This window comes from Crinia signifera, chromosome 9 (genome assembly GCF_055691185.1).
Source record: "Crinia signifera chromosome 9, ASM5569118v1, whole genome shotgun sequence".
NCBI lineage: Eukaryota > Metazoa > Chordata > Amphibia > Anura > Myobatrachidae > Crinia > Crinia signifera.
The window spans coordinates 3,587,278-3,638,533 of NC_139225.1; the positions used below are offsets into that span (position 1 = coordinate 3,587,278).

Sequence of the window (51,256 nt, forward strand, 5' to 3'; positions counted from 1 at the left end):
CCCAATCCCCACAAACTGCGAAATTCGCGTTTTTTTGGGGGAGGGGGCTAAAATGTCAGAAAATTACACTTTTTGCATGATTGCACATGTGTGAGGTCTCCAATGAAATACAGTACAGTAATATAGTACAGGAACTACTTTACCGTGTGTTAATTGCACTATATGCGTTACAGAGGATCACTGGGCTACAAGATCACTGAATACCGCGGTTCGCTCCATAGGGTTGGGCAACGCTCACCATAAATTTCACCACCAAATCCCTGGCAAAAACTATCGGCCACAAAGGAACTCACCCTCGGAGCTGAGCTCAGCACACATTTCCCTTCAGAATGAATGAGCGACAACGTAGCATATTTAGAAAATGGTGGCCAAGACTAGATTATTATAAATGCATCTCACGTGGTTATTTACTGTCAAAATGGCTGCCAGAATAAGGAGGAACAGTAACGCAAAGCAATACCAAATGAGAGGCACATGATTGCCACCAAAATAACAATGACCATTTCCTGAAAAACTTGTTCTGTTTTAAGAAGCATAAATAAAAATTTTCAAAGATTGTTTCTAATAAGGGTGAATCCAGCCAACATTCAGGATCCATGAGTAAGTGCGAAAGCACGAAACGCGTTGGTGGACTGACAAGCGGAAACTAGATGTCCAGTGCTCCGTGGCTGGAAGTTGGCGCGGGAGAAGATAGAGAAAGCCACATGAGAAGAGTGAGCCGTTCCAGCAGGGAACTAAAGACCCAGCATCATAGTAAGGGAAAGTTAGCCAACTCCCACAGGCCCACGGCAATAATACATCCCTATATTCCCATACCAGAGATCCAGCACCGCAAATACAGTTGTGCTAAAGAGCTCACACATTTCTATTATTTTACCTTTATTTTACATTTACTATCCCGTGCTGTTTGTATTCCCTGTATAGCAGCTTTACAGGATCAAAGATCTTACATTGATTATGCTGTCTGCTACAGTCTAGATGTATTGAGTGCCGAGCTGCTGACAAGCCTTAACTCTCTGAGACCTCCGGGCAGCGGCTGCTGGGCTGTGATTCAGGATTGTTAAACCGCCCCTAAATATAAAAAGCCTACATCTGCCCCGGCTTAAACCCATCAGATATTGTTGCCATACACAGTAACATTTCTCACGCAATGGCGACACAATAAAAGTTTCCTCTCCTGAGGAGAAGACATTTCCGTTCCTCCCCTGGGAAGGAACAGGGGAAATGTCCGGCGGTTGGCCACGGCAGTCCATGAATTGGCAAATGCGGCTGACCAATTATTGGATCAAACATAGTATACGAATTTGATCAGGACAATACTATGGCAGGCTCAGGGTATGACCAGCATTACTATTATTATTCTCAGGTTCTTCCACCAAAGTTACTTCAGGAGTGACATTCTTATACAAATAACATCTCTTCAATTATCATACTGAGAGCTGATGGTTTCTGCACATCTCTGCAGTTGTGTGATCCGCTTATGCACAGTTATCAGTTTCGGAGACCGCACGCGCTGTCCCCCACAGTGCTGGGCAGCATTGGGTTTCTTAGAACACTGGGCAGACTTCCCGGGCAGGGGCCATCTTTAAGGGCCCCATACATCAGCAATTAATTGTGACAATTTTCAGATATGGAGATGATTGCCACAATTAATTTTAGATGTGTGGGCTCCCCCTTTTGGCAATCCCAATCACAATCGCCAATCGATTGCTTAATCAGGTTTTTAAACATGTTTAATAATCTGGTATTATCTGCGGATTTTTTTTATATGTGTGGGCATTCCCAATTCGTCTTCTTCATCTATTTACATTATGAACAGCTGAAATGACAATCGATTGGGTAATTTCCAGATATGAAGATGCAATCTTTAGATGGAAAAATCTGCCGATCACTGAAATAAATCTGTAATGTGTGGGCAAAGTCAGATAGATTGTAAAATCCATTTATCTGGCCAAAAAATCCCTGGATCTGGAAATCCATAAATTGTGATTGCTGATGTATGGGGCCCATTACTGTTGGGACTGCACCTGAATGGGGGGGGGGGGGGGGGTGGTGCTGCTGTGCGGAGGGAGTGGATGGTTAACAGGCTGGAGGAGTTTTTCAGCTAGGTGCCAAGGGGGACGGGACGGGGGGACAGCAAGTATTGATAGGTTAGAAGACAAGAGCAGTAAGGTCGGGGACAGCATACTTCACGGGGGGGTGGTGTAGGGGGAACTGACGGAGAATGGGGACAGATAGTAAAGTCAGCAACATCAGTAGCAATAAAATAACAAAACAAAAAAAATCACAGAAAGTATCTGAGACAAGAGATTACAGACTAAAATGTTAACTTTCTAATGCAAGAAGCCTATCAGGAAAATGGGTGAACTTAGACTATTCAAGCTTGGAAAGAGCAATATGAAATGATAGGAATCTCAGAGACACGGTGCAATGATTCCCATGACTGGGAAGTATGTATAGAGGGCTATACCCTTTTCAAGAAGGCTAGGGTAAATAAAACACACTGAATACATTCATAAACGATATGACTAATGGGGGTAGCACTGAGGGTGGAGATATCCTGGGGTAGTAATAATTAAAATAAATTATTATCAGGTATACGCTACAGACCTCCTGACAGTACAGAGTCTGATGAGGAGCAATTCTCACATCAAATAAAAAGGGCAGCAGAAAATGGGCAAGTTTTCATTATGGGAGAATTCAATTATCCAGACATAGGGTGGTATTCAATGCCGGCGGCGAGCGCTGAAAACAAGTCATCCTCGCCGTTTAACCCCCTCATCCTATTCTATGGTCTGGGGAAATCCTCACCGTCAGAGGAACGACGGGGACACTCGCCGTTTCCACCTCGATGAAAAGAACTAGTGAGGTGGAAACAGCGAGTGAGGGGGGTCAGTTGAATACTATGCTGGTGAGCAATCGGCACTGCTCGCTATCATAGCTCGCTATAACGCACTGAATATACCCCATAGATTGGATTAACAAGTCGTTCAGCTAAAGGAAACAGGTTCCTGAACATATTGGGGGATCTTTATATGTCTCAAATAGTGGAGGAACCAACTAGAAGGGGGGGGGGGGGGGCTATATTGGACTTAGTACTGACTAATAATGTAGTGATAATAGAAAATACAACAGTACGGGAACACCTGGGTAACAGTGACCACAATATGTTCACACTAGAAATTAGTTTTCAGAAAAAGCAATATAAGGGACAAACTAGAACATTAAACTTCAGGAAAGCTCATTTCAACACGCTAAGACAGTTGCTATAGGACATAAATTGGGAGGCAGATTTCGCGGGGATGAACACTGAACAGATTTGGGACACCTTTAAGTCGTTCCTGGAAACACTTACACAAAAGTTTATTCCTATGGGTACTAAGGGGGGAAATATTAAGTTTAAACCTATGTGGATAAACAAAAGGATAAGGGAAGTTATTGGGGAAAAGAGGACGGCATTCAAAGTGTACAAGTCAAATGGTAATGAGGATTTTATTTTTATTTTTCATTTGATACATCCTGGCCTAAGATAATAGCAGAGGAACTGAACACATTTTTTTCATCAGTCTTTGCAAGAGGGGAAGATACAGGTGCAGTTCCAGAGGACTGGAGAAGAGCAAATGTAGTTCCACTGCACAAAAGCGGAAGCAAAGAAGAAGCAAGTAACTACAGACCAGTGAGCCTTACATCAGTAGTAGGGAAATTAATGGAAACACTATTAAAAGAAAGAAAAGTGGAATATCTTAAATTAAACAACTTACAGGATCCAAAACAGCATGGTTTTACTGCAGGGAGATCATGCCAAACAAGTCTCATTGACTTTTTTGACTCCGTGACCAAAATTCTAGATGAAGGGGAGGCTGTAGATGTGGCATATCTAGACTTTAGTAAGGCATTTGACACTGTCCCACATCGCAGGCTGCTAAATAAACTTGAAAGCTTGGGATTGGATTATACAACAATTAAATGGATAAGAACCTGGTTGCAGGATAGGAAACAGACAGTTGTAGTAAATGGAGTGCATTCTATGGAGGGACATGTTACCAGTGGAGTACCCCAGGGATCTGTACTTGGACCAGTGCTCTTTAATATCTTTGTTAGTGACATTGCAAATGGTAGTGAAGGGAAAGTATGCCTTTTTTCAGATGACACAAAGATTTGCAACAGGGTAGACACACCAGGAGGGGTAAATCAAATGACTGATGATCTAAGTAAACTTGAGAAATGGTCAAGAGCATGGCAACTACAGTTTAATGCTAAAAAATGTAAAATTATGCACTTGGGACTCAAAAACCCAAAGGCTCAATATAGTATCAAGGGTACTATAATGGAAACTACTGAGGAGGAAAGAGATTTAGGAGTCACTATTTCAGGGGACTTAAAGGCAGGAAAGCAATGTAGCAAAGCAATGAGGAAGGCTAGTCAGATGCTTGGTTGCATAGAGAGAAAAATCAGTAGCAGAAAAAAAAGACGTAATAATGCCACTTTATAGGTCATTGGTAGGGCCTCATCTGGAATACTGTGTCCAGTTCTGGAGACCATATCTTCAGAAGGATATAAATACATTGGAGAGTGTACAAAGAAGGGCAACTAAAACGGTGCATGGCCTACATCACAAAACGTACCAGGAAAGACTAAAAGATCTTAACATGTATAGTTTGGAGCAGAGAAGGGAAAGGGGGAACATGATAGAAATCTTCAAATATATCAAGGGTTTTAACATAGTACAGGAGGGAAATTTTCTTCAAAGGAAAGGAAGTAATAAAACACGAGGACATGCACTGAAACTGGAGGGAGGTAGGTTCAGGGGAAATGTTAGAAAGAATTACTTCACAGAAAGGATAGTGGATAAGTGGAATAGCCTCCCTTCAGAGGTGGTAGAGCCTAAGACAGTAGAACAATTTAAACATGCTTGGGATAGGCATATGAATATCCTTACAAAGAAATAAGGATTAAAAAGGGTTGAGATTACCTGAAGGGTAAAAAAAGGGGCAGACTAGATGGGCCAAATGGTTCTTATCTGCCGTCAAATTCGATGTTTCTAACTCATAAACACCACTAGCAACGATACTGCAAAGTTATTAGGTATAGAATTTTTGGTGGAACAATTCCATGGACGACTCACCAAATTGAAAATAAGTCACCGGGATCAGATGGTATTCACCCAAGAGTTTTAAGGGAACTGAGCGCGAAACTAGCTAGGCCAGGGGTGGCCAAACCTGTCCTCAAGATCTACCAACGGTGCATGTTTTCCAGGCAACCTGTTGATCTCTAGTAGGAATGAATGCAGCATGTTTTAAAATGTGACAGTTAGTAATGACTACACCTGTGCACCAGCTAGGTAACCTGGAAAATGTGGACCGTTGGTAGATCTCGAGGACCGGTTTGGCCACCCTTGAGCTAGGCCATTGTGCTCTGATTTTGTTACAAGGGATTGGCATATAGCAGTATTCCCATTATTTAAAAAGGGAAATAAATCATACCCAGGTAACTATAGACCGGTAAATCTTATATCTATAGTTGGGAAGATATTGGAGGGTATAGAGTAAGGGATTACATTCAACAACATTTAATGAGAAACAAGAATATTTGTGGGAAACAGCGTGGTCTCTTGAGGAATAGGTCATGTCAAACTAACTTATTTAGCTTCTATGAGGAAGTTAGTGTAAATTTGGACCAAGGTAATGCAGTAGATGTGATTTATTTTGACTTTGCCAAGGCATTTGAAAGTGCCACATAAGAGGCTGCGCTATAAAATGACAAAGTTGGGTATATGAGCTAACTTCAGTAATAGGGTAAGAAACTGTCTGCGGAACAAGGAACAAAGAGAAGTGGTTAACGGATTATTTTCAAATTGGGATCACAGTACTAAGTGGTGTACCTCAGGGGTCGGGGCTGGGACCAATTCTCTTCAACATATTTATTTATGATCTTAGAGATGGTTTAGAGTCTAAACTTTAGACCATTAAACTATGCTACTCATTAGTATTACAATGCAAGGAAAGGAAGAAGAACATTGTGAATTGCGCCAGATGTATAGCAGTGTTTAATCTATATTGTTTTACCAGATATGTCTGTGTAAAACTATTGAAGTTCCAGGTACAAAAGATATGGTATAAGAAAATAGTGAAGTATAAGAAACATGGGAGGAGGGGGTGGGGAGAAATAAGGGAGGGTAATTGTCCAGCAGCTGATCCGTGTCTTGGGGGAATTATGTACACATATCTTAGAAAGCGGTGCTAAATTATAGGCGCCTTTAGGCCATGTAGGAGGAGTATAAGGGGGATTCTCCAACCAGGGTAGCCAAGTCGCGTTAAATGTGGTAGATTTCCCTGTTGCGAAGGTTATGATGTCTTCCATATCCACAAAGTAATCTATTTTTAGCCATTCTTTGATTGTGGGAGGGATCGTTGATTTCCATAGGATCGGGATAAGTGACCTGACTCTTAAGGAACAACAAGGACTTGGGATATGCTAACAACCAAATAGGTCGGCTCTGATGAACTAGCCCCCCCAATGGATCAGCGAAAGGTTTGACTGATCTAGATTCATGGCTGGGTTGACCTGTTACCAGTGTTGTCCGATAACACACATACCACAAGTACACTGTCATCTTTCATAGTCCAATGTTGATGCAGTAAAATTAACCACATGTGAAATCTCTGTAGTAATAATGGTTTTATTCATGTATCTTGCTGTATTTATAACACAAAACCGCAATAAAATTGTGTTTATAAAAAAATAGGGTTCTGTATTTAGACAGAACTGCTCATAGCTTGAACATTACATTTGAGGAACACAGATTGAATGCTTTAACGGGTATCAAGAATTATATCCTTTTACAGCATTTTATATGACAGCATATGGGATATATACGGTACTAACTAGGATTCAGCATATCTCCCCAACACCAAGGGAAGGCTATAAAGGATATTATTCACAAAGAATAAATAAGAGAGGTGTCCTGGGTGGGTGTGACATGTTATGTCATCACTTCACAGTGACATTCTAAGCATGTTGACATTCATGTCTACGTGAATGACAGGACCGGATGACTTTGCTGGTGGCTCAGCGGTTACCTGTTCCTGACAGCAGCAAGATCTCTGTCTTCTTCCGTTTCCCAGTGTCATGCGACTGTGGCTTCCATCACCATTCCCTGATGTGCCAGCTTTCCAGTAAGTATGCTTGCACGGTCCCTAAACTAAACGTTGGCATTAAGGGAATGTCAACAGTTCACATTTCAAGTTGACATTTAAATGCCAAAATGCCGCTCATCATTCTAGTTTCTGTATCACAAATGTCAATATAGTAACTGACAACCACGTTACGGGATACCTTCTGTATTTTATGCCGCGGAGCCATATTCTTCTGTATGGACACAACTTTGGGAAATACAAAAGCAATATGATGTTAGACATTGGGGCTGGGGAAGAAGGTGAAAGGGAAATAAAATATGACTACCACCACTAGGATGCTTACACCTGGTTATCACAGCACCCTGATATTACAGCATTGCAGCCATGCCACACCGTGCAACAGGAAAGGGGAGAAGCTGCAGCAAGGCCCCTTTCTCAATTACCGTGAGACTGTGATGCACTGTTAGTTCTTGGATTTGTAGAAGTCACGTAGTGGTGCGCTGCACTAAAAACCGCTGAGACTGGACCACCTATATACACTGGGAGTACAGGGATGATGGATGAACAGGGTAGGGACAACACTCATACCTCCACCAAAGTTCTCCCCAAGATCTGATCGTAAACAGCATAACAATAAAACAAACTGACAAGGCTGCTCCTGCAGCTAACTATAAAAGGTGCCCACACCAAGGGTCCAAAGTAAACTGAATCTGATTGGTCTCTAGGATTGTAGAGGAAGAGCTTAGTTACACAGACAAGTTCAGTTTGATGTGTCTGCTCCTCGCTGAGCCCTCTGCACCCCATGTTGGCAGTGTCCACCAGAAAAGGAGGACAGGGAAACTCAATCAAATATTCTATTTTTCAAGTCAACGCCCTACAGCAGGCATGTCCAAACTATGGTCCTCCAGCTGTTGTGAATCTACAAGTCCCATCATGCCTTGCCACAGTTTTGCTATGGGGGAATGCTAAAACTATGGCAAGGCATGCTGGGATGTGTAGTTTCACAACAGCTGGAGGGCCACAGTTTGTCCAGGCCTGCTTTACAGGAAAGAAACCGAATCTTGGTATAGAAGTAAAACACAACAAAAAAGGTCTTCCTTCATAAAAAGGAACAGAATTCCAAATTTATTTTTTGTTGTACAAATGGAAGAGGAGAAATGAGCACCTCGGAAGACTGTTGAAACCTATACACTTCCAAGTTTGTTATTTTGTCTCTGCCTAAAACAATGAGCATCGAGCTTGGAAGAAGCAGCATAAATGATTTATAAAACCCTGAAACTCAAAGTACAAAGAGAGAAGTCGCCTTGCAAATATGACATCAGCAGCATCAGGGCAGCTAGAAACGGGTGGTACAAAAAGGAAAAAAAGACAAATTAACAGAGAACTTACAGCATTCATACGATTGTAAATTCTTATTCTCTAATAAAAATAAGCGCTCTTCATACTGATCTCCACACGACTATATTACACTTTTAATTACATTTATTGTACAAAGATCCCAATTACTCTGTGCTGAAGGGAAAGAATTCAAGAACGTATTTCCCTAGAGGGACTTTGGCATGGTAAGTTCAAAACACAGATCTGTACAAAAGAGTACGTTTAGCCCTAAACATACTACAACACTTTTCGTTTCTTCACCTCCTGGTCGGCGTCATAAGAGACTCTGCGTTCTCGGTAATCTTGGTGCCTAGAGAAGCGTCTATCGTCATCCTGGTCTTTGTGAGATCGCGGATCTCTAGCTGAGGGCTGTTGAGGTGCTCGACTTCCAGCTGAAGATGATGAATGAATGGGACCTTGGGTATGGTTTGCATCAGACTGCTGCTGTACAGAGGAAGTCGGTGCCCTTGCACCGATCACGGGTTCATGCCGGCGTGCCAGTCTGGGATCTTGGAGTCTGCTACTAGCCATCACTGCTGAAGTGCTTGGTAGGCTCCTGATGGGCGCAGCTGGAGGAGCCACAATTTGCGGAGGCGCTGGCCTTGCTGTAGGCCTAGGGGGATTATTTAATTCTCTGGCAGGTGGTCCGGTTTGATGTGTGTGGGAAAAGCCATCTGTAGGTCTCTCTACTGGTTTGCTGGCTGGTATAAAAGTCCTTGTTGGTATCGGTTTTAACTTCAGGATCTTGTTAACGTCTTTCTGATAATGTTCCTCCTTTGTCCTAATGATGGCCCCCCTTCTGTTTGCATCCTGAATCAGATGGTTCCAGTCTTTATTCTCCTGCAACAGATCAATAAACATATGTAAGTTATCATAGACATTTTAAAAGCTGATAATGATGCACCCCTTATTAATTTGTTTGGCACATTAACCCCACTTCCTGCCATAATTGCAGCTAAAGAATTTCAAAACCCCTGCAGTTCCTCTTCCCTGCCTAGGGTGTCGCTGTCTGCTTTGGTGCTCCTAGTACAGTCTGGTCTATATTGAGATACAGACCACAATGTGAGAGACACAACACAGCAGACAGTGACACCCCAGGCAGGAAAGAGGAACTGCACAGGTTTCCAAAGGTGCAAGGTGCTAAAGGAACACTACCAACATTATAGAACAGGTAACGGATTTAGGGCCTTAGGAAAACGGGGCAGCGTCACTGATGTAGTTGTTCGTATTACAGCACTGAAACCATGGGTTCAATTCCCACACAGGTAATCTTATGGTGAGTACGTCGGTTCCTCCCCTTATCCAAAAACGTAACCGATGATTGCCTTCTGACAAAATAAATAACCCGTGTGTATATACATAAAAATATACATTGTAAACTCCACAGGGGCAGGGCAAGCTCTGCAAATTATCAGCCTGAGTCAGGTTTGATCGGATGGGGCCAAATTAAGCTCAGTTTCCGATGGTGGGGGTCTGTGCAAACGCCTTCGGCGGTCATCACAGTCCCCCAGGCTTTCACACCGACAGGAAGCGGCAGCAGCGGAACGCCCAGCGTTTTATTGGAAGGTGTGGCGGTGCCTGCTCAGGTTGGGTGGCTCATGTCACATGATGTCAGGACCTGCCCTCTTTTCAGTTTAGACTGACTTATTACCAAAGGGGAGAAAAATCATTCGATGGTCAGTGACCATCAAAAGCTTTCTCTCCCATTTGGCCGCATGCAAGGGGATCGCAGGCGCGGCATTGCCTGCTCAGGGCGGGCAGCTGATGTCACATGACAGGGAGGCACTGACCTGTTCGCTGGGCTGCGAGTATACACAGCCTAGCGCACAGGTCTAAATGAGGCCCTACGTGCGCACTAGTGCATTTAAAGACCTTAATAAATGACATCGTTATCACAAGTTAATGACAGTTAAGGTGACATCGGATACGTGGAAAGCGGCGTTGTCAGACTTACCATCAGAGTGCGCAGGCTGCCTAAGATAAAGAGGCTAAACTTGGCTCTTGTAATGGTCACATTCAGACGCTGACGACTAGCCAAGAAGCTAAACAAAGAGAGAAAGAGGCACCATGAAGTGGGAACGGTTCTAAAGTGACAATTATTCCTTTTAATAGAGATATTTCTTAAACACAAACCAAGGCAATTATACTATGCCTTCCAATCGCATCGCGCCTTCCAATCACATTGCGCCTTCCCACTAGAGAGGAGCGGTTAGGATTTACTCGGTTCCTTACATCAAGCGAGGGCACGTTCAGATTCTTCTTATTGGCCATGTGACAGCTGATATAGCCAATAAGATCCCGCTTTGAAATCAGAATAAATCCAATCCAAACTAATCATCTCTACCCCTTACCAAGTGTCACGGCACTGGGGATCTCACATTTATGAGTCCCACCTTTTCAGAGTCCCTGAAGGTGGCTGACTAGGCAAATTTACCAGAGTGGACTGATAACAAACGTCAGCATCTAGGGCAGGGGTGTACAAACTTTTTGCAACGAGGGCCAGATTGGTGAGGTGAAAATGTGGGGGGGCCGACCATTCAGCCCGACATTCTTTGAACCATTAATCACATGAGAATGGTCCACTCTGACCCCATTCACTCTATGTCCCCCAGCCTGCCCCTTCACTGTATATTCCCCAGCCTGCCCCCCTTCTCTGTATTCCCCCCCCCCCCACCTGCCGCCATTCACTGCATGTCCCCCACCCTGCACCCACTCTGTCTCCCAGCCTGCCCCACTTTTCCGAATGTCCATCACTACCTCCATTCACTGTATGTCCCCAAGCCTGTCCCTCCTTCACTGTATATCCACCAATCTGCCCCCATTCACTGTATGTCCTCCAGCCTGCTCCTCCTTCACTGTATGACTGCCATTTACAGTATGTCCCCCACTCTGTATCCATTCACTATGTCCCCCAGCCTGCCCCTCCTGTACTGTATGTCCCCCAATCTGCCCCATTGACTGTATGTCTCCCTGCCTGGCCCCTTGTGTGAGCCAGAGGATGGAGAGGCAAAGCAGGCACTGCAAGGACAGGAGATGCTTGGGCTCCCGCTGCCGCCCTCCTCCATTCTGCAAGCTTCCCCCTTGCTGCCCCCCCTCTCCGCACACAGCTGCCACTGATTGCGGAGGAGGGTGATATACGATTGTAGCAGCAAGAGTAGGATATATACTCATCCGAAAGATGCCAAACACAACTAACTGTGGTGGCCGGCACCTCCTCACTGCTGCACTAAAGGTGGGGACCCGTGCTTTAGTGTCCTGTGCTGTGCGTCCCGCATCTGATGCTCTGCCTACTTCAGGCTGGAGGCTACGGGCCGCTTGAAGTGACAGCACGGGCCACAATTGGCCCCCGAGCCGGACTTTGGACATGCCTGATCTAGGGATTTATGTAAATGCTGCTGTATTTGTCCACCAAAATAAATGGGTCTATTGAACTGATACAGCTAGAGTTAGGTAGATGACAAATTGTTGAATTCAAAAAAAAGAAAAAAAAAGGAAAGTTGGCCACTCAGCATTAGCAGGTTTCTGTTAAAAAGTTTTTTGGTGGGCACTAGCATAGCAAACTAAACTCATTTATAATGGTCTCCTAGCCCAGATACCTCCCATTGGGGCAGATGTATTAAGCTTTAACAAAAAATAAATGCAAGGCTGATAAAGAGAGATAAACGTCCGGCCAATCAGCTCCTTACTGACTTTGGTACTGGTTTCCTAGCACGGCCACCCCGATTTACATCAGGGTGGTCGTGTCGGAAAAATCGGGTCGATCGCATCGCATGCGATTTGGTCGCATGCGATGCGATCGACGCGACCGACCGATTTTTGACCCGATTTTTTCATTGAATGAAATGTAAATCGGGTCCCTGGGACCCGATTTTACATTGGATTCAATGAAAAATATTCCCAACCCCCCCAAATTTAACGTCGTACACCCCACCCCACGATAGACGCCAACCCGAAGCGTGGCGATCGCAGCGAGCCCGCGAGGGGTGGCGGTGCGCGTCCTCCGACCTTTTCATTCCCCTACTATCCACGTCGGCGTGGAGTTGAGAATAGAATAGTGTGGCGAGCGCAGCGAGCCACCGCCCCCGAAGCGAGGCGAGCGCAGCGAGCCCCGCGAGGGGACGCGTATACCTGTGAAGTTATACGCGTGCGCTCGCCACACTATTCTATTCTCAACTCCACGCCGACGTGGATAGTAGGGGAATGAAAAGGTCGGAGGACGACTGCGCTCGCCACGCTTCGGGTTGGCGTCTATCGTGGGGTAACGACGGGGACATCTATAATGTGAAATGGGTCATATTGGCCCATTTCACATTTTTCACATTTTTTCACGATTTCAATGTAAAAAAATATTTTAACATTGAAGCCTATGGAAAAATCGGGGGCATCGCGTCGGGACCAATGTTAATGGTCCCGACCGACGCGATGCCCCCGATATTTTACCTTTCCCGACACGATTTCAATGTTAAAATATTTTTTAACATTGAAGCCTATGGAAATATCGGGGGCATCGCGTCGGGACCAATGTTAATGGTCCCGACCGACGCGATGCCCCCGATATTGTGTCCTAGCCGGCAAAATGGACCTGATTTCAAAGGAAATCGGGTCCATCTTATGGATCGTGTACCTTAACTTAAAGGTACACGATCCATATGGAATGCCCTTCCACGCACAATAAGACTCTCCAATAGCCTCCAAACATTCAAGCGTTCCCTGAAAACTCACCTCTTCAGGCAAGCCTATAATGTTTAAGTTCTACATGCATAACCCTCTGAGGCACTTATGTATTATATAGCTACCCTTCTGGACTTGTAACTTGGTGGGACTGCTATGGTATTACTGGTGCCTGTCCTTGTGTTTCCCCCTATATCCCTATAGATTGTAAGCTTGCAGCAGGGCCCTCCTACCTCCAAGTCTGTATGTTGTTACCCAGTTTGTTTTATCACTGTCTACTATTGTAAAGCGCAACGGAATCTGCTGCGCTATATAAGAACCTGTAAATAAATAAATAAATAATAAGATTGTGGCCGTGCTAGGAAACAAGTACCCTGACTTTTTTCAAACACAGGCTGTAACATGGCAGTTAGGAGCTGATTGGCTGGACGTTTATCTCTCTTTATCACTATCACATTTATCTCTTGTTATGGTTTAATACATCTGCCCCATTATACCTTGCTCCTCCGCTATCATCTAACAAGTCTGTAATAGATAACAAAACATTAAATCAGAACATTCAGTCCAAGAGAACAAAGAGTCAAAAGAAGGTGGGAAGATGGATTCAGAGAGACGGATGTACTAGGGAGTCTTATAGCATGCCTATGTGAGGGACACAGTATACCTCGAGGACATTTTAAAGTGGTCTTTAAGGGACGGTATAATCAAACAGTTGGATGTAAAATTGTATGCCCCAACTATCTGGTCTGCCCACAAACACATTATGGGGCAGATGTACAATACCAAGGATGGGTACAAGCCTTAACAGTGACGGTGCGATATGTCATTTCTGGATGAATCAGAAAGACATATCGCCTGGATCGTACAGTGTATACCCACTGGCACATATCATTTGTTCTAATGGCCGAAAGCTCAGGCCACTCGGTGCACAATGAGGAAGAACAGTGATGGTTCAGCCTTGCATTACATCTTGCTGGTGTGTACAGGCAAACAAGATATGAAGATCAACACTATAGAAACTTCCAATTGTACAACCATCTACCCAATAAATAAACAAGAACAACCCCATTTAGTAACACCCAGAGGGATCTACAAACTAAGAAGTAGTTAGGACAATTCGGATATGACATGCAGAATATGGGAAACTGAATATAGAAATCTCCTGAGGCAAAGCCTCAACCTCTGGAACGCAGCCAAAGGGATTTACATTACTATAAAAAGAGCTCAAACAATCGCCAGCTTCTGGTCATAGTCTGAACCACTGTGTGTTACATAGACAAGAGATGTGCTCAATTACAGGCCAAAGGGAGAACCAAATGATCCACATGCCAAGAGATGTAGGGTTTCCTATGGTAGGCTAACTGGAAGACCAAACCCTAGGCCTCAATTCTTGCCACCTAACAGAGAGACCATTAATACATAGCAAAAGGGTATTAAGCCATGCTGAGAAAGAAGCAAACCAAGAATATATACATACATACACACACAAACACAACAGTAAAACCCCAGAACTTGGCAAGGTATTCCAGTGTCTACAAAGGATGTTACAGAAAGTAGGATCCAACAACTCCACGCCACACACATTGCACTGTAAGCTAAAGCTTCGAGACAATACTAACCCAATACAGCCTTGAATAGAGTTGGCGCGAACACACGTCACAATTATACAGTCTTTTTGCCGACCTTGGAAACCATCAACCGTATCGACTTCACTTAGTCTGTAAGAGAAAGTAGTTTTACTTCACTACAAAGTTGTACGACAATTCAGGATAGCAAACGCAACACGCTGTGTATACGTTGCCAACTGCTGATCCCTCGAGTTGGGTGAGTGGACAGCGGCAGTATCCTTTAAATTACAAACATGTTCAGCTTAATGTTTTTAGAACATATTATTTGTTCACCTATTCTCCTTTCCAAAAGCTTTACAGAGCTCATCAATCATCATCATCTTCTGGGCCCTGTATGGTGTGATAATACCAATATTCCGGAAGCAAAAGTCTTTTTTCTTGCTTATAATCAGCTTTATGAGAGCCACCACCAACTTTATTTCCTGCGGGTTGGAAAACGACCTGTGTGGTACAAAATAGAGGATTACAGACCATGGTAGGCTAAAAGTATTGAGGTGAAAAAAAATGTCAAGGTTTAACCCCGTTGCCTAATCCCAAGGGAGGTGGCCCTGGTATGATCCAAACCAATAAATATGACAGAGCAAACTAATCGGATGAGAATTCCAATAAAGGACAAGGGGTCAAAGGGTCAAAATGGCTTCATCCTCTGTACGGTGCTCATTGCTATCAAATACTAGACTCGGAGAATAAAAGGGACAGTAAACATTGCAAATATCAGTAACTTAAGCAAAATTGACAATAGGTCTACATTGTTCGGAGAACTGAAAAGGAATGTTTAATATCAATTATAGAGAAATAAGCCTAGGGGAAAAAAATTATCTTCACTTTTTAAACCATTGAAAAAGCGAAGGGTATACAAAGTGAAGGGATGGACTAGACTTGTTGTATAGAGTCTGGAATAGTATGCGATGGGTAGGACAGTGTTGACTTTTAGGATATTTCTATTCCTTTTATGTGGTGCTTACTCTTTCTCTTTCTTCTCATAACCGTCCGCCACATCAAACACCATGTATGGCTGGAAAGGCCAGTCTGAAGAACATCTAACTTCCTCGGTCACCCTGCCAAGATGAACAAATTATACACATTCAGTTTTTCTCCAACCCTATTTCCCACCCGTTCAAGACCAGTTAAAAAGGTGACAATTACCGGTCTGTTTTCAGAATACGTTTGTAGAAGTAATTTGATGGAAAGAGGCAGATATCGGGGTGCATTCGGTACTGAGTGGTCAGCTGCATCACTGGAGATTTGGTACCCGTGGTCTCCAGGTTTTGGCACAGCCTGGACATCAGGGACTGCCCGTAACCCAGCACCTCCGCTTTCTAAAGAACAGTTTTGGACCAATATTACAATCCATAGGAACTGCTGAGTGATTAGAATTTGGTCTTTTGCTTATTACACATAGAAACCCATTTAAGTTCATGACATGCAACACAATTAAGCTGAACATAATATAGTCCAAGGCAATGAAACGGATTCTTACCATGGAGATAACGGTGGGTGGAAGTTGCTCGGGATCTCCGACTAACACCAGTTTGGAGCATCGATAGAGGAGTGGGATAAGGGTCTCCACTTCACACGACTGTCCGGCCTGCGGAAGAGTCACATGACATCATCGATGTATGTTCTCGAAAAGATGGGCTTGACTACAACACTATCAGGTGGAGCACGGAAGACCGACCTCATCCACAATGACACAGCTGAAGGGTTCCTGTCCCAGCGACCTGAAGGCAGATTCCAGTAGAATTCCCCCGCTCGTGCTCAGTGTGCAGCAGATGATGTGGGACTCCAGGATGATGTTCCGCTGAACTTCCTGAGGCCGCCTCCGGAACTAGCAATGAAAGGAGCATCAGAAACTAGAAGTTGTCCTAAAACTATGTGTCTATAATACTGATGACTACACTGTAGATAAACACTGCGACTTCGCCAATGCCAGGAATAGAGACCACAAGCACAATCTCAGTAAAGGTGGCCCTACACTACTGTGACCTCACAGGCAGCAGGATCGCATGCAGTCTTCCTGTATATGACGTATTGCATGCGACACCGTTCCCCGCGACGCCGGGAAGGGATCAGAGTCGGAGGTTGGACGTGCAGGCAAGTCTGACCTCACAATCCAATGCCCACAGGACTGCGCATCTGACTGGATGCAACGTGAGATTTGGGCCGATTTCTTGGCCCGATCTGTCAGAATTGTGTGAAATCAACCCAAATTGCATACTGTATGGGGCCTTTAAAGATGATAAATCCTACTGAAAGGAGTGTTATTCAAAAGTGAATGGTTGGATAGATGCACTACTTAATCTACTACCTACAGGATGTGTAGCTGCAGCTGCTTCAGGGTTTATGACCGCGCAGCTCAGAACTCGTGGATTGTCAAGGGGGTTTAAGCACTTACCTCCTTCAGAGAATTCGCCATCAGTTGCCTTTCCTTCGACAGCTTTGCAATTTCCTGATCCAGCGCTTCACACTATCCAATAAAATTAATAAAATGTGTTAGTAAAATAGAACATTGAAAACAGGACACACACACACACACACGTAGCTGCCTATTGTTTGCCAACCGGACCAAAATTTGTGGGCATGCAGCACATTACTTAGTGACATTGATGCCAAACCTCACTGGTCACGCTGTGGACTGAACCAAAGAATCAATCACTGAATAATCAATAGCTTTAGAATGGTTAATAACAAAGAACAGTAATGCCAAACATGGAATAGCCAACTTTCAGAATAAGTAAGGTTGTTTTTTTTTTAAGTTGTGCTGCACCACCACCTACAGGCAAAAAGGGGTACTGCAGGCACTGACAAACAATTAGTGTCTATTTTAAAATTTGAATCTGGGGAGACAAAAGGGGGGAGGGATGGAGGTTAAAAGACAATGGAGATGGAAAAGCAAAAAGAAAAGAAAAAAGATATGCGCTGTTTGTTGTTTTCAGCGTGTCCAATCCTTGAAAAAGCGTCCTAGTGACGTGAAACGCTTTGGACCGCTGTAAAAGATCCCCCAGAGAAGGAGAAGAGCTGTCAGACGCTGTCTCGCTATCTATACAAAGCCGCCGGAGAGACGGTGACGTCACCCGCCGAAGTCCGGACAAGCTGAAAACAACAAACAGCGCATTGCCGCTACTACATTCTGCTGTCCACGGGAGCTCCAATAACGGACTCTAGGTACGTTAGATAAGAGATAGCACAGTACAGGTTAACCACTGGGACTTTCCAATTACCTCAAAGGGGCTGTAAAACATTATCGCCATTTTTTATTTTATTTTTTATTTAAATTTTATTTCTATTTTTTTTTTTTATTTATTTTTATATTCATCATTATTATTTTGATTTTATTTCATTTTTATTCACCCTTAATTCATCTATATCTATCTATCTTTCTTCTTTTTTCTTTTCTTTTTGCTTTTCAATCTCCATTGTCTTTTCACCTCCATCCCCCCCCTTTTGTCTCCCCACCATCCCCCAAGCAAGCGCCGGTCTATTTTTTGCCCCTCCATAAGCAAATACCAACAACACGTTTTACTGCAAGACCTGGCAGCTCAAACATAAGCGCAAGTGCTGTTCTGTAGGAGTAATTCCTACATACTTTTGTTAAAATTTGAATCACTGCATTTGACATTCAGGACAAAAAAAAGTGGAAAAACTCATGTCAACTTGTGACTGTTGACCTTCCCATTGTCGACCCTACCCATGTCGACCTTCACTGGTGGACCCATTGCATGGCTACATAACCCATACCCAAATGAACGTAATCCCTTCACTCACAGTGTGCTTGTTGCATCGTTCCATGGCTCTCCGGCGGGACAGCTCGTCCAGCTGTCTGTCCAATGCCTCCTTCAGCCGGTGGATGCTGGGATCCTGGTGGGCCCTATCTGCAAATGAAAGTCAGGTTTCAAAATGTGGATGAAAAAATGATTAGATGCTCAAAAGAGAAGCACTGAAGCCATTTGGGTTTGAAACTCAGAATGTAAGTTCTCACGAGCAGGGCCCTCTTCCCTCAGGTGCTTTTCCTTCTCTTACATAAACCATCTAAGCCCTGCGGATTTCTGCCACACTGATCCCTGTTCCAGTGCCCGCTGCTGATGCAGCTATGGTTATGTCCCTGCACTCATATTCTACTGTCACTGGTTTGCTTATTCATGTATGTACTCTGTAATTGGGCGCTACAGATCCCTTGTGGCGCCATATAAAGGATAATAATAACACTAGTACTAGTCATTATAGCAGCAACAACGAGGTATTACAAAATATTATTACAAAATTGTGCCTAGCACAGAGAATGTACAGCACAGATATTGTTCTAGGTTCTCCCTATGTGCAGCCAACTCTATCTTCACACCCAATGGCCCCATTCTACAGCCACGAATAGTAACAGACTGTGATAATGTGGTCCAGTGTCGTCATCCTGCAGGCTAACACTGTATTGTAAACCAAATGACATCATGAAGCTCACTAAGCAGCAGGTTTCAGTTTCCAGGAGGTGTTATTTTTCATTTATTTACTGCCATGAACAAAAACATGAGAGAGAAACAGAGAGAGACAGAGTGAGAGACAGAGTGAGAGACAGAGTGAGAGACAGAGTGAGAGACAGAGTGAGAGACAGAGTGAGAGACAGAGTGAGAGACAGAGTGAGAGACAGAGTGAGAGACAGAGTGAGAGACAGAGTGAGAGACAGAGTGAGAGACAGAGTGAGAGACAGAGTGAGAGACAGAGTGAGAGACAGAGTGAGAGACAGAGTGAGAGACAGAGTGAGAGAGAGAGAGAGAGAGAGAGAGAGAGAGAGAGAGAGAAACACGCCAACTTCAAAATGTATAATATAGTTTATAGTAATTATACTACTGTATAGTAGGTATATCTATTTTGCATTTAGTATACTATAAGTTCAGGGTGGGAAATCTAGTTCTTCTAGAACATTCTGAAGGGACCGACCATTTACGGTCTTTCCGATAAGCGTCACCACTCACTGATTTTGTAGTTTACTTGACAATCCAGACTAAACTTAACAACGTCTGAGGAAATGGTTTTCTCCGATCCCAGGCGCACCAAGTTCACGTCTCCGCAGTTTCCTGGAGATAAGCGGCAGACAAATCGATAAACATCCAAAATGCATGCAACTGTATTTACAGATTCTGAAACATATGAACAATATTTGTCATAGGTGATAAAGGCAACACATTTGCATTAAACAAACCAAAAACAAAACACTGATTTCGGTGTATATACAGGGAGATCCTTTCCTCAAAGGCTTTGGGGGGGCACAGACATGAGCTAGATTTCCGATTTGGAGGTAGGGCACTCTTGGGTGAGTTGCTCTACTTCAACTATTGAGAAGGAGAGGACAGAGGAGGATTTCCATTAAAAAAGTGAAAAAGACGTGTCCTATCAAAAAGGACAAAAAGCTAGACGCAAAGCCAAAAATGTCACAGGACACCACCCCAATGCCGGGCACTGGAGAAAGATAAAACTGAGAAGGAAAAGGATACAAAACATTTTCCCAGTGCAGTCTCCCTACAGTAATGCAAACCCCACAGTCTGTGTTCACCTGATGCCCGAGCCAGGAATATGGATCCGAGTCCGCAATCATATAGAAGACAAAGCTCATTTGTTCTGCTTATTAGTTATATCTACCAAGTAATTTAGACTTAATCCCATACCCAGGGTGTTCTTTTTGTCATGACATTTATCCTTGAACTCCAATATGATCTTCTTCATCAGTTCATCTAGAGCGGCGTTGGAAGGAGCACAGACAAGAACTCTGTTCTTCTTATTTTTGGCATTGAGGTTCTGAATTGGAACATCTACGCCTTTCCTCTGCAAAAGACCAGACATGTTCATTGTACCGTTTCTAGAGTTTTGTTACCCTATACTACGGCTTACCTCTGGGACGTCCTGCCATGAGACAAGATCACCTAAGTGCGTAAACCAAAGGGCCGGCATGTGCCCAAAATACCAAATAGTTAAATTCAGCAAAAACAGTGGTGGTATTATGTTTACGTGTGTACATAATCCAGTTACAATGAGGATGAAATTATTAATGTATTCGTGTTCTACTTTAGCTATACTGAAGGTACCCATCCACTAGTACGATTTGGGTCCTTTTAATCCAATTCTGACACATCGGGCCAAGAAATCGGAAGAAAAGTGTCAAATCACATGTGTTTTACTTCCAATTCCGATCCAATGTGAGGTCCCACGCGCATCGGCTCAAAAATAGTCATGGCTGCCACAAGGATCTATCGGATCCTGCAGCCACGAGTGGGATCACATATGATAAATCGTATGTGAAGGGCCACATACTATGTATTGTGTGCAGTCCAGCCGCCTGGGTATCGCACGTGATACCTCGCACTAGTGGATGGGCACAATTAGGGGCAGATTAGAGCCTTAAATGGACAGAGTAGAGCCACAATAACAATAAATGGTGTTTAACCTTGAAACAATGAGCTCCCAGAATACAATTGGAGTGGAGCCTGGGACTGCTTTGCTGATGTGGGTGTAACCTCGTCACTAGTTTCTACAGAAACCTCTTCATGTCTGGAGTGAATACCTGTCTTTTGCGAGCAGGGGTAAAGGCAAGGACAATTCTCTGGGGGTGTCGCCAGCATACCAAACAAACAATGTGGTAACATCATTTGGAGAATCTGAACCAGCCTGACCTAAGTGTGCATACCTCCATAAGGATTCGGTGTAACAGGCCGACTATCGTCTTGGATTTGCCAGTTCCCGGAGGCCCATGGATCAAACATATTCTGGGCAAACGAGGATGCTGCTTCACCATGGCATGGGCCTTCTCAATGGCATATCTCTGGTCGCTGTTATACTCCTTCAAGCTGGGATACTGAGAAGATACAGAAAACATGTTAAAGCCTCTTCATCATGACCTCCATTTAGCCCCTGGCCGGAAGAGAAGCCAGTTGTCCACGCTAAGCGTGCCCCGCAGTGACAGAACACAGAGTAAGAGAAGCCAGTTGTCCACGCTAAGCGTGCCCCGCAGTGACAGAACACAGAGTAAGAGAAGCCAGTTGTCCACGCTAAGCGTGCCCCGCAGTGACAGAACACAGAGTAAGAGAAGCCAGTTGTCCACGCTAAGCGTGCCCCGCAGTGACAGAACACAGAGTAAGAGAAGCCAGATATCCATGCTAAGCGTGCCCCGCAGTGACAGAACACAGAGTAAGAGAAGCCAGTTGTCCACGCTAAGCGTGCCCCGCAGTGACAGAACACAGAGTAAGAGAAGCCAGGTATCCACGCTAAGCGTGCCCCGCAGTGACAGAACACAGAGTAAGAGAAGCCAGTTGTCCACGCTAAGCGTGCCCCGCAGTGACAGAACACAGAGTAAGAGAAGCCAGTTGTCCACGCTAAGCGTGCCCCGCAGTGACAGAACACAGAGTAAGAGAAGCCAGATATCCACGCTAAGCGTGCCCCGCAGTGACAGAACACAGAGTAAGAGAAGCCAGTTGTCCACGCTAAGCGTGCCCCGCAGTGACAGAACACAGAGTAAGAGAAGCCAGTTGTCCACGCTAAGCGTGCCCCGCAGTGACAGAACACAGAGTAAGAGAAGCCAGATATCCACGCTAAGCGTGCCCCGCAGTGACAGAACACAGAGTAAGAGAAGCCAGTTGTCCACGCTAAGCGTGCCCCGCAGTGACAGAACACAGAGTAAGAGAAGCCAGTTGTCCACGCTAAGCGTGCCCCGCAGTGACAGAACACAGAGTAAGAGAAGCCAGTTGTCCACGCTAAGCGTGCCCCGCAGTGACAGAACACAGAGTAAGAGAAGCCAGTTGTCCACGCTAAGCGTGCCCCGCAGTGACAGAACACAGAGTAAGGGCGGTTTTCAATCCCAGATTACGACAGTCAGAATCCCGGACCATTTTTGCACAGCTCAACTGAAAGTGGACAGCCAGAATTCAATGTTCCGGCTGTCGGAAAGTGGGTGTGTTAGGCGAAAACGGCGTGGATTGTAGAAAAACGTCAGTGAATTCGTCTATCTGCAGCAGTTTCCGACAAAACAGATCCGACTTGTTTTAAAGTCGGATCTTTTTTGTTGGAATCTGCCGTCGATGCTGTCAGAAACGGCAGCATGGAATAGGCGGGCGCTATTTCCCCTGACGGAAACAGCGGCCAAGACTGAATACCCCCGAAGTATAAAAGTCCTCAGGTGACATTAAATAAAATGGGCATCAAGTGTCACTCCCAATGGATTCCGGAAAAAAGTACAGGAACAATGGAGACAAACATTGAGTGGGTACATTAGGGAGATTGCATTGTAACACCATCACAATTATCATCCATACAAGCAAAAACAATTCCATAGGATATAGACTGAGGAGGATCTGGGTACCAGACTGTTATCTCTTTACTCATGGCAGCCAAGGCTACGTCCCCCTCCAAGAAAGGGATTTTACCAGGCAAGAATAAATCTAATTTGAAAGACACACCCGCAGAAGTGAAGGGGTCAAAATTGGGAAATACGAGGGTGGAACAATAAGTACCTGTCTGTAACCCAAATCCTCCTCATACACAGTGTGAATCAGTAGGTGGACTAACCAAGCCAGCCTCTTTTTCTGTGACATCTCTCGGTAAGAAATCTGTGGGTTTGGGTTGAATTAAGGGTCTGAAGAGTGGATTCCGCTGCATTTGGAGCAAAGCTCTATATTGTCTCTGTGTGGTTACCAAGCTGCCAATCACTACGCACTGCACCTGCTGATTGCGTAACGCCGACAGGTTCCCATAGGTGTGGATACACAGGTCACACATTGTGTACTGCTCCCTCTCATCTGGAAGGGACGACAGACAATGTAGGGAGATCAGGCAGATGTACAGGGCCATACAGTAACACCATTCAGCATCCATGTGCACTTACAGCTCTCTGTACGCTGAGAACGTGTAAACCGGAAAACATGTCCTGTGTGATAGATTCCCGGAGCCCGAGATTCATTCTCCTCTCCAGGTGACTCCGGGGTGAGCAGAAACACTAAATCGTCCTCTTTTGGGTGTCTCTGGAAGTTCAAATCTGCATCCCGAATCCACACTAAAAGGGGTAAATAGGAACATAAGACGGTCACCATGGCATCATAAAATTCCACCCAGCAACATCATCTTACCTGCACCAGGTACAAACATCTTATATCATCCTGTGACGTTTGTACGGTGGCCCCCTACCCTGCTCAGTACAACCTTTTTACATTTTAAACTTCCCAACAAGTCATCCCATTGCTAACCCACCAGAAACTACCCCTTTACTTTCAAATAAAAGCATTGAGAAACCTATTCCACTTGCACACAGACCCCCGGCCAGAATAGTGAAAACGGGATCAACTGGACAAAGAAACATAGAATTTGACGGCAGATAAGAACCACTTGGCCCATCTAGTCTGACCCTTTTTTTAAACATGTTACCTCAAACCATATTTGATCCTTATTTTTTTTGTAAGGATATCAATATGCCTATCCCAAGCATGTTTACATTGTACTACTGTATTTGCATCTACCACCTCTGATGGGAGGCTATTCCACTTATCTACTACCCTTTCTGTGCAGTAATTCTCTCATATTTCCCCTGAATTTACTGTAGTCAACAGCATTTCGGACTGGAGCCCGTCATCAGGACATTATTGTCCTGATGATGGGCTCCGGCCCGAAACGCCGCTGACTACAGTAAATACTGTCCGTCTCAAAGCACCTGAGTGACGTCTATCATTGTCCTATATATATATCTAAATGATCAGCACTGCAACAGGCGCTGGGTAAGTATAGTTATCCTCTCCCCTTTGCCTCTAACACTCCCTACCTGATCCCTAACCCCGAGCCCTCAACAGAGGCATGAAACATACTGAAACTGACAGCAACCTGTACAATGCAGCGTGTTCTGGAACTGGGAAACAACCGTGCAACAAAGACTTAAGGAGTTACAGTAGGGGGACTTAAAGTGGACTCTTGTAGAATTGTGACCATGTTCTTCTGTGAAGCCTAAATCCACATTCTAAGGATATTAAAAGCCAGAGCTGGGGGCGTAATTCAGGTTCACTCGGTAAGTGTGTGTGTGTGTGTGTGTGGTATGAATGGCCAAGAAAACCAATTACCAGCTACTGAAGGACCATGCTGATTTTCATTGGACATACTAAACGTGGACAGCCAATGATTGCCATCAGCATACACGTCTTGTCATTGGCTGACCACACTGAATGGGACCCTTAGAAGCTGATCATTCAGCCTTCTCAACAACTAAAATAATCTGTCCTCCAGCACATTCAAAAGAGTAAAACAAATTATTGAGAGGTGTATGATTTAGGAGCGTAATCTAAGCTGTGTACTATGACTGTATGATTCCCATTGCCTCTTCTCCTAGAAGTTCCCATGTCATTTCAGTAGGTAGTGTGCATTATGCAGAGCAAAGTGGATATCAAAGGATAAAATAAGCATCATGTCATTTTGGTTTTTAACTCCTGGTAGCGGAACTCAGATGAAGGGCGCGATGTGAGGATTTATGGATTTTACATCGACACATACAAACACATCTCACCTTGAAAGTCTCCTCGGTTCACCTGGCTGTCAAGACAGAAATTCTGCAAGTACAGCTTATATAAATAGGTATGGAGTGCCCGCTGCTTAACTGCCCAATCCTGTGCCAACTGGTCAATGCAAACAGATAAAACACACATTTACTTTACAGACAGCTTCAGATCACACAATAGAACACAGTCATTCAGTATGAAACCTACACACTATGAGCAGAACTTGCAACACAAATCCTGCAGAACAGAATCATCTAGCCTTAAGTGAAACTGCACTTGTGTGCCCCAAGGTCCCAAGACTAAACCATCGATCCTAACACTAAGCCCCAGAGGTAATCTGGGTCCAAACTCTTCCTACTTACGAGGCCACCCAAGGAGATATTGGGACTAATAGCCCGTGAAATTCTGCTTGGGGGTAAACATACTAATTTACAACTTTGGGGGTATTCAATCATTGCAATCAGTATTCAATCATGGGCATTTTCGGACGTTTTTGCAGCCATTTTCTCCCATGCGGTTTCACTTTTCTTTATCGGAGGAATCGGCATGGGTGAAAACGGCTGCGAATTCACCAAAACACATGGATTTGCATCAAATTTGGTGATTCACGAGGTGTTCGCCTGTGCTGGATTTTTCGCACAGGCGAAAAATCCGCACTGAGATTAAATAGGGCAAATTTAAAATCTCCCTAAATATATAACGGAAGAGGTGTTTTATATTAATGAATACATTTACGATCTCCTTGTTAAATAGCACTTCCTTTCAGGAGACTTCATTCTCCAATTATATTTGTTGCCTAAATGAGAACACTGGTACTAGAAGCGGACTTTCACTACCCAGCTCTTCGCAGAGATAAGCTGTGGCTTCCCTACCTTAACCGCCAGCATCCCAGAGTGCAATGCAGCCGGAGCAGACTAATATCCCAAGAAACTTTTTGCTAGTGACCAGATGACTTTCTAGGAGAAGTTAATGAAGCGGGGCTTGCAGCAAGGATTTCCAGGTAGACTTCTAACTAATCATATGTACCACTCCCAGTGCACACTACTATAAATAGGGTCTGATATGCAAGAATCGAAAATAAAGAGATTAAAATACAGAACCCCAACTCTCTTAAGAGATAAATGTACTTGTTCCAAGGCACTAAATCAGTGGTTTCCAAACGTGATTCTCAAGGCACCTTAACAGTCCAGATTTTATATCCCTGTTTGTGCATATTGTATTATCATACTGAACGGTACTAATTAAATCACCTGTGCCAAAGCAAGGATAGCCTAAAAACCTGGACTGTTGGGGTGTCTTGAGGATCGCATTTCGGAACCACTGTACTAAAAAAAAAAAAAAAGACTGTAACCCTTAGCTCTGATAAGGTGGGAGGACTTAAAGGGGGTGGAGTCCGCGTGTCACCGAGACAATGGTAGTACGCACTTCAACAAATGCACCTTTCACTACAGAAATGCTATTGGTTGGATGAATCAAATACATAAGAATGCAACCTATCAATCTATTCTAGGACTCATTGTCTCTCTGCGTTATTCTGCTTGAATAGATTCCTAGGGACTTCCTGAAGTCTCAAGAACAAGAGAACATAAGAAAAGAAAGAGGTTAAAATTCTTACCGATTCAAAAGTGTTGAGCAGCATCAAGGGGACAAAGACATTGAAGTACTCATCGAAGCGAGAGAACTTAAGAGGCACCTTCAACAGCGGTAACTGGCAGAGATTGTTAGGAGGTCCAAACTGAGACATGTTGTCAAACATCTCAAATGTCCACCGTAGCACCTCCCGCGTCAGCCAAACTTGTTCATGTTGTTTAAAGCTACTGCCGGCTACCAGAGATTTCCCAGCGTCTGGAGTATTGTTCATAGTGGTTAGTAGAGGGACATTATTCTGATTTATAAGTGGTTTCAAAACGCTACTTGTATTGTGGGATGCTGGAGGTTTGTTCTGACAATGTGATGGAATAGTTGCTCTAGACACTGGGGTCTTTGCTGGCTGGACTTTAGCTTTTGGAACCACTGGAAGGTTTTCTAGATCCTTTGTGAGGCTGGCAGTCCGAGAAGTCGTCCCAGAACCAAAAACTTTAGTCGTGGAAGGTTTGGTAGGTTTCTGAAGAGAAGGGGGCAATCCAGGTCTGGCAAATTGGTGATCATTCGCATTGTTAGGTACAGTATGTTGAGGGCAGGAATCACCAGGCATGTTGACAGACTCCAGACAACCTATGTATTTGCATTTTGATATCTGGGCAACCTCAGGTACAGATGAAGATGTATCCACCATGCTGGATGTATTGAAATTGGGAAGCGTTCCAACACTTATTTCAGATTCAATTTGTGAACACAATTCCATGTCAAGCGGATCAGTCTGGGTTAAAAATAAATCACGATCATCGTCGTCATCATCATCATCATCAGCTTGCTTAGATTCTGCCCCTGTAGAAGACTGGACAATATCTTCTTGTAAAAATGAAGACTGTTGAACTGCATTAGCCCATGGAGAACTATTGGAGCAATTTACATCTGTAGCTTCAGAAGCACTAGTCATGGATCTAGGATATGAACTTTTAGTTGGTTTCAAAGACAAATCGTCTTCCTTCTTTTTGGAAAACTCCACATTTGTCTCAGTTCTGCCCTGTTTTCTTTTAACATAAGCTGCCCCTTTAGTTTTGTGCACACTTTGCTTGGCAGAGGTTTCTAAATTTCGGCCACTGTTCTCCAACTGCTTACTTGGCTTTCTTTTTTTCTCAAATTCCTTTGGCCTAGATTGACGATGGAACTGTACTTCTTGACAAGCCAATAAACTCTTGTTTCCTTTCACCAATAAAGACTTTGGAGACGTGAGCTTCGTCTTTGATTTCTTGGCCTCAAGATGCCCTGCTGACTTCCCATGGTTACGCAGGTCTGTTAGGCAATCAAGTGAGCGTTGGGACAAATTGAAGGCTTTTCTTGGAGGCTTCTTAAATCCAAGGCTTTCAGCAGCTGTGGAAGGCTCAGGATGCTTGCGTAGCTTCTTTGGTGGTACCACTGCAGGTAATGCTTTGCCTGGACTTCCAAGCCTCCTAACCTGTGAAAATGCCTTCACTGGGCTTTTATTTTTGTTTATTTTGGCATTCAACATTTTCCTTTGCTTTCCAGAATCTTGCACTCTCTTAGCCACGTTTGTCATTGGTCCTATAGATGAAGTTACTTTTATGAGGTTCGTAACTTTGCTTTTAGAGTCTGTTTTAACACTATTGGTAGTAGGCTCATCTGAACTTTTTGCATAAAACGATTTTGGACTCAAGTTCCCATGCAAGGATTTATTACCGGAAAATTCAGCTGCTGTCAGAACATTTGCAGCAGATGTAGATTGTTTAAACTGCATTTCAGCATCTTCTGCTGCCTTCTCGATGACATCATCACAGATATAGTCTGTATCATAACCCCACTGATCAAAAATGTTTACGTCCCCTTCACTATCTTGGGCCTTATTTGTGTCAGGATTGGCGCATTTAGTATCTTGTGGAACAGGCTTTTGCTCCTCCAGCTGTGGGTCTTCTTCCCAGGCAGAATAAATATCATCCTCTGTTTCAAATTCGAAACACTGTGAATCATACTCATCACAATTTGTAAAGATAGGTTCAGATTTAATTTGTTCTTTCTTTGGCATAATACTAGCAGCATGTTGTAAAGTTTCAGGTTTCTCCACTTTAATAGTGTTAGGAGAGGCTTGTTGAGCCTCATCAGAAGAGTCGTCAGAAATGGTTATGATCTGGTCAGAGGAGTCGTCTTCAATACACACAGACCTCGTCGCTCCCCTAACTTTCCTCTCTATAGAGCAGTACTCTTCTGAATCCATATCTTCTTGGCTTAAACTTGAAGTTTTTGCTTGTACTGCCAATGATAAATGATCAAGATCACAATCCACCTGGGAATCGTTAAGTGTCGACTTTTTTGCCTTTTTCTGTAATTTTTTCTTAACCTCTGATAATGGAAGCTCATCATCCGTTTCGCTAGGAATTGACCAATCATTTGAAGATTTATATTCCCTCTCATCAGGAAACTCCCTCTTTAGAAGCTTAGTTTTTGAATGGCTTTCCAAGGACAGTCTTTCAAATTCTTCACTTACTCGAAGTTTATCGGTAAGAGATGACTTACGTTTTAAATTCATCTTTTGTTTTACCTCTGTCAGTGGAAGATCATCGTCAGAATCCTCATCTTTATTGGTGTCATCATCATTAACCAAAGGTTTTGATTTTAACCTAGATTCCTGCTCCCTTTTATGGTGTACATAGTTTGGATCTAAAGTCTTAATTGTTGTATTATTCCCACAGCTGCTCATTTTATTTTCGTTGCCTGAACTCTTTTTGACCTTCGCCATCACTTTTGATAGTTTGGACTGCCAACCTGTGAGGTCTTTTTTGGGTTTAAAATTCTCCAGAACGGATGAGCACTTAGGGACAGAAGACAAATATTCTGTTTCCTGAACCTTTGCCTTTTTAATTGAAGCAGTTAAAACTGAACTAGGCATGCAAACAAGTCCTGCTTCCAAATCTCTTTCTGCCGGAGCTTCCTTTTTAACATGAAAAAGTTCTTCCAAACCGCGATCTGAGGAAAACCGGATCTCTGGAGAAGGCAGGGGAGAACCCCTGTCGGGTCTGTACCAGTCATCGTTATCATCATCAATCCTTTCTGTCTTAATGAATGGAACAGACTGTGTCTTACTTATGGTGGCTTGCTCGAGAGGGGAATTTGAAATTGTGGAAGCCTTGTCCTTAACACTTTTAATGATATGCGTGAGACACATTTGTAAACCTTGAACTTCGGTCTTATTGAGTTCTAGATTGCAGAGAATGCTGCCCCTCATAAGGAGATTAAGTTTGTCTAGGTATGGTTTACAAGTCACCTGCTGTCCCAGCTGGAAGCCTTCACGCAAAAGATTTCTGATACACTGGATGCAGGCAATCTGGACAGAAGAAGAGGTCTGCGAGTTTGGGGAGGAACACAATGAGGTGGTTGATGTTATTTTGGAGTTGGATCTACACCCAGCATCTTTGGTTGGAATTAGGGCGCATTTCACAAGGGCTTCTACCCACTTGTGTGAGCTCACATAGAGAAAATGGAGACACTTTTTATTTCTGTGCAGTTCAATTATAGACACCAAAACCCTGATAAAAAGTTCTGCAACTTTGTCAACTTGATCAATTCTCTGATTAAGGACATATTTTATCTCAGAGTAGAGGTGGTGAATCACTTCCATTATGTAAGCAATTCCCATGTCTTTAAGGTCCATGACAGACTGAACATATGGAACGAACCACAAGAATGTGCTATTGTGGACCCGCATGTCTTGGCCGATGTCAGACTGAAGGATGTTGGTAAGACTTTGCATATCTTCATACATGTTTGGACAATAATCGAACCCAGCTACACTTTTCCGTCCAGTGTCCTGTAAATGAAGAACATTACATTGTAAATGCAATATATCCCTCGATCTCTATCTAGAAACATAGACAGCAGTGTACATCTCAGGGTCATTTGTGTGTGCTCCATCTGGCATTCATTCTTTTGGGGGTAATTTAATCCGGGATTCAGACAGTCAGTACGTCCGTACAGATGGAACCCAGGGAAGTCTTTGTCTGACCCAACAGTCGGAATTCAAATGTTTGATTGTCTAGTGTTGGAAAGTCCGAGGATCGGTGAAAACGGCCGCGTATTGTAGAAAAACGGCAGTGAATTCCACAATCCGCTGCTATTTCCACAAAACAGACCGGACTACGAAAAAGTAAAGTCTAACTGCCTTCAATGCGGTTGGTAACTGCAGCATTGAATTGGCGAGTACCGCTATTTCCACCGGTGGAAATATGATTGAATACTCCCTACGTCCCCTACACACTAGCCGGCACGTGCATACACACTTGCCAATGGTGGGGGGGGGGGGGGATGGGGGAGATGGCAGAGGGAGCAGGACAAGTGAGGTCGTTAATGATGATGCAGGAGCTCGCATTGATAACTATATGGAGTGTACACACTAGGTTCTTTATGAGCGATATTGTTCACAATATCACCTAGTGTTTATGGGGATTTACACTGCCCAGTGCCTGACCGGCTTGCAGAGTACGCTGTCGCTAGCCGACAGTGGGCAGCTAGAGGTAAAGTCGCAATATAGCCCCTTCCGGGTTGGCTAATGCCTGGTGGACTGCCGCCTAGCTTTGGGGATTCCAGGGGAGTACATTGGATGCTATCTTTCTATTATTAGTAACCAGCATATGTTAAAAACTGCAATATCAATATTGTGGAGCTTTGCAACTCCTCCAGCGTCAACGATACAGGTGCAGTCTTAAAATGTGACAGCTGTCACCTACATAAACCATCAGGACTCCAGTTGTGTCGTCATGAAGGAAGCAAGTCTTCAGTGGTGAGGGGGCATGTTACAGCAACTGGACATCTTTCAGCTCCTGGTCCTCTGCTGGGGCTTGCCAGACATGAACATTATGGTATCTGGGCACAGCCAACAAGCTGCTGAGGTACTGCTCGAACACCAGGGATCCCAAAACTCTACTGGTGGACATTGCCTCTCTGACATCTTTTCAACCTCAGGACTACATAGGTTCTCCTCAAATGGGATAGAGACAGAGTGATCCTAGGGGTTCCAGATTGGCTATGACTGGCATTACACATGGATCTTCTAGGGATTTCCAGCTACACGCCGCTGCGTCTTTCCTATTCCTATCCTTCCAATTCTTAAAATCCGTAAGGTTTCCCTTTTCTCATCCACTTTGTGTTTTGAACACTAGTGTTCCTCTCACTCCTTGCCTTGAGCTTGTTAATGTAACAGGATGCCTGTGGCTAGGGGTAGGGTATAGGCAAAAGGGAGCTTAGGCTGTTGGGTAAGAAACCTTAACTGTTTATTGGCCAGACTCCAGCTCGGCCACCTGTAAAATCTCCAGAAGGATATTAATACATTAGAGTCTGTACAAAGAAAGGCAACTAAAATGGTACAAGGTCTGCACTTCAAAACTTACCGGAAAGACTGAAAGATCTTACCATGTATAGTTTGGAGCAGGGAAGAGAAATTGGGGACATGATTGTTAAAATCTTTCATGTTTCAAAGTACAGGAGGGAGACATTCTTCAAAAGAAGTGTAGTGTTAGAATATGAGGACATGCACTGGCAGGAAATCTGAGGAAAAATGACTTCACAGAAAGGGTAATGGACAAGTGGCACAGCCTCCTGCCAGAGGTAGTAGAGGCTGAGGCAGAAGACCAATTTAATGCATGGGATAGACATAAGACTATCTTTACAAAAAAAAATAAAGGTTCATACACACTGGGTGTTTTTGCCCAACGTGTATGCACAGCGATGATGGAGAACATCACTGAGCTGGAAATCACTCAGTGCATACACATTGAGCAATTTTCGCCCGTCCAAGCGATTTTCCTAGGGGGAAGACGAATTTCTATCCCAGCCACCCCGTCACTCATCTGTGGGTAATACCAGATGAATGGTGGCGGTAGGCGTTGATGAGGGAGCGCGCATCAGCACTCACCGCTGGCCCGTACACGGTGGGCGGTTTTAGAGCTGAAAGCAGCTCAAATTGTAAAAGTGAGCTGCTTTTAACTCATAATCGCCTAATGTGTACAGGCCTTTAGCATCTAATAGGGATTGGAGGTAACAACTGTCTCTTATCTGCAGTCGAGGTTTCAAAAATATTTTTTTACCTTTTTTACTTTTTCAGTTTTAAAACTGTACACAATCTGGCTGCATGACACCAAGTCGTCATCATCTGAATCCGGTTCACACTTAGTTGGCCTATTAGGAAACAGAAGTTAGAGAGTCGTTAGGAAGTGGCGAGGGTTGTATTTAAAATAAAGTTTACATATTATGACAGGGGATGGATTTTAAAGAATGCTTCGGATTTAAGGGTTTCTAGAAAACAGATTGTTCATGCAATTTAGAGCACCAAATGTGTTAGAAAATGCTGTGTCACCGTAGAATCAGAGTAATACATATAGAGAGACCTTTGGCAGCTTTCCCGTATTTTGTCAATCTCGCTGTTGTAACTTGGGCTCGCTATGATGGTTTGAAATGCCTGGATGGGATCGATCAGCTGTCCCCATACTTTGGAACCCAGGCGATCCAGGATCAGCATGAAGCATTGGAGTGCAGGCCAGAAGGGGTTTGAGCTTTCATCTGAATTAAAACACAAGAATCAATACAGCTTGCAAGTTAACCTCATATGTATCTAACTGCAAATGACCAATAGCTGCCACTGAGCTCACCTTCAGTTTGTTTCTCCATGACGTACAGGATGGACTGCATGAAATCATTCTGTTTGTCAGGGCCTAGTAACAAGGAGTCCATAGCTTGTTCCTCAAGCACAGTTAGTAACATGCAGATCCCTACAGAGACAAAAAGGAGGAGTGGGCAGCGTCATAGAGTGCACAAAGCAAGAGAGAGTGTGAGCAGGAACGTCAGACAGGAAGGCACATACCCAGCCAGTAGTTCTTGTAGTTCGCAGTGTCATACAAGTGAGCAGGTAACAGGATCAGTTTTCCGTCTTCTTGCTCAGAGTTCATGTAAAGGTCAGGATGTTCAAACAGGCCCAGTTCTATCACCTTAAACAGGCAGGTAAATACTTGCTGCAAGTCATAATAATCATCCCTGTCCACCTTTCCCTGGGCCCTGGCCGTCAGAATGGCCCATCGCCGGATCTGAAAGAAAATGAGCAGGCAGAGCTTTAAACATATTGAAGACTACATTTGGAAGAGTCTCCTAACTAAAGGTGGGTACACACCATATGATTTACATTAACAATACACGCAAATTAATTATATCATTTATATTGTCTAACCATACAGTGAAATCTGACGATATGGTCAGTGACTGCATGTTCGGTGGGGTACCGGTGACATCACTAAACGATATCGTTAACTATATTCTTCAGTGAGTTTCGTTTTAGCGGCACTACTGATATTGCGAACTATAACCGGCACTGCCACATATCGTACAGTGTGTGACAAGGACGGAGAATCTGTACGTACAACGCCTGTTACTATTTATCCATACCAGCGAGGGGTTAATAACTGACTGGAGGTACGTTAGCCGCATCCCACACACGTGTATGTTCACATTCTGTGATACTCGCGCCACTACATATGTATGTTGGGGCAATTATGTCAGTCGGTAATCGTCATACAGCTCTGTAATCGTCATACAGCTCTGTAATAACTCACACTCGGTAATCGTCATACAGCTCTGTAATCGTCATACAGCTCTGTAATAACTCACACTCGGTAATCGTCATACAGCTCTGTAATAACTCACACTCGGTAATCGTCATACAGCGCTGTAATAACTCACACTCGGTAATCGTCATACAGCTCTGTAATAACTCACACTCGGTAATCGTCATACAGCGCTGTAATAACTCACACTCGGTAATCGTCATACAGCTCTGTAATAACTCACACTCGGTAATCGTCATACAGCTCTGTAATAACTCACGCTCGGTAATCGTCATACAGCTCTGTAATAACTCACGCTCTCATTGGGGTGTACGAGGAGCAGGTACACGCCGGCCAGTTTCTCGTACAGCTGGAATGAGTTGCTCACTTGCTCCATCTTGCACAAGGCTTCAACACAAAGTTCACCTGAAAATGGAAAAAGAAAAAACATTGATCCGCTAAACTTAGACAACTCACACACAAGCGCAGCCCATCCATTATAGCATGACCAAGGTCTCACCAATGGTGCCCTGACTTGTTTTAGTAGAAATTCTTTAGTTCTAGATTGATAAAGCATCTTACACAAAGTAATGGCCAAACAAAATGACACTTCCTCCGTGCCTATAGTAATCAGCGAGTACTTCCAGAGAGGTCACTCAGGGTTGAATGTATGGAGCTGGGAGAAGTGGAATCTATCCCTCTAAAGAATGTTATGTGCAAGGTGATAATTTACATATTGGAGATGATTGGCTGGAGCATTAACAGTTATGAGCGGATTGGCTGGAGCATTATCACCTTGCACGTAATGTTCTTTATGGGGATAGATCTCACTTCTCCAAGCTCCATACACTTACCCCACAAGGACAAAAAGCCCACCTAGCACACTGTAACCAGACTTTTTTGTATAAAGAAACTATAACCTGTGGCTTTGCAGCTGTTGAGAAATTACAAGCCCCAGTAAATCCTCCCACCGATCAGCTATTAGAAAATGCTGGGACTTGTAGTTAACAGCAGCTGGAGAGCTGCAGATCGGTCAGGTCTGCTCTAGCACTACTTATCCTGCTGAAGCCAATCCGGAGCCTCAGAATCAAACCGTTAATAATGTTGATGGAACCAAATTTTTTCTGCAAGAGCTAAATAGGGCCGAAGTTTTCAGATGTCTCCTAATCCTAACGGATCCTTAATAGGAAAAGGATAAAGGTTCCATCTGTGACGAACACTGGCTGCAAGTTCCTGGTTCTATTAAGTATACCACTCCATGTGTTCGATACGGACAGATGTTAGTAATATCCCCCCATAGGGCGTATTAAAATCTACAACGAGTTGGCCTTCGGTCTGATGCTACTTGTCCGAAATGTCACATGGTGGAGTTCCACCATGGCGCCTGTTATGGGACTGCCCGATGGCGTCTCCCTTATGGTCCAAATCTGAGGCGATATTCTGTCACCTCAAAGTACAGCTGAGTAAAGATTACAGCGGCACTAAGGTATAGCCACACATTCCCTTCGTATTACACTCCATGCCTTACAACCATGCCTACAGTTATGGCGGCTAGTTGCTGGTTTGCATCTGACCCCACTTGTAAATGAAGAGCTTTATTTAATGACGTGGCTGGACATGAACGGCTTTCACAGCGCATCCGGAAAGTATTCACATTCCACATTTTGTTATGTTACAGCCTTATTTCCAAATGGATTAAATTCATTTCCCCCTCAAAATTCTACATGAAAAAAGTTTTTGAAAATTTATTAAAAATTAAGAAATTGCATCTTTTCTAAGTTGTTGTATTATCTCCATATATTTCTATAGGAGGATCGTTGTATGAAAGATAATCTCTATTTATGCCTATTTTTCTTACGTCACTGTTCTTAATTGCATTAATTTATTCTCGTTTGTAGAATGTGTTATTGGCATTGCATTTTTTGTATGTTTAAAATTAAAAAGAAAAGGGGGGGGGGAGACGATGTCTAAACCACGGCAGAATATGTAATGTCTCTGGAACAGTTTGTGCCTTATTTCTGCAGTGTTGCATTTTTTTCTTAAGGAATGCTTAAAAATAATTATCTGCCGGATGTATTGGATAAGGAGTTCCGCTTGGAAAGGATTCAACGGTCTCCTAATGAAGCCAAAAGCCGAACAAAGGCACACATCATTGTTTCTTTAAACAATTACAGGAGCAAAGAAATGTCATCACTACCACCAGACTCCTCCACTATTAACGTCCAAAACCTGATTAAGACATCAAATCTTCCTAGCTTTATCCTCCTTAGCCAATCCGAAAGGATATGAGCCAATTGCTAAAATGATCCGGCAAAACAATTACTGATTTCCACTTAATATCAACTCAAAAAGGACAGGTAGAAACTGGCTAATTTGGAGGTTTAGCCAAAAAGAAAGAAAATAACTCTCTCTTTTTTTGGGGCACAACTTATTTACTTAAAATATAACTTTTAATTATTTATACAAAAACAATTAGTTGGGAGACAACTATTGGAACATAAACACACATACAACACAGAACATGCACAATGTCAACAAATAATAATGACAAATTGTAGCCCTTGCCCCGAATATTATTGATATGAAGCAGGGGGGCTTGAGATTGTATAATGGCGAACTAGCGATAATACATTTTTACTAGGTGTTAGAAGGTGCCAATTGCTAAAACTAAATCAAACAGTAATGGTGGCAGAAGAAAAGCACAAAATGATACATATAAAACAAGTGTTTCTGCTGTCTGTAATATCTCTTGCAACAGTTGTAATGAATGAATGAATAGACACAACAGTTGTAATGAATGAATAGACACAACAGTTGTAATGAATGAATAGACACAACAGTTGCAATGAATGAGTGCAACAAAATGACAATTACTCCTTATTATCTAAGCACAATATTATTGTCATATGACAGGAGAAAAGAATGCACATGCAACAGTTGTAATGAATAAATAAACTGCAACAGTTTCAATAAATTTGTATAACAAAGTTACCATTAGTCCTAATTATTTATACACTGTATTATTGTCAATATGACAGAAGGAGCAAAGAATGCGCATTCAAAGAACACTTCATTATAATTTATTTATTTTACAGTTTCTTATAATGATCTATTAAATGAGTTATTCTCTCTAATTATATGATATTGATAATGTATTCGCTAAAATACGAGAGAAATTAAGCTGGCACCAGTAAGTTATTAATATTCAGTTATCAATATTTATTGCTAAAAGCATGTGTATCATTTATTAATTGTGTGTGTGTGTGTGTGTGTGTGTGTGTGTGTGAGTGAGTGAGTGAGTGAGTGAGTGAGTGAGTGAGTGAGTGAGTGAGAGAGAGAGAGAGAGAGAGAGAGAGAAAGTCTCCTTATGATTAAGTCTGCTGCTGCTTGCTGGGGTATACTATATACCTTTGCCAGTGTAGCAAGGGAGCGAGTGCATGGAGGTTAATTGAGCCTATTAGGGAATAAGGGGGCTTCTACTGTTGGAGCTAGTGTCGGAGACCCCCTGGTTAACACTAGGTCATTGCAGGGAAGTCATCCACAGAGGCCCCAATGAGAGTACCCTGAAAGAAGAATTTTAGATGATATAGGCGGTTGCCCTCCCTCTCTTCTGGATGCTGCTTTTGCCCACTTGCCTATGGTATAGGTAGGGAACGAACGGTCCAAGATACTGAATGTTCAGCCAGTATGGAAAGAGAAGAAAGTAGAAGGAAGAAGACAGTCTCCTTATATTTAAATCTGCTGCTACTTGCTATGGTATGTGCCCTAGTTAATGAGGCAGGTGAGCGAGTGCATGCAGATTTATTTCGCCTATTAAGGAGTAAGGGGGCTTCTACTGTTGGAGCTAGTGTCCGAGACGACCTGGTTAACAGTGGGTCATTGCATGGAAGTCACCCACAGAGGCCCCAATGAGAGTACACGGAAAAAAGTTATAGATCATATAAATGGTTACCCTCCCTGTTTAACCTGGGCGCTGCTTTTGCCCACTTAATTTGGAGGTTTTCCTTGAGCCTGACCAGTCATTACAAGCCTGCCTCGACCCTAGAGCACAGGCCATGATTGACCAATAGAAAACATGCTGATCATGAAGCCAGTCAGACACAAATTCAGATGATATTTTCTCTAACGTTGGTATTCATTGTGATGCAATCTAATTGTCCATTTAGGATACCCACTGCTTAGGAATATACCCTCTAACTGTCCATCTGCTAAATTAATGGATATATTTGGAGTTATTTATTTTGTACTACCCATATAAATCATTTCCTGGTTCCATCTGGGGAACACGGCCAACAGTTACATGTAAGAGAGGCTGAGGAGAAAGGCATTAGATAATTAAGCTGCTTGACTCATTGAGGCAACAAATAGAAAGAGAAAACACTGCTCGCAGTAACACAACAAACAAGGGAACAATGTTCCATAGATGATCACATGTTCTTCTCAACACCAACAATTATAGTAGTGTTATACTTGGGGGTAAAGAAGGATGAGTGCTACTGATTGGAGAAAATGGTCTATTTTCTTACAATTCCTCCCATATTAAAATCGACGGTCCTTCCTGCCCGCAAAGACAGATGCATTTTCCAATCAAAATATTTTAGAGGTGATACCTACTAACGCGTTTGTCGAGCAGCAAATACGGATACTTAAGAGTTTCCAAGAGAGGCACCCGTACGTCGCTCTCAAAGTTAGGCCCAGTGTAACCACACAGTTGTTTCTCGCCATCCTCCTCGATCAAATACAGCTCATCGTCCGCCTCTATCTCTTCTTGCATTGATTTCTCTAGTTGTGCAATCAGCCGCAATATTTCCATTTTCCACAGTGCCTGTCAAACACAAAGGACTTATGAATAGGACCTGAACACAATAGAATTATTATTTTTCACAGTAGAGTTCGATTAATCTCATGTGCCTAGTCGTCATGCAGCTGAACTCATGGGTAGCAGTGTCCGGTGTGGATTACAATGTGTCCTCACCCACCTCTGCTCTGTCATGCATAGAAGGAAAGTGGCAGTGGGTGATGGTTTATTAATGGGTGGTGTAAACTAGAAGGTAAGCCGGTTACTGGGGGACTGTGGATGGATGGAAATGTAACCATGTACATTACAAAATTAGACAAATCATTGATTGAAAATTACAAAGATAATATTCTTATGAAGGTATTACATCTAATCCATCCAATATATACAGAAAAAAAGTCTTTAAAATCTATCCATGCTCCAAGTCAACTCAAGACAGTACTTCAGATTGAAAGAGAACCAAACATGGCTTATTACGAAACCCCCAGTTTTATCGGAATATCCGTGAACACTATGTGCACACATACTCTTAGACGAAATACCACCATTCCTTTAGACACAGAGGGAGACATATGCAAGATCACTGATTATATGAATGGTGATCTGTTTATGTGATCTACCTATTGACTTGTGGATATGGATCACGTTATGTAGGCCAGACCACTCTACCATTAAAGAGACGTTTTATTGGACACTGACGTAATAGAATGACGTTCATACTCAGTGTTCATCCAGCTTACGGATAGTGGGCCTTGAACACATACTCATCACGTCCAGAGGTGGAGAAAGGTTTAACTTTGTATGGTGTCAGGACGTTTATTAGAAGTTTGAAATGAATTCTCTTTAACCTGACGGACCCAATGAATCTATTGAGTTGAATTGTATCTCTTAATAGTGTCTGCATTAACCAAACAACGCACAAATGAGCTACGACCTTTGATATATTTGTGCGTTGTTTTTTCTGTATGCAGTTTAGTCAAAAGATGGAGATGTAGGGACGGCCATCGACCATCGATGATTCGTAATTATTGAAGGTTTATGACCGATATCAAATAGATTTGCCACCAACAGGGAAGTACCAGATTGTTTCCCTCCATAGATAGCTCAGCATAACCAAATTTATTTATTTTTTCTCCTCAGGGTCCCGGGACACAAAGAATATGTCCACCGCTGACACCATTGAAGCCACACCCCCAGGCTCTGATTGGCCCATGGTACAGTCAGTCAAAGAAAAGCGATGGGAATCGATAGGTAAAAGAATCGATGGTTATACATCACAAAGTATAGAACCATTGATGATTGTTTGTACTATTTTCTCATCAATGGCAACCATTGATAACCACCCCTATTGGGATGTATACGGACAACATTCCACACTTTTTCCCATTATTGGTCCTTTAAAGCACAGGTTCTCAAACTCGGTCCTCGGGACCCCACACAGCGCATGTTTTGAAGGTTTCCTCACAGAATCACAAGTAAAATAATTAGCTCCAACTGTGGATCTATTAAAATGTGTCAGTGAGTAATGAGTGCACCTGCCGGGTGACAGGGAAAACGGGAACTGTTGGGGGGTTCCTGAGGACCAAGTTTGAGAATCCCTGCTTTAAAGGAATAACTAATTTTGAGGTGAATGTCCCTGCATATTGACAAATGGACTAATCTCCCTTCTCCCTATTGATATCTATTAAATAAAGCAATACTTTATTTTTCTATAACTTGATTATTGTTCACACTAGATACGTTTGAGAACCGGATATGTATCTATTGTTCTATGGTATTATTATCTAAACAAAGCTAACCGATATTTAGAATTATTATTAAATGTTGTGTGAAAAATGTATTGTTCATAATCTGCCATAGTTTTAAGTTGTTGTTGTTTTTTTTGTAAAAACACAAATAAAAGTGTCTAGTCTGGTTAAAATATTGTTTTCCAATTACTGGGTTGTTAATGTAGATTTCTGCCAACCAGGTTTTGTGATGTCTGCAAAACTGTATAACCGGAACCAACTTCGAAAGTAACTATAGAAAAATAATCTTGGATATCTTTATTAAAAAACAAATGATACACAGACAAAAAAAAAAATGTATCAACTTCTGCCGCCAACCACTGTTGAGGAAATCACATATGAAAACACTCACTGGGGAACAGAACTTCCAGGTCATGGGACCAGTAATGATCACGTGACCGGGAACCCTTATCCCTTACATTTGTCTCTTATTATAAATATCAGCTTGTGATCTATTGATATGATGACATTATATGCAGGTTTAACTTAATGCACACCGGTATGTTTAATACTATTGTTATGGCTACTTAGGCTGATGTCGGGATGGCCAAAATCATCAATGGTTTATGGCTGATGTCAAATACTTTTGCCATCGATTAAGGAGAACGAGATGGTTTCCCTCCTTCGAGGGTTAGGGTGGTTTTCAAGGTGCCGGGACACGGAGTATAGCCCCCCCTCACATTCTGATGAGCACAAGGGCCAGTTAAAGAAAATGGATGACCATCAATAATTTTACTGATCGATGATCATCCATCACATAGTTTGTTACTGTCAATGGCTGGTTGCAGTATTGCCATCGATGGCGACTGCACCGATGGCCATCCCTAGGCTGATGTAAATCTACACATCTGTGTGTGATTGATTAATTCAGAGGGGTATATATATATATATATATATATATATATATATATATATATATATATATATATATAATGATGCGATGCAATGTCCGGCACTCCTGTGTCGCAAGTAACGGTGCCCGGGTGCCTTCCTCTTCTGGGGCAAGCCCATACACACAACGTCGGTAAATGATAGGCGTCACTCCGGGGCTTGGTGTCAACCAAATTTTATGTGAAAAAGCGGTGTCACGGTCAACGCCGTTTCAGATAAACCGTCATCAGGACCATACCTGATTTTTCACATAAAATTTGGTTGACACCAAGCCCCGGAGTGACGCCTATCATTTACCGACGTTGTATATATATATATATATATATATATATATATATATATATATATATATATATATATATATATATATATATATATATATATACATATACACATATACACACATGAGTCCCTACAGACTTCCCATCATCCAGCTCCTGACGAAGATGTGGATCTGCCATACTAAAATGCTTTTCATCTCTGACACACCAATACTAGTCCCGGACCCGCCGCGCCATAACCAAGGAGGAACCAATTCCAACCATCTCTACGAGGAATACATCTATTGGGTAATATCCTCCTGCCGGGAATTTTACCAGAATACAGTATATTACATTGGATTCTCTAACTATCAAGGAGCTGCGTACTCTGTCATGTAATTGTATATGGGGACATACATGTATAGATTTTATGGTACTTATGTATTATCTGGGCTCCCATGTTAAATGCACCCCATTTTTTCATACCCCTACTATCCAACTACGCATGGAGTTGATTTTATATAGTGTGGCGAGCGCAGCGAGCCACCGTGCCCGAAGCGTGGCGAGCGCAGCGAGCCCCGCGAGGGGACGCGGTCTCATAAGAAAAACGGGAGCCCAGATATTACATAAGTACCGATTTTATTGATTAGAGTATTTAACCATTGTGTCTTAAAATAAGCTGGTATTTGTGACTCACCCAGCCGTATATTGCAGTTCTGCTCATCTCTTTCTTGCTTTGCACAATTATAGGGGCCTAACACACCTCTTTTTGAACAGCTGCACATTGTGTCCTCCTTGCTATTCTTTCCATAGAGGAATGATATTAGCAAGTTTTGGGCAGGGTGGGACGTTTATTACCCAGCACTTTACTATTTTTCATTATATTGGTCTGTTATCTTTTAATGTGAATGCGCATCAACCTGGCATTTCTGCATGTGTGAAAAGAAACCGCATGAGACTTAAGGTGCATTCATGCTGAGCGATTTTCCCTGTCCAGCGCTAGGCTGAAAATCGCTTAGTGCGTATACATGGGGTGATTTTCCCCCACCCAGCGATTTTCACCACTATGAATGGATTTCTATAGCAGGACGCTGTGGAAAGCCGTCAGCCTGCTGGTAAGGATTCAGTATGAAATCCCGGCGGTCGGGATCCCGGCGTATAAAATCCCGATGCCGGAATCCCGACAAGGGGGGGGGGGGACGGACGTGGATCGCCCCCCCTTGTGGGCTTGCTGCGCTCGCCACGCAGCGGGTCCGGTGCCTCGCTACCGGCGGGCACGCTAATTTATTCTCCCTCCAGGGGTGGTTATCGGCGATGATGTGGGAGTGCGCATCAGCGGTCACCGCCTGGCCATACACAATGAAAGCAGCTTGAACAACAAAACTAAGATGCTTTCAGCTGAAAGTTGCCCAGTGTCCTTAAGTCCTGGGTCTGCAACCCTGCTACGGACCATGGTCATCAGAGACTTGGGAGCTTGCAGGCTTGTTAGACCCCGCCAGGGGCACATGTCTGAAAGCAGCATAAGACTTGTATAAATATAGTGGGGAAATGTATATAGTCTACTCTTTATTAGACAAAACTCAAATGAAAGCATGAATGTTGTTGACTAGAGATTCAGCCCAATAGCAGCAGCATTGTTTTCTCCAATTTCCATTTATATGGCTCAGGATTACCTTGTGCAGCTGTGGGGCCTCATCTCGTACCCGGTGGTACTCCACCACACACTCCATACAGTAGGAGAGATCCTCATCGGCATGAATAAGCTCATCGCTGTGTAACTCCTTTGCGGCATAGCTCCTCAGCAGTTCTGTGGTGACAGAACCACCGGGAGTGCACCAGCGGCACGTGCTCATTCTCCTGTTTGCAGAAGACAACAAAAGCAGTGAAAGAATTGTAAATGGGCTGCGATAGCTCAGCTTAATTCAACCCATATTGACAATATCAAAATCCTGAGCTGAAGCAACGGGACAGTAATATAAAAAACACATCTGTAAGGGCGTGGGCCACACACAGTGGCGCAGTGGGTCCCGTTCAGCGAGACCTGCTGCACTGCAAGGAGCTTGCTCACAGGCTGCTATGCAGCAGCTCAGGCATTAGCGGCAGGGCTGCAGCCGCCGGGTCATACCACAGCATGCTGCGGTAGGACAGGACAGCGGGACGATGCCACACTGTATTTCACTTGAAATCTGGTTGGCAGTGGCCAGATCCTGTCCTGCAAGATACAGCCACACACAGCCTCCTTGCGGCCAAGCTGGTCTAGTTGAATGGGACCCACTTGGCTGCCATGTTTTCCTTGTGTACTGATTTCCTGAGTAACAATTATGTTCACATCATAAAAGGTACAGCACTGGTCGCTACAGCTAGATACACTATATGGACAAAAGTATTTGGCCACACCAGATTCAGAAGTTTCAATCCGACTCTTGGCCGCGGGTGCATAAAATCAAGCTCCTAGCCATGCAGTTTCCATTTTTGCAATAAGACGGATCATGAAATTTCATCCCTGCTCCCTTTCCCCAGGTCAACAGTAAGTAATATTATTAGAAAGTAGAATCGCGCTAGAACAACCGCCATGAAGCAAAGGACCACTATAAATTGACCGATAAGGCGCATTGTACGTGATTTCATTGCGGAAGAGTTTCAAAATTTCACTGGCATTAATGTAAGCACAACTTTTGGTTTCTGTGGCTGAGCAGCTGCTTGCAAGCATCACATCAAGTCCAATGCCAACAGTCAGATGGAGTAGTATAAAGCACAGTGACACTGGACTGTGGAAACGTGTTCTGTGGGATGACGAATCGCTTCACTGAATAGCAGTCAGGTGGGCAAGGCTGGGTTTGGGAGGTGCCGGGTAAATGTTACCTACCTGACTGTATTATGTCAATTATGAAGTTTGATGAAGAAGGAATAATGGTATGGGGCTGTTTTTCAGGGTTTTGCCTAGGCTCCTTGTCTACGTTTTGAATTCTATACTTCCAGCTTTGTTGAAACAGTTTGGGGAAGATCCTTTATATTACAATATGACTGTGCAAAAAGTAAGGATGGTTTCATGGGTTGGGTGTGGGAGAACTTGACCGGCCCACACAGAACGCCGACCTCAACCGCATTGAGCATTTTCAATGACCTGGAACGGAGATTGTGACCTGGAACGGAGATTGTGAGCCAGGTCTTCTCGTCAAGCATCAGTGACTCCATATTAAAGTATATCTATTTGAGTACAATTTAATTACAGTCCTTGTTGTGTAATGGTCAGGCATCCGAATACTATCGTCCATATAGTGTAGCTCTCAATCAAATTGGGAATTCCGAGGTGGTTTAAGAATGAAATAACGTAGCGACATAATGGCATATCCATAGACTGGCACACTTCCTGCACTGCAGCGGTGTAGTCATTGTGGCAACTGCAGCGGACAGACAGGACAATATTGTCGCCAGGTGTGGGAGGTATCCATCCTGGACTTTCTGGGCCAGCATAAATAACTAAACTACCTCAGAGCACTAGCCACTTAGATATCTATTGGGGAAAAACAGCATGTGGGGGGGGGGGGGGGGGAGTGGAGCGCGACAGCATGTGTGGGGGGGGCGGAGCGCGACAGCATGTGTGGGGGGGGGGGGAGCGGAGCGCGACAGCATGTGTGGGAGGGGGAGCGCGACAGAATGTGTGGGAGGGGGAGCTCAGCGCGACAGCATGTGTGGGAGGGGGAGCGGAGCGCGACAGCATGTGTGGGGGGGGGGGAGCGGAGCGCGACAGCATGTGTGGGAGGGGGAGCGCGACAGAATGTGTGGGAGGGGGAGCGGAGCGCGACAGCATGTGTGGGAGGGGGAGCGGAGCGCGACAGCATGTGTGGGGGGCGAGCGGAGCGCGACAGCATGTGTGGGGGGGGGGCGGAGCGCGACAGCATGTGTGGGGGGGGAGCGGAGCGCGACAGCATGTGTGGGGGGGGAGCGGAGCGCGACAGCATGTGTGGGGGGGGAGCGGAGCGCGACAGCATGTGTGGGGGGGGAGCGGAGCGCGACAGCATGTGTGGGGGGGGAGCGGAGCGCGACAGCATGTGGGGGGGGAGCGGAGCGCGACAGCATGTGGGGGGGGAGCGGAGCGCGACAGCATGTGGGGGGGGGAGCGGAGCGCGACAGCATGTGGGGGGGGAGCGGAGCGCGACAGCATGTGGGGGGGAGCGGAGCGCGACAGCATGTGGGGGGGGAGCGGAGCGCGACAGCATGTGGGGGGGGAGCGCGACAGCATGTGTGGGAGGGGGAGCGGAGCGCGACAGCATGTGTGGGAGGGGGAGCGGAGCGCGACAGCATGTGTGGGGGGGAGCGGAGCGCGACAGCATGTGTGGGGGGGGAGCGGAGCGCGACAGCATGTGTGGGGGGGAGCGGAGCGCGACAGCATGTGTGGGGGGGAGCGGAGCGCAACCGCATGTGTGGGGGGGAGTGGAGCGCGACAGCCTGTGTGGGGGGGAGCGGAGCGCGACAGCCTGTGTGGGGGGGAAGCGGAGCGCGACAGCATGTGTGGGGGGGAGCGGAGCGCGACAGCATGTGTGGGGGGGAGCGGAGCGCGACAGCATGTGTGGGGGGGAGCGGAGCGCGACAGCATGTGTGGGGGGGGAGCGGAGCGCGACAGCATGTGTGGGGGGAGCGGAGCGCGACAGCATGTGTGGGGGGGAAGCGGAGCGCGACAGCATGTGTGGGGGGGGGAGCGGAGCGCGACAGCATGTGTAGGGGGGAGCGGAGCGCGACAGCATGTGTGTGGGGGGGAGCGGAGCGCGGCAGCAAGTGGGGGGGAGCGGAGCGCGGCAGCATGTGGGGGGGAGCGGAGTGCGGCGGCATGTGGGGGGAGCGCGGAAGCATGTGGGGGGGAGCGGAGCGCGACACTATGTGGGGGGGGGAGCGGAGCGCTACACTATGTGGGGGGGGAGCGGAGCGCGGCAGCATGTGGGAACGGAGCGTGACACCATGCCCCAAGTGTGGAAAGCCCACAAGGGTACACATTGTAAAGTTCTGAAGAAGTTTAATGGTGTTCTGCAGCAGTTCAGTCATGCTACCCTAGGGGTCAGTGTCCTGAGCTTGGACAGATAGACCTCATGGAGTCTGTAATAGCAGCCACAAGAGAACACCCTGCTGCTCCCTCACGGTACCCGAGCCCGTTACAGTAGTGGGGCCCGTTATCCAAGCCCACAGCCCCCCCCCCCCCCCCTGCCCATGACAGAAATGGCGCCTCCTGTCACACTCCTCCTCGCACACACTGGCATCCCCCTCACCTCTCCTCAGCCTCCTCTCCCCCCCGGTGTGTCAGCCCTCCGCTTCCATGGCAGGAGCCCGGCTGTTACACACCGCGATACCGCCCTCCTCACAGGGTCCGGCGCCGCTCTTATAGCCGAGGTCCCGCGCTTTGCCCACACTCCGGAGACACTGACTGCTGCTGCTCTCCGGCCCGGCCGGACCTCTCCGCGCACACCCCGGAAGTGACGCAGCCGCCCCAAACGCAGCAATGTTTACAGTCCGTGTAATCTGTGGAGGTTTCGTTTTCCGGCCGGGCCGGCCCCTTCCTGTAATAATGTGTGTGTGTACTCTCACTCGCAGGTTCCTTCTCTGTGACCACACACACACACACACACACACACACACACGTCTTATGCAGTTCCTGGTGCTACCCATACACTCTAGAACCCTAGGGCCCTTATTCTGATTCACTTGCAAAGGCAAATTTCTTCTCAAAATGGACAAAACCATGCTGTACTGCAGGTGGGGCAGATGTAACGTGCAGGGAGAGTTAGATTTGGGGGAGTTATTCATATTTGCCTACTTTTGAAAACTAGTTTCAGGGAGATTATAGTTGGTAATAGAATTTTGCAAAGCCCCCACATTGAGGGGGCGTGTCATACTCCACCCAAAGGGCGTGGCTATTTCCATATATGGAGAGATTGTGAAAACATATTGTGAACGTGGCACCTAGATTTAAGCGGGGGTGTGAGCTGCTACATCTGAGAGGAATTTTGTAAAATGACTTATATCCAAATGTAGATGAGCCCCAAAGCAGTTAGTAAAAGTTACTATACTTGGTAACGGGCTGGGAAATGGTGCTGATGATTCAATGTAACTGTAGCTCTCATTCCTTTTTTCCCCAAAAGTGTAATGTGGGCTAGGTGAAATGAGGGAGATTGCTAGACTAATGAGGGAGAGAGGGAGATTGCTGCTATGTCAGGGAGTCGCCTGCAAAATGCAGGAGGGGAGGTAATTATGGAGTTATTATGTTTCTGTGCAGGGTAAATACTGACTGCTTTATATTTACACTGCAATATAGATCTCACTCAGGGTTGCCTACCCTCCTGGAATGGCCGGGAGGGTCCCGGAAATTGGGTCCCCCTCCCGGCCCCCCGGAAAGAAGGGCAAAGCCGCCCGGCTCCCACGAAACCCCCCTCGGCAGGGGGGTCCGCGGGTCAAATGACGCGAATCGCGCCATTTTAGCCCCGCCCACCGCAGTGCAATGCCTTAAAAATGGCATTGCACGTCGTGGCTAAAACGGCATGATCATTCTGGTCATACCCACAAGCAAGTAGCCACCCGTGTGGCTCCACTCTCTCCCCACCCCTTTTCACACCCCGCAGCCCCGCTCCCCATGAGCTGGCTGCCCTCTCCCGGAAAGGGCAGCCAGAATGTAGGTAAGTATGATCTCACTTTGTAGTAAAACCCCACCCAGATCTAATTCTCTCTGCACATGTTACATCTGGCTGCCACAAGGATTTGTCATATCCCACAGCCATGTCTGGGATCGCATACAATACGTCATATGCAAAAGGACCACATAAAATGTATTGCATGCGACCTCCCTTCTTGTAATGGGTGGCGAGCAACCTGGACTGAAGCGTGGCGAGCAAGGCGAACCTGCAAGGGTATACTTTGTGTGTCCTCTTACCTACATTCATGCTCCCCCTGCTATCCTGGCTCAGATGGTATGTCCCATCAGCCAAAACATTCACCCAATAGTCATACTTGCCTTTCCTCTGGGAATGGCCGGGAGGGTCCCCCAAATTGGGTCCCCCTCCCAGCCCCCCGGGAAGGTGGGTAAGTCTCCCGCATTTTGACCATGGCCCCTGCTCCGTGGTATAAAATGCTGATTTTCGCGGGTCTGCAGGAGGGGGTGGGGCTAAAATGACGCGAATTGCGTCATATCCGCGCCATTTTAGCACCTCCCCATCCACAGACCTGCGAATTAATGCAACTGCTTGTCGTGGGGGCGGGGCTTGGTGACGTCAGCCCTGCCCCCAAAACTTTGCCTCATCCCACCCCCCTTTCACGCCTCTCTGGGCTTCTCCCGGAGAGATTTTAAAAGTCGGCAGGTATGCCCAATAGTTAGGGTGACCAACTCATCCCTTTAATCCGGGACACATATTAATTACACAGGTTCTGTGGCAGGTGAAAGCCAGCCACAGAACCTGTGTAATTAATATGTGTCCCGAATTAAAGGGATGAGTTGGTCACCCTAACTATTGGGCATACCTGCCGACTTTTAAAATCTCTCCGGGAGAATCCCAGAGAGGCGTGAAAGGGGGGTGGGATGAGGGATGAGTTGGTCACCGTACCAATAGTATATATACCCTACCACCTCTGCCATACCTCTGACTCAGAACCCCTCTTCCATCATAATCACTCCTCACCCATAGCAGTCCTCACTTTGGTGCCCTGGGACAGCAGGAGCATTGAACCCCTCCCCCTTATATTTTAAACAGGAAAATTGTGCCCCAAAAGGAGCATGTTCTTGCTGGTAAAGGGTTGTGTGGCCATACAGTAGTACAATTCAAATTGCACAGTAGAGCATCCTTATTCATGTAATGTCACTCAATGATACCCCGTAGTTAGGTTACGTCACACGATAGTGTCCCCTATTGAGGTTACATTACACAATAGTGTCCCTTATTCACGCTACATCGCACGGTAGTGTCCCTTTACTTTATACACATTACTCCTCACAGTATAGCCCTTTCTGCACATTACGCCACCCAGTAGAGAGCACCTTCGACACAGCGATGCCCCTAACAAATATGCTTTTATTTAGTAGATAGTGGTAACAGCGCTCAATTGCAGAGTGATATGTTGCGAAGGGGCAGAAGTTGTTTGGGGGTACACACCGTGCTATAACCAAGGTAATAAATTTGGTGAAAGAAATAGTAATCTCACGCTGAGCACAATGATATAGGACACCCTGTTGAAATATGGTAAAATATTTTATATTTGAAAACAGAAAATATAAAAACAGTATAGGGGGGTACAAAAACTGAAATTGGAATGTAATGGACAAACAAACATATACAATCTTAAAACAGACAATATATCTGAAAAGTATAAAAGGATAGACTTGGTTCCTGACTGGTTTCGTGCTGGCGTCCCAGCTGGAATATATATATATATAGTTAGGGGGAAATGGGAGATGCAATCCACATTGAATAAGCCGCTTGGTGAAATGAGCAGTTAGTAGCTTGAAATAAGCAAGTTTGTTAGTACAGTCAAGAATAAGCCTTGATTAGTAACTGGGCTGACATGCAAATATTTCAATACCAGCAATAGGCAGATGTATGTTTCACTGCTGTGCTTGTGTGTTGGTACAAGTTGAAATTGCAAGTGCAGGGGTTAATTGCTCACCCTTGTTCAGAAGTCCCGATGGAATGCACCTTCATGTGCGGGCAGAGGTGGACTTGCTGTGTGTCACACAGAGCACGGTGCTGGTGGCTGTGCTGACCCATTGGGTGTCCAGGTGTCTGGATGTTTCACACTTGAGGTGTTGCACGTGGATCGCTGGGAATTGGCGTGGGTCGCAGCAGTAGCGGTGGAAGCCGTGATCCGGGTGGAAGTGACGACAGCAATGTGGAGAGCAGTGAGGGCAGGAGTCAGGAACAAGTCAGGCAGGGTCTGGCGGAAGTTTAGCTGCTAAGTTATAAGAGTGGTCTGGGCTCTAAAGAGATTATTATATGGAGGAACTAAAGGCCCCCATACACTATA

The 51,256-nt window shown here is 44.7% G+C and overlaps 1 protein-coding gene across 1 annotated transcript; it reads right to left on the reverse strand.

Annotated features, from left to right (window-relative positions):
* Positions 1–6,663: 6,663 nt before the first annotated feature.
* SETX (senataxin) lies at positions 6,664–47,789 on the reverse strand. The gene is made up of 25 exons (XM_083160919.1): positions 47,521–47,789; positions 43,933–44,116; positions 39,138–39,348; positions 34,840–34,949; positions 33,791–34,010; positions 33,579–33,698; positions 33,318–33,489; positions 33,018–33,108; positions 26,939–30,745; positions 25,332–25,440; positions 23,673–23,840; positions 23,357–23,586; positions 21,483–21,650; positions 20,467–20,623; positions 19,777–19,878; positions 18,578–18,684; positions 17,208–17,279; positions 16,491–16,640; positions 16,293–16,400; positions 15,959–16,131; positions 15,778–15,870; positions 15,086–15,253; positions 14,804–14,902; positions 10,468–10,555; positions 6,664–9,353 (listed from the first exon to the last, which is right to left on the reverse strand). Exons 2-25 carry the CDS (start codon positions 44,110–44,112, stop codon positions 8,751–8,753), a joined length of 7,506 nt encoding a protein of 2,501 aa, XP_083017045.1. The 5' UTR covers positions 44,113–44,116; positions 47,521–47,789; the 3' UTR covers positions 6,664–8,750.
* Positions 47,790–51,256: the final 3,467 nt, after the last annotated feature.

Bases quoted from the DNA above. Each gene is read 5' to 3' on its own strand.
- SETX (XM_083160919.1), bottom strand. From the start codon at position 44,112: ATGAGCACGTGCCGCTGGTGCACTCCCGGTGGTTCTGTCACCACAGAA. The intron at 33,699-33,790 runs GTATGTGCCTTC...TTGTCTCTGTAG, and splicing joins CTACAAGAACTACTGGCTGG to GGATCTGCATGTTACTAACT. The intron at 14,903-15,085 runs GTGAACAAATAA...TTTCTCTTACAG, and splicing joins GCTTTTGGAAAGGAGAATAG to ACTAAGTGAAGTCGATACGG.